The 72,089-nt window shown below is 40.6% G+C and overlaps 1 protein-coding gene and 1 non-coding gene across 2 annotated transcripts; one reads left to right on the top strand and one right to left on the bottom strand.

The window, feature by feature from the left end:
- The first annotated feature begins 6,328 nt into the window (after positions 1 to 6,328).
- TRNAQ-UUG (transfer RNA glutamine (anticodon UUG)) lies at positions 6,329 to 6,413 on the top strand. The gene has a single exon. It is a non-coding gene; the product is annotated as a tRNA-Gln (tRNA).
- Positions 6,414 to 30,452: 24,039 nt separating this feature from the next.
- On the bottom strand, positions 30,453 to 56,783 carry RSPH3 (radial spoke head 3). The gene is made up of 8 exons (XM_047103259.1): positions 56,317 to 56,783; positions 50,507 to 50,594; positions 38,411 to 38,552; positions 36,509 to 36,654; positions 35,283 to 35,486; positions 33,652 to 33,814; positions 31,497 to 31,583; positions 30,453 to 30,956 (listed from the first exon to the last, which is right to left on the bottom strand). The coding sequence occupies exons 1-8, from the start codon at positions 56,781 to 56,783 to the stop codon at positions 30,622 to 30,624; spliced, it is 1,632 nt and encodes a 543-aa protein (XP_046959215.1). The 3' UTR covers positions 30,453 to 30,621.
- Between the last annotated feature and the right edge of the window lie 15,306 nt (positions 56,784 to 72,089).

Here is a 72,089-nt window from a genome sequence, read left to right as displayed (position 1 = left end):
TATCAGTTCTCGATGTCTGCCGGGTTTGGGCTAAACCCCCATTGCTGTTTATGGCGTTTGTGCACACCCTGGATTGTTCTGCAGGAAAACAAACCGAAGTTTGAGGTGCAACTTTCAATTGCGGTAGTCTGAACTCTGTGTAGGGGGGGACCCTGTCTGTCTCGTTCAGCCTTGGGTCTTGAAGTCCTAGGAGTGAGATAAATGTTTGCAGAAGGAATGAAGGAATGAACGCATGGAGAAAAGGAAATTATTAGTGGTCTCTGACAAATTCCAGATTATAGACGCGTATGTGGTTTTTATCAAGAACTATAAGCTCCCCTTTGTTCTCCCAGACAGCAATTCAAAATATTTAGTTTTGCTTAATTTGGAAGCTCTTGAAGGGTAGGGAGAGATTCTATCTTCAAAAGTGCTACATTCTGCGTTGGGTATGTCTTGATACTTATGAAATCGTTTTAAAATAACATGATATGAGGCTAAAATAATGTGATATGAGGTCAATAAGCTAAATGTCAGGATTGGTCAGACCATAGTATACACGCTGTGAGACTTTTCCACCCGGTCTGATTCATTATAACTTACGGTACATTGTCAACTTTCATGCTCATAAACTACCTCTTGTTAAAATTACATTTTCAACCAAAGCAAGTTATGGGACATAAAATTCTCATATTGTAAGAATTTTATTTTTTTTTTAAAGTTTATTTTTTTACTTTGAGAGAGAGAGAGAGAGAGAGAGAGAGAGAGAGAAAGGGAGGGGCAGAGAGAGGGAGAGCCAGAATCCCAAGCAGTTTCCACACTGACAGCGCAGAGCCCGACGTGGGGTTCGAACTCACGAACCATGAGATCGTGACCTGAGCTGAAATAGAGTTGGACAGATAACCAACTGAGCACCCAGGTGCCCCAGGTATTTTATATCTATATCTATATCTATATCTATATCTATATCTATATCTATATCTATACTTATATCTATATCTACATCTATATCTATCACACACTATATACAATTTTATATATATATATGTCACACTAAAAACTGATCAATTAAAAGATAACTCTTACTTAAACTTGAAGCTTTAATACTTCATGATTTTGACTATATACTACTATTTTACCATTGTAATATTGGCCAAAGCCAATATTAATAATAATAAAATCCATGACTGTGTTCTTAAAATCTAGATATCTCCTAAATTTCTGAATAAGAATGGATAGATTATAAAATTGTTCTTACCAATACCCAAGTAAATAAGATACAAATTGGTTATGGTCATTTTCATGAAAAGGCACAAGTTTGGCATTTCCCCCCGGTGGACACAAATTCTCATTCATGCTTTGAACTGCCCACTTCATGTAGCGGATGGCGGGAGAAGGCAGATGGGGTTAGCGGAACCATATTTCCCCCCTCACTGTGGATGTGGCTCCCACTCCCCACCAGCCGCTGTCCTGGGGGCACTGAGAGATTGGCAAGAATTGCTAGGGTCTGCCAGTGGCTCCTAATTTGCTGGGTCCGATTCCACCTTTTCTGTAACATTGGGAAGTATATTCTGGGTCAAAAAAGGATAAAGAAACCATCATTTATGAAGGAGCCCAGAGAAGAAACGACGCGAAGAGGTTTTCAGCTTTTTCAACTGTGTGCGTGTCTGCACGGTCCACTGCCTTGAGGAGCTTTTAAATAGATGATACCCAGGCCCCACCCGGGACCCGCTGAATCAACACACATTCCTTGAAAAGAGTGTTGTTTAAAAATGACTTTTAGGAGGATCTCATAATGATCGTTACTTGCTAATTGAAGGGGGGCTGGGTTTTATTTATTCATTTCCAGAAGATGCAAAAGTCAGGGCAGCAACTTTCTGTGTTTGTTTGCATCGTGTTCCTAGCCACAAAAGCAGAGCCTGATATATGTAGGTACTAAATAAATATTCATGGAGGAAATAAATGACAAAGTATAAAGACCAGATGATGTTTTCTCCCTCATGGCATAGATTCGCGCTCTGCCTTCTTCCTTCAAATGTACTGGTTTGATAGGCAAGATCTTGAGCCTTTCCTTGTTGAATGCTATCTTTTTATGTTACTTTTCTTTATTTCAGAAAGAATAGATAGTGGCTTATGTTTTTTCTGACTCACAAATGAAAACAACTGTGTTAAGAAAAAGGTTTCGTGAATAATCTATAGATTGAATAGAGAACCACAAAACAGAAGTCTTCACGTTTTTGACCCCTCTTCCCCATCCAAAAATAAATAGATGATTCAAAGTCTTGTGGTCAAAATCTTCTTGATGCAAAGGATTAAGAATGATCTTGGATAAAGTAGGTTCCCTGTGAGGATACAGATACAGATATAGATATAGATATAGATATAGATATAGATATAGATATAGATATAGATATAGATACACACACACACAATATGTAAAAAATCACATTAATATAAGGCAGTGATCTCATTGAAAAAATCTACTGACCAAACAGTATGATTTTCCACAGGACCCACTTTTCAGATACAGAAAGAATGGCTCGGCTGAGTCCAGTGGAAATATGTTAGCTGACAGGACTCTGATAAAAAGATTGTATGAAGATTATTAAAGTAATGACCAATATTTTACATGAGTGATGTTGATGCATTTATAACACTGTAGTCTTTAGATCTCCTAAAATTATGATAATTTATACTAGGTATGCCGTATAAACATATTTTACTTGTTTGTGATTTTGTTAGGAATAGTTTTAGCAGGTACTACACAAGTAGTGAAAGTATTAGAAATACCAAATTTGTGTATTTATGAGTCCTTTGTGTCGTTTGTGCTTAAGAAATTGCTATAGATAGGTTTTATTTGCCGTTACGTTTTTTTTTTTTTTTCTAAATAGAGGAAATGAGTTTTGTTTTGTTTTTGTTTTTGTTTTCAATGACCAGAAGTAGATGAGTCATTTCAGGGATATTTTGTTGTTTATACTAACTGAAAAATGGGAAACTGAATTTTAAGGAAATTTTAAGTGATGAATTTTCCTCGGAATCAGGGACATATTTGTCTACCTGTAGGGAAAATCCAAGCATTGCAACCTAATGGATACTGCCAAGAAAAAAAGAGAGAGAAAGAAAAGGAACGATAAATTACAAATGTATAAACTAAACTGTTCTCTTGACCTTCTGGGAAGAAGTGTCATTTAAACTGTTATTCTACTTTATTTATGTTGAACTAGCTCTATCCTTAATGAAATCCTGTGTGAAATATGTGAATATGGTCACTTTTTATTTTAAAGTGACACCAACTTTCTGAGGTTCTATATGGTCTAAACATGACCAGAAAAGCGGCACCAGCGTTAATCTTGAAAACCCAACTTTTTTCTTAATGTGGTGTCAGGGCTCTTGAAAATTAGCACGTAAACATAATTTCTGGAGTTAAGATTCCCGTTTCCTGATTCGCTTAGCTGACTCCTTGCCAGGCTCACGAGGAGGCAGTGTGGGGAGAGGGCCTCTGGAGCCAGCCTGCTGATTGTGGGTCCTGGCCCTGCTTTGGGATGGTTGTGTGACCTCGGGACACATTACTTAACCTCAGCGGTGTGAGTTCCCCATGCACCGAGGGGATAATGACACCTCACTAAATCTGGGGCGTCCGGGAGGCTGCATGCCAAGCGCAGGGAGCTTAGCGTGAGAGTCTCCCCCACTTAGCTATCACCCTCCACGCTTGACAAAGCCTCACATGCTCTGGGCGCTTGCACTGGTAAGTGTCTGCTGCAGGTGTCCATGCCTGCAGCAGCCAGGATCCTGTCACATTTGCTGGAGTCCACGTTGCACGTTCGTGGGCTGGAGTCCCCCGGCACTGCCTGTTCAAGCCCTGCAAGGAAGGTTCCTTGCAGGATGTTCAGGAGACATGAGACACGTCACATTTATATTGACTTCAAAAGCGGGCATTTGCGGGAGGGTCACAGATGAAAGTGGAGGAGGACTTTTGACACCATCTTTGACATCGGTCACTGAGGGTGAGGAGTAAGCCAGAGACAGCAGGATGCTGTCACCTGCGGTACTCAGACATCCGGCGGAGACGTCAAGCAGGTGCTCTTGCTGAGGCCCGCAGTGGGCAAAGGCAGGAAGGGGAATGAGCAAACTGATGGACCTTCCCCTGCTGTGGCTCCCCCACTGGGGGCTGTGCCTCACTCTGCTCATTTATTGAACAGACATTTATTGAGCGCTCGCTGTGTGCAAGGCTGTGCTGATGGCTTGGGTAGCGCAGGGAACAATCATTCACCTGGTGCCCGTAGCCAGTGTTTTCTGTTATCGTGGGTCAAGTTCTTACAGAATACTTAAACTTGGAAGAAGAAAAGGTATTGTATGAATCCGAACAAATATGGAAAATTAAACAAATCTCAACACCCAGGGGTTTCTGAGGCCACAAGTGCACAAAATTCTCCTGGAGTAGACCCGAGGGTGGCAATCGCTATGCCATCAACAGCAACATGACAGTGGGCATGTCGATTATTAATGTACTCCAGAGAATAGGTTTGCTTTTTGTGATTTGTTTTGGTTTCTGATAGTCTGTACAAGGAATCCCTGAAGTTTTAGGAATCTCGACAATTCACTCACCTGACTTTAAGGGTCTCTCTTCCTCTAAAAATGTTTATTAGGTGTGTCAGTTTCCTCTCACTGCTGTAACAAATGACCACACGCTCAGTGACTCTGGAGCAGTACGCGGTCATTATCTTAACCATTCTGGACGTCAGAAGCCAAAACTTCGTTTCCATTGGCTAAAATCAAGGTGTTAGTGGAGCCGGTTCCTTCGGGAGGCTCTGGAGGAGAATGTATTTCTTTGCTTTTTTCCAGCGTCTAGAGGCTGCTCACGTTTCTTGGCTTGTGGCCACAGATCACTACAACCTCCGCTTCCTTCATCACATCGCCACCTCTGACTCTGGCCCTCCTGTTTCCCTCTTACAAGGTGCCTTGTGATTGCATTGGGCCCGGCTGCATCATCCGGGATCCTCTCCCCATCTCAAGAGCCTTACTTCAATCACATCTTTTTTCTGCGGAAGCTGACATCTTTACAGGTGCTGGGGGCTGGGGGGGGGGGCGTCTTTGGGGAGCCACCATTCAGCCTTTCTTTTCTGTGGGGAAAGGTGTGGGAGTAAAATTCCACTGGATGACATTGCCCCGAACGAGGAAACGTAGCATGACGTTGTATCAACGTCAGAAAGAAACTGCTCACCACTTTCTTCAGAAACCAATTAGTCAGGTGTTGATATGCTCATTTTAGAGAATCTGATACTCTTTTAATAGTCCGTCATGACTGCTTTTAGTTTTGGGTCTGAAAATGTGAAAAGGTTGGGTATGGTTTCCTTAGATGCCGCTTATGTGTATGCGGAGTCTGTGTAAAGTTTGATTTTTGCCAGTTAATTTTAAAGTAAGATGAAAGGCTGCCTAAAGGAGCGTACGTGATGTCTTAACAAGCAAGTCCTAGCTTCCATTCTATCCTCTCATCTCTTCAGTTTTCCTCTCCTGTTTTCCCACCGTATCGTCTGGTCCCCTCACCGACTCCCTCCTCCTTGCCGAGCGGTACCTGCCCCTCTGCAGCTCTTGGCCGGCGGCCTCTCCGCTCTCCACCCCCAGGGCCTCTGAAGCTTCTGATCCAGCTCTGACCTTGATGATGGGGCCTCCAAACCCACGCTCTCCTCCGGTCCACGCTCTCCTCCCTCCGCCACATCTCCTCACACGCCTCCCCGACGGTGTCTCCCCACAGCCCACCCCGACTGGGCTCCACACCCGCAGCTGCCACGTGGCTCCCTGCAAATCGGCAGCCCCCCCTCCTGCCCCGAGCACCGCTCTGCTCGGCTCTCCCCCGTCAGAGGCAGGGTGGGCTCCCGACGGCTCCTCCTGCGTCTGTCGTGCAAGTGGGAGCTTAGCGAGGGCAAGGCTTTTTCGTGACAGCTGTTACCAGGTCTAGAAGAGTAGTGCCCGGCATGTAGCAAGTACACGGTGTACATTTGTTGCCCAAACGACCCTCAACTTCACCTGTCGGTGACCCTCTTGCATGGGTTTTTCTTAGGGCGGTTCTTTTTTTTTTTTTTAATTAAACATTTTCTTTCTTTTTTATAATTTTTTAAAATGTTTATTTTTGAGAGGGAGAGAGACAGTGAGAGAGAGAGAGGGAGAGAGGGAGGGAGGGGCAGAGAGATAGAGACAGAGGATCCGAAGCAGGCTTTGTGCTGACAGTAGAGAGCCTGATTTGGGGTTCGAACCACCGACTGTGATATCATAACCTGAGCCCAAGTCCCATGCTTAACTGAGGCACCCAGGCACCCCAGCACATGGAGTTTTAAAAAATCAATGACAGCGGGGTGCCTGGTTGGCTCAGTCGGTTGAGCATCTGACTTTGGCTCAGGTTGTGATCTCATACTCCATGGGTTCGAGCCCCACATCAGGCTCTGTGCTGACAGCTCGGAGCCTGGAGCCTGCTTCGGATTCTGTGTCTCCCTGTCTCTCTTCCCCTCCCTGACTCACGATCTGTCTCTCTCTCTCTCAAAAATAAATTCACATTAACAAAACAAAACAATTACAGCAAAAACTAACAACCAATACTTGTGGATTGCTTCTGAAACCCAGTGAGACCTATTTTATTTCTTACAAGAACCTTGTGATGAGGCCAGGGGAACATATTGTCCCATCCCCATTTTAGAATTGTGAAAACTGAGACTCAAAGAGCAATTAATTAGTCCAATTTCTTCACCTAAATTTGATTTCATCTTCTCTCAATTTGTTAATTTACACACTTCACTTCATCTGTAATCTCTCAGCTTTGTCTCTCATGACTGGCTCTTACTTTCAACCCTCACCCTCTCTTGCCTTACGATCTCTTGTCTAGACAACTGGAAGTGTACCTTCCTGTTTTCAGTCTTATTGCAAATCTATTTTGAAGCTCTGCTAGAATTATCTTCAAAAAATACAAATCGGGGGGCGCCTGGGCGGCTCAGTCAGTTAAGCGTCTGATCTTATTTTTGGCTTAGATGATGATCTCAAGGTTGGTGAGTTCGAGCCCCACATCAAGGGGTGAGGGGACACGGGTAGCACAGAGCCTGCTTGGGATTCTCTCTCTCCCTCCCTCCCTCTCTCTCTCTACCCCTTCCCCAGTCTTTCTCTGTCAAAATAAATAGAAACAAAAACAAAACCGCCAAAATACAAATCTGATGTCATTCCTTTCTGAAAAACGATTTCTCTCTCTTCCTTCCCAGATTTCATCCTTGCCCAGACATTAATACAGAAGCTGGAACGAAACAATTTCTACAGTCCAGACGCAAGAGCAAAGAAAAAAGAATTTGGTATACACGATTTCCTATGTGGAACACATAGTATGTTTTCAACATCTTTTGGAAGTACTATGTTATTTCTCTGCATAGTTATTTAAGAGAGGCAAACTGCAAATGGCATTCCTTGTATGTGTATACAACAGCGAATACATCTATCCATAAGATACAGTGAACTCACTTCTGTGTGTCTGGTCAAAGGCAATAGTTCTCATTCAGTATTGTTCTCATGTTAAAAATTCACATTCATCAGACACACATTATGTGCTGGGATGGTCTTGGGTGACCCATCAGGCTGAGCTAATCTACTGAATAATATTGCCTAATTTGTAGACCTTGGGGAAATAAACCCCTGATTTTTATTGCTTCAGTGTCTGATGTTAAACAAGTTCTAGAACAGCAGGCTAACCACAGGCTGGAGCCATAACATTGCTTGATGAGCTGTCAGCACACTGATGCTGAGTTCTCGAGGTGCCACCGCCACAGCCCGCATGTCGGGGGCCCGCCCTGAATCTCCTCCAAACGCAAGAATGCCTGTAATGTGTTTCTTTTAGGTTCAGCTGTCAAGGAGCTTTTTCAGTCTACTAGTTGATGTTTAAAAACTCGGTTCTCATTTTCTGATAGATTTTTAAAAACAAGATAACTAGATATAGCTCTTTGAAGATAAATATTGAGAACTCTGTCGACTAAATTGATTCAGTTCAGCATTGTGCAAAATGGTATGGATTCCTGTCATTTGGGGAAGCTTTTAAATTTCTAAGGACTTTTCCTAAAAGGAATCAGAATAAAAGACGTGAAGTAGATACCTTATATTTTCTATCGATTATAGTAGTTTTTCACTCACAGTTCAGGGACCCTGCTGGTGGTCGAAGCATTAAAATTTACCACGGCAAGATGGCAGCCTGGTGCTATGTCTGTTTAGAAACTCAGTGTTCTCTAAACACATATGTTTGCATTTCCTTTGTGTTATGTGCAGAAAAAGATAAACAGTTGTGAAATGAAATGCAACACACTAGACACAGTGGCAATGTCTGAGAAGTGCACCTTCATAGCATTTAATGAACGCATTTCACCCCTCGGCCGTGTACCCAGATTATGGAACAAGCTGGACTGGAGAGGGGGCGGGCAGAACACAACTGTATGCTTCCCCCCTTGGCTTGTTAAGCCCACTCTGTGGACCTGTTTCTCCTTGCTTCCTGAATGAAACGGACAGATTCTTGGCTTTTCTGATCAGTCTTTATTTACTTATTTTTGTTTCATTTTATTTTTGAGAGAGAGAGAGACAGAGTACAAGCTGGGGAGGGGCAGAGAGAGAGGGAAACTCAGAATCCAAAGGAGGCTCCAGGCTCTGAGTTGTCAGCACAGAACCTGACGTGGGGTTCAAACTCGTGAACCATGAGATCATGACCTGAGCCGAAGTCAGACGCTTAACTGACTGAGCCACCCATGAGTCCCTCTGATCACTCTTAAGATACTTAAACCTCCTGTTTTAATATTAAATGAATCTAATGCAGTGCAATAGTCAGAACTTGACTCTCATCCAGCTGGAAGCTTCTTCCGTCCTGTGACTCAGCCAGCTTTGGGTTTGGTGGTCTACGGTGGGGTGGCTGAGGGCTGGGGGTGGTGTGACTGGCTCTTCCTCTTTTCTCCCAGTCTCCCCAACTTGCTGTGAATCCTGTTTCTTACTCCTGGGGGGCTAGGTGGGGAGAGGGAAAGCCTTCAGAGGCATGGGGCTGTGGTCTGCCGTCAGTCCCTCTGGATGGTGGATGTGTGTCTCAGCTTTTCCTCTCTAGGAGAATTTTTTTTTTAATGTTTATTTTTGAGAGAGAGACAGTGCAAACCAGGGAGGGGTAGACAGAGTGACAGAGGGAGACACAGAATCTGAAGCAGGCTCCAGGCTCTGAGCTGTCAGCACAGACCTGACGCGGGTCTCGATCTCATGAACCGCGAGATCTTGACTGGAGCTGAAGTCGGACCGACTGAGCCACCCAGGCGCCCCTCAAAGAGAACTTTTGGGAGTTCCTCAAAGATCCCATGAGGTAGCTAGCTGGCTGTGGTTGCTTTGAAGCCAAGCTGATGAAAACAAACGTGCTCTGAGTGGCTCTCAGGGCTGAGGGAGACGTGCAGTCGATCCCTGAACGTGTGTTTGAACCACGCAGGTTCACTCACACACAAATCTTTTTCAACACAGTACAGTAATGTAAATTGTATTTTCCTTATCATTTTAACAATATTTTCTTTTCTCTAGCTTACTTTATTACCAGAATACGATATTTAATACATAAAATATTAAAAAATATGTGTAAATTGACTGTTTTTGTTACCGGTAAGGCTTCCAGTCAATGGCAGGCTATTGGTAGTTAAGTTTTTAGGGAGTTAAAGTAATACATGGATTTAAAAAAAAATGTTTATTTATAAACAGTGTGAGTGGGGGAGGGGCAGGCAGAGAGAGGAAGAGAGAGAGACAGGCAGGGAGGGAGAGAGAATCCCAAGCAAGTTCAGTGCTGTCAGCACAGAGCCCAACACGGGGCTTGATCCTCTGAATCATGAGATCATGACCTGAGCTGAAATTAAGAGTCAGACCCAGTCCCGCGTAATACATGGATTTTTGACTGTGGGGGGTTGGCGCCTCTGATCCCCACGTTGTCCAAAGGTCAACTGTACTGGGTGCTGTGCCACTACAGGCTGCCTGTTGTAGCGACCGGCTGAGCCATGGCTGGGAATTTCACCTGCGAGGTGCCCCAAGCCACCAGGCTGTTGGTCAGAGGGGCTGGTGGGAACGCGGGAAATGGTAGGTCCTGTCTGAGAATGTCCCACGGGGTCGGAATGCTCTTGTTACTGGGGCTTGTCGCTCATGACATGGTGTGTCAATCCATTCTTTACTGTTTGGTGATACTTCTTTCAAGTTTGCAATAAACCCTTCAATAGCATTAACTCCAACTCCGAGGAACACAGGCCAAACTCCTGAGTGGTAGGCTGGCAGCCTCTTTCCCGCCTAGACCCTGCACAGAACACCAGTGACCCCCAAACAAGCCCCGACCAGAAGACCCGACTCCCCAGAGCCTCAGAGGGCGAAGAGAGCAGCCTCTCCCGGGCCTGCACGTGGGCACCTTTCCACCGGGACAGCAGCTCCCACCTGCCGCATTCTTCTTGGCCTTTGAGTCTGGGCCTAAACTCTGAAAACAGAGTCCTGTCTGCCCTCCCGTGCATGACTGTATTAGCGCAAAGAAGCTAAACCAAGTGGCATTTTATAAGTTTGCCTATGAAGCTTTGAATAACTTAGTTTTATCCAACAAGGTAATCTGCGAAAAACAAAGCACTGCTTAGCTGAATTGGTAAACTCACTTTTGAAAGGAATTTCTTTTAGGTGATGTGAGTAGCAGCATCTGAAATAATATATCTTATTGGTTCATCTTATAAACACACGTGACTGAATGTTAGAAACTCAGGAAAAGCCAAAGCCATGGGCAAGGTGTGAAAAATAGGTTGACACAAAAATATTCTTAGCTGTGTGAAAAAAGTGACCGAGGTGTTGGTCATTCGGGCAACAATTGTTCATTCAAAATGTGACAGATGAGCTGAGGTGAATTATAAGCACACGTGCCTGCAAATTAAGGGGTTAATGGAAAACAGCAAAGTGAAGTGAGCTTGACGTCCTAGCTCGGTTCATGTTTAAGCCTATGCCGGCATCATCTGGCTAATCCGGCCTCTGTTTATTCATGCAGTGGACATTGGTTGGTGCTTGCTCTGTGGACACTGGGAATTCAAATGCAAAGTGGATCTTGGTCCTCATGGGCCAAGACTAGTGGTAGAAACAGGCTAATTAACAGTGCAAACCCCATGTGACAGTTGCTAAAACTGAGGTAAGACCAACTGCCAGCGATGGACTTTTGGCCCCGGAGCCAAGCAGGCCACACTCATCTGCCAGGATGACAAGAAATGCTGTTGGAGGGAGGATGCTTGCGAGCTGCAGACCGTGGTGAGCCATGGTTGGCCTGTTCTCATGCCATCGCTGTGCCCATGGCTGGGGAGAATGGCCACTGACTGATCCTTGTGATTATATACGATGCTGTCCAGACAGCCATCCTCTGACCCCAGTGTGAGTGAACAGCCTTCCTGCAGTGGTAGAATATTCTGATGGAATATAGGAGGCACCACAGTTTCTCCAGTCTCTTGGGTACGGGCGTGGGTAGGGGAGCTGACAGCAATCCCAATCTGTTAGCTGTGCTTGGTAAACATGTGGCAAGACTTCCCACACCATAGAGACCCAGCAGACTGGCCTGCCTCCTTGGCCAGGGCAGTTTTAGATAACAGGATCGCTCCAGACTTTCTGTTGGCCAGCTGAGGGTTTGTCTGCCTGCTGGCCGACACATCATGTTGAATATGGATCAATACCAATGGTCAGGTAGAAAGATCAGTCTCCTACACACAAAGCGAGAAGGATGGTTGTTTATGATGTCCCAGTGAACACAGTGACAGGCCTGGCTATATTAGTTTGCAGGCCTAGTACGAAACTTACTAAAAATGTCAAGACCGTAATAGCGGAGCATTACATCAAGTTTGGAGACCTATAAGCAATGGGCTCTGCGCCCCCAGTTAGTGGACTCTGACCCTGTGACCTCTTTTCTTGGCTGGATCTGGATTGATGGCCTCCGGTCTGTCCTGTGATGTCTCTTTCGAGTGATGTCAAGGCTGGACTCTTAGTCCTTGTGGTTGAAATGGTGTGAAATACTGATGGGACGAGGAGTCCTTTGAATTTAGGGAGGTGAACTGAGAGGTAAGGACTCATCCTTGAAGAGTGGCCTTCCAGAGATGGAGTTGGCCCCGTGTGGGACAGGACCACCGGAACTAGACTAGGCTTCACACACACTGGCCTCAGCTGAATGTCTAAGGCAGTACAGTCGGTCCTGAGTGCCGAGGGGCAGATCAAGGCTGGAAGCCAGGGATCCACCTGTTACACTGTTGCAGCTACAGGGCATGGGCCCCAGACTGCAGTCATGCCGGGGGAGGACCTGGTACTTACCCTACTATGCAGGTGCTCATGCGCATGAAATGAGGCAGGACTGAGCTTCCTCTTTCAGAGGCTGATGCCAGTTCTGGTTCATCCCTGTAAGCACTCCCAGATTGTGATGGTGAATGGGGAAGCTGCTCTACACTGTCTCTAAGTTTTCCTCCCCCGAGTGTTCTTCAGGTGCGGTCTCTGTGCTGTCAGAATGCTGGAGCCCAAGGAAGGGACACTCAAACTGAGAATTTAAGGATGAGAAGTTTGCTAAGTAGGCAAATGCACATACCTGTGTGCCATATATGTTGTGTGGGGTGGGTGGGTAGTGGAGGAGATGAATATGGGCAAGAGAAATAACAGGTGCAAAAGTACGGAAGTAAAGCAGAGCAATTAAAAATCAGGAGGCTGTTAGTAATTGGATTTGGTAAGAACAAAGGGTGCATGTGGGTTAGTCAAATGGGAAATGATGCTGGATAGATAGGAAGGTACCAGATCAAAGAGAGCCTTTATATTCTACTAAGGAGTTTGGACTTTCTACTTTGTACATAATGGTAAGACAATGGAGGATTTTCAAGGGGAAAGTGACACAATCAGATATGAGTTTTGATGGGTTGCTGTAGCAAAAGTGACAGGTTGTAAGACTGGAGGCAGGCAGTTGCAATGGTCTAGAGGAAGATGATAAGAGAGGTAAACCTGTTGGGTTGAATGACTCTGCTCATGGGATTATGCCAAAGGGGCTCTGAAGCCACAAGATGGTAGAGCCATAGACAGAAGGAGCCTGGATACTTCATTTATTTTTTGGAAGAGAGCTGCTCAAGAGAATCACTTTCCCAGGAACATCTGAACTGGGTTTTGCATAAGAGTAATGTAAAGTTTTATTGGTTTTAGGCCATTGAGATTTTTGGATTTTATAAGTATTTTTTTGGCTTTTAGCCTATACTGATGTAGAGAGGTAAGGAAATCAATGGTACTACCATTAATCCAATATAGTGAAGACAGAAAGGCACCGATTCAGAAGATGAGGATGAGCTTGGTTTAACTATGTACTGAGTTTAAGAGACCGTGGGATAGCAAAATGAAACTCGTTGAGAAACCATTCTCCACGAGTCTCTTGAGTTTCTGCACATCTTGAGAGCAAGGCACTGACTGCTCCTTGTTTCAGACTATCTTTTTAGGGATGTTTGTGTAGCAAACAATCTAAAGAAACTTGAGCAGGTTTTGAAGAAAAAGAGTGTCTCCCTCTGGAACAAAAGAAGAGCATGCTTGCTGCCCACGGGAAAGATCTGCATCCTCCAAGCTCAGGGCTCCTCTCCTATGAGGTGGTCCATTGCATGTGCGAGTCTCACTTGGCCTTCTTTATTTGCCGAATGGGAACTGGGGCTCTGGGAACCAGCGCAAAAAGGTTGATGTTCTGGGTACTGCATCTGCTGCGAGTAATGCACTGCCTTTCATCTCTGTGTCTTTTAGCAGCACCCACGAAACTCTGGCGGGAAGGAGATAAATCTCAGGTTCTTCACAGTTCTGGACAGAACCAGCCAGAGATGGTTAGAAATCCAGATTGGGAGTTCAGAACTGGGGTCTCATTGGAGTATAGGTGGGTTGAAGTCCCGGGTGCTGACTGGGGAGGTTGGGTGGGGGTGGGGGGAGCAGGAATGCTACTTGAAACACGAGAAAGACGAGAACGTGCAAGAACAGCAACTATTAAGAGAGAAAGGAAGAAGAGATTGTGAAGCTGACCCACACAGAGAATCTGACAAACAGGAACTTCTGCTTCCAACACGAGTGGTTAGGAACGTTAATTACTGTAAGATAAACACTCTGGATTTGAAACTTGAGAGATCACTGGAGACTTTAGTAATGACCAATTTCAGGGAGTGATGAAGACAACATCCAGATTTCCATGGACTGACAAGCCAGCAAGAGGTGGGGGTGGGAGGGCAAGCCCAGCCCGTGTAACCAGAAGAGGATGTGAAGGAAAGGACAGAGGGTTATAACACATGAGGTGTCTGGGGTTTGGGAAAGGGCTTCTAATATGAGATACACAAGCACGCACTTGTGCGCTCACACACAAACACATACGCACGTGCACATGTGTGTGGCTGTAACTTACCTGGTAGCCGAGGTTTTCTAGTCTGGCTCCAATTTACTTCTCTAAACCAATCTCACACCCGTTTCCAGCACGAAATACTTGGGTAAGTCTAATAGGGTTACTCCCTCACCAAAATGTTTTGCCTGTTTCTACTTTAGTGCCAGTACAAACCTGAACCATTGTTCAAGGCGTATTAAAATCTCCCTCTCTTCACTGGGGGTTTCCCTGCTTCTCTGCAGTCTCTCCTCCCACAACACCACAGGCTCTTCTCCTCTTTATCTCTTTCATGGCTCGTAGACCCAAATCTTATAGACCAGATAGATTGGTTCTTCCAGAGGCAGGATATCGTAAGGAGTTGAGGCCCGGCTTGAGGATTAGACAGAACAGGTACCAGCTGTGCTATGCATGAGCAGGGCAGCCATTGGCAAGTCACTCATGTTTTCACATTCAGTTTCCTCTGGTGTAAAAAGGGGGTTTACCCCCTTCTCTAGGACTACTATGGTAAATGAGACGGATACGGAAAAGGCTTGATGTGGTGCCTGGCTTACAGTAAGTTGTATATACCTTTGTCCACATAGGCGCTCATCAACATATACTGAGTAAATAAACATTTGACTTGTGATTACCAAGAACAAAATTATTTTTATAATTTTTGCTTTAAACAACTCTATGACTTTAAAAAATTTAAAAGGGGAAAAAGTGGAGAGAAGAAAACCATCATTTGTGTGTCTCCAGATGTTTATCTTTTGTTAGCATCTGTTTTTTTTTTTTTTTTTTTTGAGGATCCAGCTTTCCATCTGGTATTGTTTCCTTTCAGCCTCAACAACTTCCTTTAGAATTTCTGGTCATGTAGGTTTCATGACCTACGTGGTGGGTGATGGTGATGGATTCTGTCTTCTTTCATCTGAAACTGTCTGTATTTTATCTTCATTCTTCATGGATATAGAATTCCAGGTTGGGGCACCTGGGTGGCTCAGTTGATTAAATATGTGTGAGTTTGATTCACACATACGTGGCCCAGGGGTCACTCAGAAATATGGGTAGGCACTTTGGTGAAACCCTCTTTTGCGTTTTTCCTTCCAAGAATCCTCCATTCTCTTCAGTGGCATGATACCATAGTTTCAGGCTTTTCTGGTCAAAGAGACAGCTGTCTTCAGTTAGTGCCCCCTCCAAGACCGTGTACTCTGCATGGACTACATTTAGCCCCGGAAGGGAAGCCATGAACACAGGGAACTTACTTGTTTGCTCCCTTCCTCTCCTCCTCTGAGCTTGTCTTCTCCATCAGATTCGGTCTGGTCCACTCAGTCTCCAATTCATTGGGGTATTTGCTTTTTGTATTATGTCTGGGGCTTATACTTGTTTTCTGTGGGAAGTCCTCCAGTTAGGTCTTATTCTGTCATTGCTGGGCATGAAAATTCCTATTTGTTGTTTAGCATAAAAGATGATTTATCACATGAAGGCAAAAATATAACTTATCCATATTGCACTGGTCTTAACGGGAGGGTAGAAAGCTAGTCCAATCTTCTGGGAAAGCAGTTAACATCATATGTATTTAGAGCCTAAAATTCTTTAATGACTAATAGGAGGATAATGTTAAGCTAATTGCTACACTTTAGGTACTATTTATAAACAATACAAAGTAAGATGGGAAAATGCAAAACAAATTAAACCTACCAGTTTATTTATCTATTCACCTACTAAAGGACATCTTGTTTGCTTACAGTTTGGCAATCATGAATAAAACTTATACATCTCCATGTTCAGGTTTTTGTGTGGACCTAAGTTTTAAACTCCTTTGGGTAAATATCAAGGAGTGCAATTGCCGGATCTTATGGTAAGAGTATGTTTAGTTTTATGAGAAAGTACGAACTGTTTTCCCAAGTGGCTGCGCCGTTTTGTACACTGGCAGTGAGTGAGAGTTCCTGCTGCTCCACATCCTTGTCAGCATTTGGTGTTTCAGTGTTCTGGATTTTGGCCATCCCAAATAGGTGTGCAGGGGTTATCTCACTGGCATTTTCATTTGCATTTTCCTGATGACATATGATGTGGAACATCTTTCCACATGCTTATTTTCCATCTGTTTCTATTCTTTAGTGAGGTATCTGTTCAGGTCTTTGGCCCACTTCTAAAATCAGGTTGTTTGTTTTCTTATTGTTGGGTTTTAAGAGTTCTTTGTATATTTTGGACAACAGTCTTTTATCAGACATGTCTTTTGCAAATATTTTCTCCAAGCCTGTGGCTTGTTTTTTCATCCTCTTCACAGTGCCTTTTACAGAGCAGAAATATTTAATTTTAATGAAGTCCAGCTTATCAATTCTTTCATGGATTATGCCTTTGCTGTTATATTAAAAAATTATTGCCAAACACAAGGTCAACTAGATTTCCTTGTGTAACAAGAAAGTTTTATAGTTTTGCACTTCACATTTAGGTCTTGATCCATTTTGAGTTAAAGAGTATAAGGTCTGTGTCTAGATTCATTTTTTGAATATGGGTGTCCAGTTGTTCCAGAACCATTTGCTAAAAAGGCTATCTTTTCTCCATTGTATTCCCTTTGCTCTTTGTCAGGATCAGTTGACTATACTTCTTATCAATTTGGATGCCTTTCATTCCTTTTTATTGTCTGATTGCTGTGACTAGGACTTCCAGTACTATGTTAAATAAAAATGGTGAGAGTGGACATCCTTGTCTTATTCCTGATCTTAAGAGGAAAGCTTTTTACCACCGAGTATGATGTTAGCTGTGGGTTTTTCATATATGGCCTTTATTATACTGAGGTATGTTCCCTCTAAACCTATTTTGTTTTTATCATGAGTGGATGTTGTACTTTGTCAAATGCTTTTTCTGCATCTATTGAAATGATCATATATATTTTTTTATTCTTTCTCTTATTGATATAATGGATCACATTTGATTGATTTGTGAATATTGAACCATCCTTGCATCCTGGGAATAATCCCATTCGATTGTGGTGAAGGATTTTTTTTTTTTAATGTATTGTTGGATTCAGTTTGCTAATGTTTTGTTGAGGATTTTTGCATGTATGTTCATCAAAGATACTGGCCTGTACTCTTTTTTTGTAGTGTCTTTGTATGGTTTTGGTATCAGGGTAATGCAGGCCTCATAGAATGAATTTGGAAGTTTTCCTTCATCTTCTATTTTTTGGAATAGTTTGAGAATAGGTATTAACTCTTCTTTAAATGTTTGGTAGAATTTATTTTTGGGGGCGCCTGGGTGGCTCAGTTGGTTGAGTGTCCGACTTCGGCTCAGGTCATGATCTCACGGCTCTTGAGTTCGAGCCCCATGTCAGGCTCTGTGCTGATAGCTTGGAGCCTGGAGCCTGCTTCATGTTCTGTGTCTCCCTCTCTCTGCCCCTCCCCTGCTCACTCTGTCTCTCAAAAATAAATAAACATTTTAAAAAATTAAAAAAAAAAGAATTTACTTTTGAAGCCATCTGGTCCTGGACTTTTGTTTGTTGGGAGTTTTTTTTGATTACTGGTTCGATTTCGTTGCTGGTAATCAGTCCATTCAAATTTTCTATTTCTTCCTGATTCAGTTTTGGGAGGTTACATATTTCTAGAAATTTATCCATATCTTCTAGGTTGTCCAATTTGTTGTCATGTAATTTTTCATAATATTCCCTTATAATCCTTTGCATTTCTGTGGTGTTGTTTGCTGTTTCTCCTATTTCTGATTTTGTTTGAGTTATGTCTTTCTTCCTTTTGATAAGTTTGGCTAAAGCTTTATCAATTTTGTTGATCTTTTCAAAGAACCAGCTTCTGGTTTCATTGATCTCTTCTATTGTTTTTTGTTTGTTTGCTTTTTTTTTTTTTAGTTTCTATTTTGTTTATTTCTGCTCTCATCTTTATTATTTCCTTCCTTCTGTTAGTTTTTTGGTTGTGTTTATTCTTCTTTTTCTAGCTCCTTTAGATGTAAAGTTAGGTTGTTTGAGATTTTTCTTGAATTTTGAGGTAGACCTGTATTGCTATAAACTCTCCTCTTAGAACAGCTTTTGCTACATCCCTATTGTGTTTTCATTTTCATTTGTCTCCATATAGTTTTTGATTTCTTCTTTGAGTTCTTAGTTGACCCATTCATTGCTTAGTAGCATGTTATTTAACCTCCATTTATTTGTGTTCTTTCCAGATTTTTCCTGTGGTTGATTTCTAATTTCATAGCATTGTGGTCAGAAAAGATGCATGAAATGACTTCAATCTTTGTGAATTTGTTGAGACTTGTTTTGTGGCCTAATATGCGATCTATTTTGGAGAATGTTCCATGTGCACTTGAAAATATGTGTATTCTGCTGTTTTTAGGATGAAATGTTCTGAATATATCTGTTAAATCCATCTGGTTCAATGTGTCATTTAAAGCCACTGTTTCCTTTTGGTTTTCTGTTTGAATGACCTGCCCATTGATATAAGTGGGGAGTTAAAATTACTATCAATTCCTTCATGTTTGTTATCACCTGCTTTATATATTTGGGTGCTTCTATGTTGGATACACAAATATTTACAATTGTTATATCTTCTTGTTGGATTGTCCCCTTGATTACATAGTGTCTTTTTTGTGTGTCTTGTTCAGTCTTTGTTTTAAAGTCTATTTTGTCCAATAAAAGTATTGCTACCCTGGCTTTCCTTTCATATCCATTTGCATGACAAATGGTTCTCTGTCCCTTCACTTTCAATCTGCATGTGTTTTTTGGTCTGAAATGGGTCTCTCATAGGCAGCATATAGATGGGGCTTATTTTTTGTTTGTTTGTTTGTTTTGTTTTGTTTTGTTTTTATCCATCCATCACCCTATGTCTTTTGATTTAGTCCATTTAGTCCATTTATATTCAAAGTAATTATTGGTAGGTGTATATTTATTGCCATTTTATTCCTTGTTTCATGGTTGTTTTTGTAGTTTATTTCTATTCCTTTCTTCTATTGCTCTTTTCTCTCATGATGTATATCATGCATATACATGTATACCATAATGCATATACATGTATATCATGTATAAATGGTATACATTTATAGTATACCATTCAGATATACCATTCAGTCTATCACATCTTCTGTGTATAGCAGTTTATATTAAGTTGGTAGCCACTTAAGTTTGAACCCATTCTTTACTCCTCTCCTCCCCAAGTTTTAGGTATGTGGTGTTATTGTTTACATCCTTTTATTTTTGTAAGTTCTTTGACTGGTTTTTACAGATATACTTAGTATTACTGCTTTTGTGCTTCCTACTTGCCTTCCTCTTGCCCTTTAACATTTCTTATAGGGCTGGTTTAATCATGAATTCCTTTAGCTGTTTGGGAAATTTTCTCTTCTTCGATTCTAAATGATAGTCTTGCTGGATAGGGTATTCTATCTAGAGTATTACCTGCAGATTTTTTTCCTTTCAGCACTTTGAATATATAATACCACTCTCTTCTGGCCTACAAAGTTTCTGTGGAAAAATCAGCTGATAGCCTTATAGGGTTTCCCTTGTATGTATCTGCTTTCTTTCTTCTTGCTTCTTCTAAAATTCTTTATCACTACTTTTTGCCATTTCACTTGCTGTGTGTCTTGGAGTGGACCTCTTTGGGTTGATTTTGTTGGGGGATCTCTGTGCCTCCTGCATCTAGATTTGTTTCTTTCCACAGATTTGGGAAGTTGTGAGCTATTATTTTTTCAAATAAGTTTTCTGTCCTCTTTTCTTTCTCTTCTCCTTCTGGGATCCCTGTAAGGATATTATATGGGATGTTATTACACTTGATGGTGTCTCTAAGTTCCCTAAGTCTTTTCTCATTTTGCATATATATTTTTTTTATCTCATCTGCTCAGCTTGATTTTCCATTACTCTATCCTCCAGGCCACTGATTCAATCTTCTGCTTTGTTAACTCTATTTATTCCATCTAGTGTATTTTTAATTCCAGATATTGTATTCTTCATCTCTGATTGGTTCTTTTTTATCTTATTGTTTTTTTTTTTTTTTTAAATTTTTTTTTTTTTTTCAACGTTTATTTATTTTTGGGACAGAGAGAGACAGAGCATGAACGGGGGAGGGGCAGAGAGAGAGGGAGACACAGAATCGGAAACAGGCTCCAGGCTCTGAGCCGTCAGCCCAGAGCCCGATGCGGGGCTCGAACTCACGGACCGCGAGATCGTGACCTGGCTGAAGTCGGACGCTTAACCGACTGCGCCACCCAGGCGCCCCTTTTTTATCTTATTGTTAAGGGTCTCCACTCCATTTTCAAGTGCAGTATCTTTATGATCATTACTTTAAATTCTTGAACAGGCATATTGCTTATCTCTGTTTTGCTTAGGTCTCATCCCATGATTTTGATCTCTTCTTTTTTTGGGACATATTCCTCTGTCTTTTCATTTTGTCTAACTCTCTGTGTCTGTCTCTCTGTGTTAGGAAAGACAGTTATGTTTCCTGCATTTGAAAATAATGGCCTTATGAAGAAGAGATCCTGTAGTGTCCTGCCACGCATTGTTTTGTCTTTACCAGAACCTGGTGCTTCAGGAGTATTGCCTACGTGTGATGTGTACACCCTTCTGTTCTGGCTGAGCTGCTTTTTCCTTTAGTCCAGAAGTCTGCAATGGCTCTCTTTGCCTGTTGTGGGCAGTGTTCAGTCCCTGTGGTGTTAACTGGCCAGTGTGGGTCTGCCTTGGGCTTGAGGGGAGTCAGACTGGGCATTTGCCAGAGATGCAGTAGCACCACACTGCAGGGCGCTTTCTCTGAGAAGCTTTCATTGGTGGGTAAGGTCTGTAGTCACAGCAGCTGTCTGCCTCCAGCCCACTGCCGGGGGCTCTTTCTGACTGGTAGGTGTGATTATCTTTCCTTCACCCCAGGGCAGGAATCACTCTGCAGTGGTGCTGGCTGCTGCAGGGGCTGCTTGTGCACTGCCAGTCTGGTAGCACCACCCTGTGTGGGCTCTGGCTAAGAGCACATTGAAGAGGGTGGATCTGAGGAAGCACCACTGGGGGATACGGTGGGGTGGTGGTGCTTGCAGACTGCTTGCTGCCATTCCTCCGAGAGCAGGGCAGTGCAGGGACTAAGGCAGGCTGTCTGGAGGGGTGGGTTGGTGGAAGCACTGCGCAAGAAGGATGGGCAATTTCCGCAATTCCCGCAGGTGGCTGTGTGTTTACACTGGGGTGCAGGGGAGGGAAATGTGCCTGCCGGTTCCTTTGTTCCTGGAGGAGTTCCCCAGAGATTTCTGTCCCTCTGGAACATGCTCTGAGATTAGTAAATAACTCTCCCTCCTGTGTGCCCCAGAGACTTTTCAAACCGCTACTTCTATGTTCTATCTCTGTGGGCTGTTATTAGTGCTATTTAAAGGCAGAGACTCAGCTTCCTCTGCTCACTGACTCTTCCAGAGCTGAGCCCACTGATTTTTTTTTTTTAATTCCAGGTTTTAAGTCCACAAAACTTAGCCCTTCTGGTTTTCAAAGCCAAATGTTATGGAGACTTGTCTTCCTCATGTGGGCTTCCTAGTGGGGGGGGGGTATTTTTTTTTTTTTTTTGAGAGACAGAGAGAGTTGGGGAGGGGCAGAGAGAGAGAGAGAGAGAGGGAGACACAGAATCCAAAGCAGGCTCCAGGCTCCTAGCTGTCAGCATAGACCCTGATGTGGGGCTTGAACTCATGAATTGTGAGATCATGACCTGAGCGGATATCAGATGCTTAACTGACTGAGCCACCCGGTCGCCCTGTGTGGGGGTCTGTTTATCTCCCTTTTCCATGCCTATGGCATCCCTCCCTCCTGTGGACAGTTCTGTGGGTCCATTTAATTCCTGACTGCTTCTGTGCTTTTCCAACTGTCTTCGATGTGTCTTCTTCCTTACATTTTATTGTGGAGCTTATTCTGCCAGTCTTCAGGTCATTTTTATTTATACTTAAAGTGAGTGTTATCTAGTTGTATCCATGGGATGACGTGAGCCTAGGGTCCTCCTATTGTGCCATCTTCCCCAAGTCCAGGACTCATTTTCTACATAGACAATCAGGTCACCTGTGAATAAAGACAGTTTTCTTTCTTCCTCCCCAATCTGTATACCTTTCATTTCCTTTTCTGCATCAGTTAGGACTCCCAATATGATGTTGAAAAGGAATAATGAGAGGGGACATCATTGCTTTGTGCCTGATCTTAGTGGGAAAGAGTTTAGTTTCTCATTTTGATGTTAGCTTGTGGCTTTTTACTCCTCAAGTTGAGGTATTCTCCTTTATTGCTAGTTTACTGAAATCTTTGTGCGTGTGTGTGTGTGTGTGTGTGTGTTCTAAATCATTAATGGGTGTTGAATTTTGTCAAAATCTTCTGCATCTATTGATACAATCATGCAAATTTTTTTAAAGTCTGTTGATGTGATGGATCATATTAGTTGATGTTCAAATGTTAAACCAGCTCTGCATACCTGAGTTAAATCTAAGTCATAGTATATAATTCTTTTTATGCATTGTTGGGACTTAGTTTGCTAATATTTTGTTGTGGATTTTTGCAACTAGGTTAATAAGAGATATTAGTCTGTAGTTTTCATGTAATGTCTGGGTGGTTTTGGTATTAGAGTAATGTTGGCTTCATACGTTAAGAAGTATTCCTCTTCCTTCTGTCATCTGAAGAAATGGTAGAGAACTTTTATAATTTCTTAGTTACATGTTTGATAGAATTCACCAGTGAACCCATGTGGGCCCAGTGCTCTCTGTTCTGGAAAGTTAGTCATTATTGATTCAATTTCTTTAATAGATATTGGCCTATTCAGATCATCTATTTCTTCTTTCAGTTTTAAGAACAGTTATGTTGGAATTCTTGAATGGCAGTCTTTTTCTTTTAGTACTTTGAATAGGCCACCCCATTGCCTTCTGCCCTCCATGATGTCTGATGAGAACTGAGCTGTTAACCTTATTGAGGAGTATTTGTACATAGTTATTTTTGTCTTATTGTTCTCAAGTTTCTCTTTGCTTCTGTCTCCTGACAATTTGACTATGATGTGTGTAATTGTGGATCTCTTGAGTTTGTACTATGGAATTCATTGAGTTTCTTGGATGTAAATATTAACATTTTTCATCAAATTGAGGATGTTCTCAGACATGGTTTCTATGAATGTTCTTTCTGCACTTTTCTTTTTCCTCTCCTTCTGGGACTCCCATTATGTGTCTGTTAGTATACTTATGGTGCCCCACGTCTCTGAAACTTGTTCTTTCTCCCTATTCATTTTTCTTTTTGTTCTTTTGAGTGGATTCTTTCAATTGACTTAACTTCAACTTCCTTGATTCTTTCTTCTACCAGCTCAAATCTGTTATTTACCCTGTAGTGAATTTTTTCATTTCAGTTGAGTTTTTCAACACCAGAATTTCTATTTGGCTCTTTTTTTTTTTTTTTTTTTAATGACTTCTAACCTCTTGATAGTCACTATCCGGCAGCTGCCATGTTAAACAATTGCTGATTTTTATGGTGAGGTATCATTCTCATATTTTAATTCTTTAGACATGGTTTCCTTTAGTTCTTTGAACATATTTATACTAGCTGGTTAATGTCTTTGTCCAGTAAGTTCAAGATTTAGACTTTCTCAAGAACAATTTCTATTGAGTGCTTTTTTTTTCTTTTGCATGGACCATACTTTTCTATTTTTTGTATGTCTTGTATTTTTTTAATTGAAATTTGGATATTTTAAATAATGAAAATATGGTAATTCTGGATCTCAAATTCTTGCCCCACCCCTCCAACCTGGATTTTGTTGCTGTTGTTTGTTGTTGCTGTTTGTTTAATGACCTTCCTGAATAAATTCTGTAAGACCTGGATTCTTTGCTGTGTGCTACCTCTGAAGGCTCTGCTCAGTTAACTTCCTGGTCAGCTAATGATTAGACAGCAATTTCCTTAAATGCCCTGAATTGGTAAATCTTCCACCCTTTGCTAAGGGACTTCTATGTATGTTGAGACATGCCTTCAGTATTTTTGCAGTTTACAACCCTGACTTAGCTTTAATTCCTGCTTGTGAAGATCCTCAAGGTCAGCCAGAGATGAGAAATTAGGGTGTTCTCAGGTCTTTCTTGGGCACACAGCCCTACAAAGCACCCTACATATATATATATTCTCAGTAATATCTTGAAGCTTTTCGCATTTCCCTAAGGTCATCTCATTTCCCAGGTTTCCCTTTCAAGTTTGCTGTTGCTCCAATGGGTATTTCTGCCTCAGGCAGCTGCCATGTTAAACAATTGCTGGTTTTTACTTATTTATTTTTTTTAAGAAAATGCCCTGGTGTTAGGACTTTCCTCACAGAGCAAGCTCTGAGTCAGGTCAAATAAAGATAAGCCCTGTTAATGGAATTTTCGAGGGAGCTGCCAGACCAGTCAAACATTGACAGTTTTCTGGGGATGTGGCTTTTGGGGAGTTCCAAGCTGGTTTTGCTTCTTTTCAATGCCTGATGGGCTGCTGGTTTTCTCAGTTACTGTGGTTCTGGGTCTGTTGGTTTTCATGGCTATGGTGGAGCAGGGAAGAATGAGATGGGAATAGAGCAAGGTAAAATACCACAAGCTTTACTGTTCATAATGAGATTCAGCCATTTTTCTTGAATAAATGTTATTCATTGTTGCAAGTTTTTGGTTAATTTCCAGAGTTCTGAAAATTTTGATTTTTGACAATTTTGCCTGTGTTCTCATTGCTTTTATAGAGGAGATTTTCAGAGGTCCTTACTCCACCATTCTAGAAGTGTTTCCTCCATAAACATTAATCTCTGTACTGAGCTGTAATATAATGATGTATTCAGGGCATGTTGAGGAATATTCAGTTTTGGCCCCATACCACTGTGCTTTTTATCTTTTTTTCCTGCCTTTTTTTAAAAAAAACATTTATTTATTTTTGGGAGAGCGTAAGTAGGGGAGGGATAGAGAGAAGGGACAGAGGATCCAAAGTGGGCTCTGCACTGACAGGCTGACGGCAGCGGGTCCAATGTGGGGCTCGAACTCATGAACCGTGAGATCATGAACTGAACCAAAGTCAGATGCTCAACCGACTGAGCCACCCAGGTGCCCCTCCTGCCTTTTTCTTATAAATGTTAGCCTATGAGTCTTCCCACAGCAGTCCCTTTTTCCTTGTTAATATATTATTTCCAATATGTTGTGGAGTTAATCAAATAGCCAAATTGGTTAGCAATACGTTAAAAAGCTTTGGATGGCCCACTGCAAAGTGTGTGGACTTTTGTGACATTGTGACTGCCTAGAAATCATTTTGACTTTTTCTCTATGTTTTAAGAATGAGGTTTCTAGATAACTGAATTTACAAGTGAGTTGGTGATGTCCAAATCATGGGAGATCCTAATGCCACAGTACTCCTTGCTGAGTTAGATTACATCTGTAGTGGTATATCTAATTCTGGGAAACATGTTTAAGATGATGTTGAACAAATAGGAGTTTCAAGATAACAGTAACCAGGATGGAGAATGAGTAAGTTCTGAAACTATGCCATATGAGGAATAATTGGGAAGAGTGGTGATATTTCATTCAGAGAAAGAAAAGCTTGGAAGAAAGGAAAAAGTTACTGGAGTATAGGACAGGGCTAATATGGTAATAAAATTGTTCTGTTTCCCTGAACCATACTCATGCCAAATGGTAGGATTATGACCAAAAAGCATAGGTTACAATGGAACAGATTCTGACTCAGTATAAGAGAAACTTCTGATAATGAGAACTACCCAATAATGTAATTGACTAAGCATTTATTTACCATAGCCTGGGCCTGGGGAGACCAAACTAAACATGATAACTGGGCACTGTTAAACATACTGTATTGGATAGAAGACTAGAGTATCTGACAGCTAAGGTCCTCTCTACAACAACCATTTTAAGGGTTCAGATATGGGGCGCCTGGGTGGCGCAGTCGGTTAAGCGTCCGACTTCAGCCAGGTCACGATCTCGCGGTCCGTGAGTTCGAGCCCCGCGTCGGGCTCTGGGCTGATGGCTCAGAGCCTGGAGCCTGTTTCCGATGCTTTGTCTCCCTCTCTCTCTGCCCCTCCCCCGTTCATGCTCTGTCTCTCTCTGTCCCAAAAATAAATAAACGTTGAAAAAAAAAATTAAAAAAAAAAGGGTTCAGATACAGGTTGGAGTCCACTGGCACCTCTACAGAGCTGGCAGTGGCAGCTGCCATTTAGGGCAAGATAAAAAATTCACTGTGAGTCTAGTGTCTCCAAGGAATACAATGTATTTTTGAACTCTGTCTACCAAGGTCTCGTTCTCATCATGTATGAAGTTGGAGGCAAGTTCACTTTACCTTAGAGTTTTACTGACACCTAGTGGTAAATATGGATATCAGTATACTCTAAAATGTTAGAAGACCATATATACAGTAGTGCAAATAAAAATGTTCTAATACTGGGGTGCCTGGGTGGCTCAGTTGGTGAAGTGTCTGCCTCTTGGTTTCGGCTCAGGTCATGATCTCATGGTCTGTGGATTCGAGCCCCGTGCTGGGCTTTGTGGCTGACAGTGTAGAGTCTGCTTGGGATTTTCTCCCTCCCTCTCTTTCTCTGCCCCTTCTCTGCACACCCTCTCTCTCTCAAAATAAATAATAATAAAAATGAAACTTAAAAAAAGAGCTAATAAACTATTTAAAAATGCTTTGATATTTACAAAAATTATTGATGCATATAGTGATAAAAATTTATTCATGCTTTGAACTCTTCTTAAAAGATTTAAAATTGCTCGGGACACCTGGTTGGCTCGGTTAAGCGTCCGATTTCAGCTTAGGTCATGGTCTCACAGTTAGTGAGTTTGAGCCCTGCATCGGGCTCTGTGCTGACAGCTCAGAGCCTGGAGCCTGCTTCGGATCTGTGTTTCCCTCTCTCTCTGCCCCTCTCCTGCTCATGCTCTGTCTCTGTCTCTCTCTCTCAAAAATAAATAAACGTTAAAAAAAAGATTTAAAATTGTTTAAATGTTATCTTCAAGATACTTTTATCCTGAAATTATCTTCAATATTTCATAGATTTTATTTATAAGCAAAATTATAGTGTCATCACTGTATCTTCTCACATATTTCAGTTATACTATTCTCATGGTTTATGAAAAACAAAAACATCATCTAAGCTATCAATTCATTAAATTTTAATCTGTAAGTTGATATCACTAACACCCAAAGGTAAATATCCTTCAATTCAAAGGGAGAGTTACAGACACCAATCCAATATCACTAACAGTATTTTTTATCATAGTGATAAAAACCTGATTTGCAACATTCTTGTTTGTGCTTCTGATGGACAAGTCAGGAGAAGGCTGGTTCTGGTTAGACCTGGGAACTATGGCTAAGAAACAATAGGTGCTAATTGGTCTGTGGGGAAATTAAATCCCTGTTTTGGACCTCTCCAGAATGCCTTTAGGCTAAATAAATTAAGATAAATGGCTACAGCTATTAAGCTATAGAATGTATATAAATACTTTCTGTAATTCACTTATAAACAAAATAGAAAAGCAGAATGTGCCAAATTTTTCATAGTAAGTGAAGCACATGAAAATAAGATTATAGATTTAAAAAATGTAGCTGTTGTGGTTGATATGTTTTAACACCATGATAAGAAAATGAAAGCCTTCTAGGAGAGAAGAAATGGGGATCATTAACATTTTGATGGTTATGGTACCATAACATTTTGATATGACATGAAAATGCCACTTGTCCCATCCCCGTTATGACTTTCAAAGGAATTATAGTCTCCAAATAGTTTTTCCTTCTGCAGGTTTCCCACCCTGCCATATTTCAGAAATAGGACATGACTGATAAGTCGGTTCTTTTTCCTAATAACAAAGGCAAACCACCTAATGTGTGGTGAAGACTGTATTCTTGCAGGACAGAAAGCAAGCCCAGGCGGTCTGGCTCCGGTATCCAGGCTTCCAGTCACTGCCCTGAGCTGCCCTGAGTGACTTCCCAGGCCGTGCCAACACCCCTTAGCTCAACAGAAGTCAGAATGACTTGAACACCATGACGCCTACACTGGAGAAAACTACTTTGAACTCTCTGCCCTATTTCAGTGATGTGGGAATTTATCACTGTCAGGGATGACAGTCTCTATAAATTTATTACATAACGTGCATTTTATTACTATTTAGCATCTGTTCGCTTAGTGTTAGTAGAAATGATGGAAAGGAAAAGAACTCATAAGAAGAGTATTAGCACATGTAGGCAAAGCCAATTTAAAGTTTCCATTCAATAATTTTTCTCCAGATAATATATAACCTGTTTCTCTAAGTTTTCTCACAGGGACAGTCACCTAACCTCTTAATCATTTTTGTTTCTCTGTAGCATCTAACAGGATGGCAGTTAAACTTAACCGATTTCAGTGTGGAGTCTGCAGATTTTCATATATTTAATAAACTGAATTCATGGAATTATAGAGCACAAGTCTGGATGTTTAATGGAACATCTGCAAAGTGTTTAATGGATTAGGTTACTGTAAAAGAGGATTAGAACTGTAGATGATAATCAACCTCCAATCCATTTTGAAAGCATTTTTAAAACTGTAGGTTTTTTAAAATCAATAATAATGATTCACAGTGATCCCAATAAAAAAAATGTCTTGCTGTTCTTTCCAAAATTAATATCTTGTATACTTTAGGATGCTCATAGAGACTTTAACAAGATGGAATAACCTAGCAATGGTAACAGGTGTGATTCCAATTTTTAAAAATGCTGCTGATGCAATAATTTATTTAAAGTTATTCTCTGTATCTCACAAGGGCTCAAGGTTGTTTACAAGAAAGTACAGTAGATTAGAAGGAAGATTTATGTTCTAGCTTCCATCCCATTACTTACGAGGCTTGTGACTCATGGCAAATCACCTAAAATCCCTGAGCTGTGGTTTCCTTATTTATACCCCTACTTTATTTAGCCCACTGCTAGGCTGTTACTGGCAGTCTCCTACACAGGGCCCAATAGACAGCAGGCATGCAGTTAATGTTTGCTGGCTGACCTAACTAATAAGACTGTTAAAAATGAAAATAAAAATATTGCCACACATACCTCAGAAGGGTTGCTACGAGGTTAAAATGATAAAGTGGTATAATACATGGGAAAATGGTTTGAAAAGCATATAATGCTATGTAGACATATGGTGCATTTTTTACAAATGGAGGAAAATGTTCTTTCTCCATTTTTAAAATGTGGATACATTTTTGGTATCTATCTTCAAAAGAAACTAAGGTAAACGTGTTAATAACTGCAAGTTATTTCAACTCACTACAGCTCACTACAAATATTCTGAGGAAAACAGGCTGTATCTACCTAAAGCTTCAGAGGGCTTCAATGACTGCTTAAGGTTAATCTGACTTGAGAGAGAAAATATCTGTGATTTTCAATAGTCCAGATAAACTCTTCAGACAAGTTTAGATTAAAAAGTCAAATGTGAATTCCCTACAATATAGTCATAACATATAATATCTTACCATATTTAAAAAAGAGATTTATATGTACTAACCTTTAAGGTCTATGATATATTGTTAGGTGAAAAATGCAAACTATACATTTACATTTATATAAAGAAAAGTCAACCCCTATATTTTTAGGTTTTAAATGTATATGTATATCTTGAAAAAGGCCTAGAAGGTACTCACCTAATTATAACAATGATAACAATGATTACACTGAGGAGGGGAGTGGAACTGCATAAGGGCAAGTAGAGACTTTAGCTTCATTGGTATTGTTTGAATTTTTTTAATAGAAATGTGAAAAAAATGGACAAGCGCATATTACCAATTTGTAGACTCTTGGGCTTTACCTGAATATTGCAGATGGAAGGGGTAACCAACCATCTATTTAGTTTGACACAAATAAGGGTATATTTCTTGTCCTTGCCAGGAGGGGGCACTACAGCTTTCAGTGACACAACAGTTAGGTATTCTTGCATGGAGGAGGTTAAATGGTTTTCCCATAAAGAAGAAAAAGGCTTACTGGCTGACAGCACTGATATCTAACATGAAATATGATACTAAAAAAAAAAAAAAAAAACTAACCCACAAAATTAGGAAAATTAAGGGAAAATATATTTGTTAGTTATATTAGCAGTAAAGTTTGTAATAGACATGATTCTCATTAGAGTTACAGTATAGCTTCTAGATAGTCTACCAGTAAATAAATGAATTAAGTTTCATTTTAATTAGTTTTATTATTTCAACATATTTGATTTGTCCAATCCAGTAGACAAAAAGACATGTTGAGTAAATGCAGCATAATTTCCATAACCTGAGGGGGCCTGCGCACCATTACCTGATTGCTTGCAATGCTGACTGGCCGTTGATTGGTTTCATGGCTGGAAGTCTCCCCTTGGTTGTAGCACTTCTGTCCCCGAGGTTTTCCTTATTTTTGTTTGCTCATACTCTGCTTCTTCCATAAGCTTCGTTTCTTGGGCTAACACACTCTCCATATACCTTCCATCATCTGGTGTTCTTTGCAGGGAGTCTCTTCCCGGAAGTGGCCTCTGTGGCTGTGCTGTGCTTTGCTCCTGGAGTTCATAACCCACTGGTGGTTCTGTCGTCCTCCCGGACTCCCCGAGCTCGTCCTTAGGCTTCCCGGCCGGGGGCTGGTCGTCCCTCTGCTCATACGCAGCCAGTCTCTTCTCAACCACCTCACGAATCAACACTGAAAAATTTTATGTGGAAAAATCACTGACTGTTCGGATTTGGGTAGTTATAACGCTGACTTACAGAGGACTATAAAGCACTCACCAGGCCTCATCCCTTCCCTGTATCGTAACCTTTTATACGATATCGGCACATTTAACTTCTGTGCCACTTAACGCACTGAATATGAATTATATTCAATGCGTGTTTTACCAGAATATCATTTATAAAGTAATGACAGAAGATATTGATTCTGACCAAATAATACAACAACCAAAAGTATTATTGAGGGTAAAAATGTGTGCCTTTGTTAATACAATTGATATAATGAAACTTTAAAAACTAAAACTATAAAATTTAACATCTTTCTTCTATTCATTCTTTCTACTGGAACATTTCAGAAATGACTTTTCTTTAAAAAAAAAATTTTTTTTTAAGTAATCTCTACACCCAACACAGGGCTTGAGCTTACAACCCCGAGATCAAGAGTTGCATGCTCTACTGACTGAGCCAGCCAGGAGCCTCAGAAATGACTTTTACATAAAATAAAACAACTTACTGTCAAGCACTGTTCTTCCCACCATACTGTATTCCATGGTTTTGTCAACTTCATTCATTAGCCATGGAAGGAATCCTATTTCAATATCTGTAATTAAAAAAAGTTAATTTCGTTAAAATGAAATTCATTATAATTTCATTATAATGATTTTTATGAATCATTATAGATAGGAAGAATCTGTGCTTTCCCCCTAATGTTGAAGGCTCATTAACACAGTTCTATTTACTTATTTATCTTAAGGTTATTTATTTTGAGAGAGAGAGAGAGAGAGAGAGAGAAGACGTGAGAACAGGGGAGGAGCAGAGAGAGAGAATCCCAAGCAGGCTCCGCACTGTCAGTGTGCAGCCTGACATGGGCTCGATCTCACAAACTTCAAGATCATAACCTGAGCCAAAATCAACAGCTGGAGGCTTAACTCACTGAGCCACCCAGCACAACCCCCCCCCCCACTGTTTTCTTAATACTTAAAATATCAAATAGACTTATACAACATTAATTTTACCACATTCTCTCTGTATGTTTTGGTCCATTTCCTTTCTATTGCAGTAAAAACAGTATTTTCAAAACTATGAAGCCTTCCTTGGAGTCCAAGCCTTTGGAGCTGACTGCACAGGTACAATCTGAGGTAGACAAGTGGGTGGGTTCAGGAGTGGGGAGGAAGATGTGGGTCTGGGAGCAGAACTCCAATCCAAATGCAATACAAATGTGGGACTGAACCAAGATGATAAAAAGAATGCTCCCATCTGAAGCCCGGAGCCCATGAGGAGCTGACCAAGGGTCAGAGAGTATCTGAGAACAAGGCCATCTAGAAATGGGTCAGAAACTAGGTGCTTCCATTAGTGATAAATTTGTTCAAACTGAAATGGAAATCTACTGTGTAAGCCTTTTAAAAAATATGATCCATTACAATATACATTTTAATGTTTCAAAATAGCTTTTTTGGGGAGGGGGTAGCATCTGTTACTTTTCAATGGGGTGACAATAGAGAGTATAATAGATTATATTCACTACTATAAATAATTTTTTAATCTGAGGCATGAATCTCATTTGCAAGCTTCTCAATGATCTGTGACTTTTTTTTTTCTTTTTTTTTTTTAGCAATTCATGAGGGGAAAAAAGGTTACCAGACTCTGTGTGGCTAACAGCAGTCTAGCTAGACCCCAAGGAGGCGGCAACGAAGCACAGGAAGAGCACTGGACCTGGGGTCAGAGTCCCAGGCCTAATGGCTTCCCTGCCTGTCTGGGAGAAGGTATTTAACTTCTCTGGGCTTCAGTTTCTACTTCTGAAAAATGGGAATTGACCTGCTCTATCTACCCCCCAGGGTTACTGGTATCAATGCTATCATGTATAAAAAATACTACAGAAATGGTAAAGTACAATATAAACTAATAATATTTGTCTGTAATCTGACCCCTTATGCATGTGTACTGAATTGAATCTGTAACCAGTGAAAATTAATATTACTGAACTCTGCCCCCAAATACTATTAGCCATTTGAAATAGGACCTGTACACATTTTGTGAATTTAAATGCTTCTGAACGTGAGGAAGGAGGGCAGCTCTGAGAAACTGTTCATTTGGCCTGACTAGCTGAGGGGTGGGGCTCAGAGGGTGGACAGAGAGCTGACAGGTGCGATTCTCTAAGCTCAGAGACAGGTCTCCTTGTTTTTATCTCCCACACCTAATACAGGCCCTGGGATGGTGCCCACACCTAAGCGAATGAAGACTTTAAGGGTTTTTGAGCAGAACAGGGAGTCAGCTGAGAAAAAGTTACAAGTACATACACACATATTTTATACACATTGTGTTCCACACATGTTTTGACATTTAGCTCCTAAATAATCCTCATTTCACCCATGAGGAAATTGAAGGTCATACAGCTGACCCAGGATGCAACTGGGGCCCGCACTCAAGTTTTTGACATCAGGTCCTAGTTCTTCCTACTGCCCAGTGCTGCTTCTCAGCAAAAGACAAGTCCAGGTCTTTCTAGCATACCTCTCATTAGTAATAGTACCAACTTAACACGACTCGAATTGACTTTCAGAGTTGGTTTCAAAGATAGATTCCAATTCCGAACGGAAACGGGCACGGGATTACTTGGAAGCATTCAGAGGAAGCGGACAGTAGCAGAGTGACCTGACAACACCCCCACAAACCTCTTTCAACGGGGTCGTAGAAGTAGCCGCCGTCCCGGAGGCTGTCGAACACCGAGGGGAGAAGGTCGGCCAGGTACCGCTGGGCGAACACGCGCGCCGCCACTTTCTGCGCCGTCTCGCTGTGTTTGTACACCACCTCCCACTGCTGTCGCTTCCGGCGCTCCTGCACGCACAAGACACGCCCGCACACGGTTACTCAGCCGCGCCGTCCTCCCCCAGCGCCGCGTGTGCTGAGGGCAAGAATCTGGACGCGGATTTGGATCAAAACGTGGACAGCGAGGAATCCGTTTAATGGTGCATGAAGGTTTTAGAGAATTTCAAACAAGAAGTCAAACAAGGGATGGAGCTTCAGGTGAAATTCATCTGCTGATCCATTTAAGCAAAAGAATTTCAACACGTGCACGGTTGACCGTATGGGTGTTAGCAAAGAATAATATATAACTATTATTAGCAACTAGTATTATAGTAAACTACCAATATGAAAATTATAGTTGCTCAGATATCTTCATTTAAAGTACCTGAGCCAACGAGTTGTGTCATTTGTAATGATTCTTTGAATTCATAAAATTCTGAAAATTATAAACCTTTTTTTGTTGTTGCTTTTTGTAGACCATAGGATATCTATAGAGCTAATGAACCATCTTCTCTGCTCCCATGTGGAAGTGGGAAAATTAACGTAGTTTCTTATTAAGTCTATTTTCAGAATTTAAGTAAATATAAATTTAGACGATTTGTATTCTTCATTGTTTTCACAGTGTATTTCCTAATAGTAAAGAAACAAGAAGTTTCCTTTGATGAGCATTTCACTGATTATTTCAATAAAGCTAATACTGCCACTGATCTTTTTACATTTGTAAACAAATGGTCTTCATTTGCATAATCTCTACCATAAGCCCTATGCCCTTTACGCAATTAATTATTCATTTTGGAGAAAAACTAAAAGTCAATTTAATTAGGTATTGAGCAGAATATCCCAACAACTAAGCTATTCTGTGCTGTGAGTGAGACTCTTTGGGAAATTGTTTGAACTCTTTTAGGTATTCAGTCACTCCTACATAATTTATACATTCGGTGTCCAACAGAGGGCGACAATTATTACCAGACCCAGAAAAAAGTCTTAAAAGATGACTGAGCCTATCATTTCCTAATTGAAGGTTATTGGCATATTTTAAAAACTAGATCCTAGAACTTTTCTTATTAAAAGTTCTAAAAACTTGTAATGTGAAGCAATATTATGCAAAGAAGTTCTGGAGAATCCCTAGGGTATAGAGAAGGGTCTGGCCACTGAGAAAAAAGACCCAGAATTCTGTCTGGATCCTCTGCTTCTCCACCACACCCATCCCCAATCTAGTCCACTTTTCCCTTCTACTTTTCTGCCACTGATTATGGAAAAACCAATACATTTCCTTTGCTAGGAATCTTGATATGTAAGACTGCCTTTCAGTCGGGACATATGTGATTACAAATGAAATTAAATGTAATTACAAATGTAATTAAAATTACATTTAGAAACTTTTGGGAACTCTAGGTTCCCAAAAGATCTCTAGCTCTATGACATACTACGTGTGATTCAGAACATGATCTGTTAAACATCCAAAGACTGTCTAAGAAAGAAAACTAGAGTTCTATACTTTTTCCTCTCTGTGTCGTTTCTCTTGCTCTGCAAGTCGCTGGACTTCAGCAAGTTCCACGTTGCGTAACTCTTCATACGCATACTGACTGGCCCGCAGGTTAGCCAACTCTTCTTCTTCCATTACTTCCAAAAGAGACTGCTCAATGGTCTTTCCCACCAGAACTTCTAACATTGGTTTAACTTCAAGATCAAAGTCAAAGAGCTTAAACACACAAAACAAAGCAAATTTAAAATCTGAGTCATGAACCAAATGCTGAAAGAAACAACATCCAGAAAAGTAGTCATGACAGGATACTGTTTATTGAGGATCTTGTGTGTGCTATAGATGCTGTGATGGTGCTTTACTTAATGGTTTCCAACACTCAACACAGCCCCACAGGGCACACACAATAAGCATTTCATTTACAGGCAAAAATCATTTTGAGTCCAAATTATATAAAGACCTACAGAGCCATCAAAATGAACCCTGATACTCAATAATTTTAAGAGCAGACTCTGAAACCTGAAAGAAATATCCTTGTATTTCTCAGTTTTTGCCCTTTCGACTCAATTTTTACTAGTTTGTTTTCACTAACACTTTGAAGAACTAAGGAACAAGAATAAAGGGCATTTTGGTGGTTCTTCTCCAGGGTTTAGAGGCAGCTATACCCTTGGATGTAGTTTGTGAAGACTTATTTTATTTCTCAATTTCAATGGAAGTTCTTTCAAGTTCCTTCAAGTCTTAAATCTCACCCAAGTCATTATGCACATAAGCATGGCTTCTCTTCTTCCATTTCATAAACTGGCTTATTTATGTATTCTACATTGATATGAAGATGAAATTATTTTAGTTTTTTTCTAACATAGGGAGATTATCTTAATGAAAATTATATAATTTATAAGCAGCTAACAGTGGACCTCTTATACCAGTATCTTATACCAGAGAGGCTATTTTTCTTTATTTGGTACACATTTACCTTGTATTCAGACATTAATCAAGTATGCGAACACACAAAAATCAAAGTGCAGACATTCTAAAAATATTTCTAATGATTTTTATTTCTGATCTGCAAAGAGGAGAAATCAGAATATGCTATTTCAGGATAAAACTATTTTAAGTACAGTTGGAAAGAAATCCAATAAGTAGAATCTTTTTGATTATGAAGTGGTTTGTAAGCTTTTAACTAAACCTAACTTAACCTGTTTATAAAGAAGATAGAGGGAAGTCCAGATAAAGTACTGTACCTCTCCTTCTAGTATTTGGGTGGCCACATCCTTGCCAGTTTTGGCAGGAATAAAGAGTGGTGTTGGTGGTCTGTCCAAAAATGCATCTGTTTGGCATTCCACATCAACTTCTATTATGCGGTCAGCAATTTCTTCAAGGTACATTTCTAAGAGAATACCATATGCATTGAGTTTGAAATTCTGGTCTCTTTTAGGCATATATGTGTATTGAAACTTTAGCTCCTTCAAAACAGAATTAAATGGATCAGAAAAGAAGTGCTCAAATGTGGGACTAAATTCACATATTGTACTAAGCATTTTTATGTATTTGGAAGACCAAGGGCTAGTCAGGCTAGGACATTTATTGAATGTTGAGAAAGCACTGAGCTTTGTACTTGAAAACAGAACTAAAGGAGAACATGAGGCCTAGATGTTTGTAAGATGCAAAGTATAATTGGGGATGAAAAGTTAATAATCCACCTATATAACTGAGTTCTAAGATAGTAAATGTGTAAAGATTTGAAAATTCCTGGATATTTAAAAAATTATGCACCATGTCACTATGTTACTTGATGTTCCCTCTAGGCTATAGATTATAAGCAGGCTTATGAAAACAGATTTCACCTTAGGAATAATTTATGTGAGGCAAGGTCAGCGTGGTTCTCATGCAAAGAACATGAGAACTGGAGTCAGATGTTGAACATAGGACCTAGTCAAGTTACATCTTCTTAGAGCCTTAGTTTCTTTATCTGTAAAAGGGATCATAATTACCATCACAAGGAGTCCTTCTAATAATAAAGAAAGGAGATACACATAGAGGACTGGAATAGTTTCCGAGATGTAGGAAAACTCAACACAAAGTGGTTGCTCCTGTATCATTTAATATTCTGCTGGTATAAAGAAACACTAAAATTTAGCTCTTACAGATTTACAACTATTTTGCCTAATTACAGACATATCCTCATTCTAGACTTGGCCCCAGGGTAGGGGGAAAAGGCATGAAGTAGTTCTCTTCCATTTGCCCTAACTACCCAGAAATAACTGATGAAGCCACTCATCATTGACAAGGTGCAAGGTGAATCCTTTTTTTTTTTTTTTTAATGTTTTTACTTATTTTTGAGACAGAGAGACAGAGCATGAGCAGGCAAGGGGCAGACAGAGAAGGAGACACAGAATCCGAAGCAGGCTCCAGGCTCTGAGCTGTCGTGGGGCTCGAACTCAGACCACGAGATCATGACCTGAGCCAAAGTCGGACACTCAACCAACTGAGCCACCCAGGCGCCCCAAGGTGAATCCTTAATAGTTACATCAGTCCAAGGAAAACACCAAGTATTGACTGATTACCAAGATTCTGACAACAACACAGCTGGGACCTCTAGGTCCAGGTAAGCCTCCCTAGCTCAGAACCGGCAGACAAGCAAGAAAGCCTGGCACTGGCCCAGCAGAGCTTGTGTGGCCCGGGGGAACATGCGCAGTGAGAGGAGATTAAAAGCAGAGAACAGAAAAGGCAGGGGTGAGAGAGTTGGAGGACTCAGATCGGGATGAGTTCATTCCTTTTAAAAGACAGACAAAGTGCCAAGATGGAACTACCCTGCTCTTTCCTCCTGTAGGTCCCAGCTGTGATTCATGTCGGGCTATAAAAAGAAAAAGGGAGAAATAATCACAGTTTGGGAAACGAGTATGTGAAAAGGGCTAAGACAGAATTAATTTGGTCATCAAATTCTTTTCTAACCCCATCTCATACCTGATGTAATAACATAGTCTATGAATTTGTTTAATGAATGGACTCCTACTACCATGTGATCGGAGCAGTACTGCATAGCATAACAGGTATGTAAATAATGGAAAAGCCAAATAAAAATGAACGGACTTAGAAAACTGGGCAAACCAAGGAGGCATGATGCCAATGGCGTGGTCACATACCTGTCTGCACATCCACGTGCTTTCTGCCTTCCACGGGCTCGGGTGTTCGTGGTCTGAACTGTTCTTGAGCTCGTTTTTTGGCAAGAGCCCTCCTCTTAGCCTGTTGCTGTCTCTGAATCTCTATAGCATCAGGCTGCCCAGGCTGAGTGACAGAAAAGGCTTCTAAAAGTTAGAAAATCTTTCTCAAAGCACACAGAACTGCCATTGCAGAAGTGATTCCTGGATAGCATGAAAGTATCTGTCATATAATGCTTTCTGATTTAATGATTACAATCCTATTTGAACTTTGTCAGGTAATTATAGTTATCTGATGAAGCACGTAAGTAAGCATACTTCAAAGTATGACTGTTAACTGGAATAAACAGTGACAGAATCCTATCTAATAAGTTGTTTTTCCCCATTCAAGCTTTTTTTACCACGAATTTCTTCGGTGCTTAGGAACCTAGTATACTATATAACTACTCAGTAATTAAGGAACTGAAAAGCACCAGGATTTTTTAAAAAATCTGAATTTCATTTAGACAAAATTTCCTTAAAAAATATATTAGCTCACAAAGAAAACATCTTAACCCAAACAAAGCCTGTCCAAGGGCACAAAACAACAGGTGACTAAGGCATTAAAAATATAATTATTCACAGTATTCTGCAGTATTTAGAGGTCCTTGATTTCATATCTATATCTCATTTTGTGGTCATTAATTTTTTTTTAATGTTTATATATTTTTAAGAGAGAAACAGAGAGACAGAAAGCATGAGTGGGGTAGGGACAGAGAGAGAGGGAGACACAGAATCCAAAACAGGCTCTGGGCTCTGAGCTGTCAGCACAGAGCCCGACGTGGGGCTCGAATTCATGAATTGAGAGATCATGACCTGAACCGAAATCGGACACTTAACTGACTGAGCCACCCAGGTGCCCCTGTGGTCATTTCTTATAGCTAACCTGTCTTATTTCAAGGTAAATATATAGAGAGGGGAAATATGAAAGTACTTTGCATGAAAAAAAATTAATATTTAAAATTAGAATTGCAAAACATTTTAATTGAAATACCAATGTAATAACATTAAAATTTTTAAAAGGAAAATATCCCATAATCCCATTTCCCTAATACCCTGGCTATTGTCATTTAAATGCACACAGTTTTTTTGCAGTTGTGATAATCATACATTTTATATGGTTTTTTCTAACTTAACACTATCACGAACTCTCTCCATATGAGCGTTAAATAGTAGAAAGAAGAGCACTGGGCTCTGAAGCTCAGATGCCAAGTCTTGAGTTCATTAATTACTAGGATTAGTAAAGCTCAGACTAACAACCTAAGTTTTCAGATATCCTGTTTTCTCTGTACAACAGCAATACCAATAACATATATCTAAAGTTTTTGTTTGCAAGGAACAAATCAGATAATGTAACAAGCCTAACATAATGCCTGACATAGGAAAGCTCCTCTATGTAGTTACCATTTCCTTTTATTATAAAATAATTTACCCATATTTCTTTAAAAAAGGAAGAAAAAAGAATCACTTATACTTCCATTTTTCTAATATAATTACTAATATCATAGTATTATTATTGGGATCATCTAGTGAAAGCTTTTTTCCTGTGTTCATTCTACATTATTCCAAATATCATGCTTGACTTATTTCCATTTTCTTACTGGAACAGAACTATTAATGTCAGCTCTGGAAAGATTTGGGATAACATAAATGCAAGTAAGTTCATTGTAGAAATACATTAATACATTGCCCTACTTAACTGTTTCATAATCTAGTCAAAATATTTTTTTTTTTTAATTTTTTTTTTTTCAACGTTTATTTATTTTTGGGACAGAGAGAGACAGAGCATGAACGGGGGAGGGGCAGAGAGAGAGGGAGACACAGAATCGGAAACAGGCTCCAGGCTCTGAGCCATCAGCCCAGAGCCCGACGCGGGGCTCGAACTCACGGAGCGCGAGATCGTGACCTGGCTGAAGTCGGACGCTTAACCGACTGCGCCACCCAGGCGCCCCTAGTCAAAATATTTTTTAAAAAAGAACTTTTTAAAAAGTTTTCTTTTGAAATCATTGATCAAAGATTGCAAAAATAGTAGAGTCCTTTGTCCCCTTCACTCAGCTTCCTGCAATATATAATTTATATTACTTCAGCACAATATCAAAATCAGAAAATTGACCCTGGTAAAATATAAACAGATCTTATTCAGTTTTCACAAATTTCACAAGCATTGACTTGTGTTTATGTCTGTGTGTATAGTTCTATGTGGTTTTATCCCAAATACAGATTTATGTTAGCTTTCACCCAATCAACAGAGGGATCTGTTTTATCACCACAAAGGAGCTCTCTTGGGTATTCCCTTATAGTTCTTAAGTCCTATACTCATTCCTATCCCCTGGCAACCACTAATCTGTTCTCCATCTTCATAGTTTTGTCTTTTCGAGAATGTTACATGTAAGGAATCATATAGTATGTAACCTTATGAGATTGGCTTTTTTCACTAGGCCAAATGTCCTTGAGATCCATTCAGGTTGTTACATATATCAATAGTTCCTTTCTTTTTTGTTACCGAGTAGTACTTACTTGCACGGAAGTGCCAGGTTTCTTTAGCCATTTACCTATTGAAAGACACTCAGGATGTGTTTTTGGTTTTTGGCTATCATGTATAAAGCTGCTATGAATGTTTGTTAATGTACAGGTTAAAAAAAGTTTATTTATTTATTTTGAGTGAGAGACAGAGAGAGAGAGAGAACCAGCAGGGAAGGGGCAGAGAGAGGGGGGGACAGAGGATCTAAAGCAGGCTCTGTGCTAACAATGGAGAGCCTGATGTGGGGCTCAACCCCATGAACCGTGAGATCATGACCTGGGCTGAAGTCAGATGCTTAACCGACTGAGCCACCCAGGTGCCCCCTACAGGTTTATATGTAAATATAAGTTCCTATTTCTCTGGGATAATGTCTAAGAGAAATTGTGGATTCAAACAGTTAAGTAAGACTTGTTAGTTCTTATAAGTAGCTACTAAACAATTATCTAGAGGGAACGTACCATTTGACATTCCAATCGCTTCACATCCTCACTCTTGTTACTATCACTATTTAAAAGTTTCAGCTTTTCAACAGTTTTTTTCCCCACATTTATTTTTGAGAGAGAGACAGAGAAAGACAGAGAGGGACAGAACCCAAGTGGGGGAGAGGCAGAGGGAGAGGGAGACACAGAATCCCAAGCAGGCTCCAGGCTCTGAGCTTTCAGCACAGAGCCCGACGTGGGGCTCGAACTCACAAACCGTGAGATCATGACCTGAGCCAAAGCTGGATGCTCAACCAACTGAGCCACTCGGGCACCCCTGGATGATTTTTTTTTTAAATCTGAGTTTTGAGAATTCTTTAATATTCCAAATTTAAGATCTTTGCTGGATATGTGGTTTGCAAATATTTTCTTCCAGTTTGTAGCTTGTGTTTTTATCCTCTTATAAGGGTTTTCCATATCACAAAAGTTTTTAATTTTTTAAAAAGTTTATGTATTTATTTTTGAGAGAGAGAGAGGGAGAGCACAAGCTGGGGAGGGGCAGAGAGAAAGAGGGAGACACAGAACCTAAATGTGAAGCAGGATCCAGGCTCTGAGATGTCAGCACAGAGCCCGATGCAGGGTTGGAACTCACAAACTGTGAGATCATGACCTGAGCCGAAGTCGGATGCTTAACTGACTGCACCACCAGGATGCCCCACAAATTTTTTATTTCAATTAAGTCCAATTTACCATGCTTTCTTCTCTGGATTGTATTTTGGGTATTATATCTAAGAACTCTCTGCTTAGCCCGAGATTCTGAAGTGCTTCTCCTAAAAGTTTATAGTTTTACATTTTACATTTAAATTCATGATCCATCTGAATTAATTTTTTTGTATGGTGTATTCTTTAGGTTGTGGTTCATGTAATTTTTTTGTCTACAGATGTCCAATCGCTCCCACACTATTTGTTAAAAAGGCTATTTTTCCACTATTGAACTTCTTTATCCCTTTGTCAAAAATTATTCAAGTGTATTTGTGCTGGTACATTTGAGTTTTCTATTCTGTTTCATTGTTCCATATAGCTATTCCTCCACTGCCCTGTGTTAATACAATTACTAATGTCATACATGATAAGCCTTAATGTTGGGTAGAGTGAATCCTAGCACTTTATACTTCTTTTTCAAATTTTAAAATAAGCTTGTCTAGCCCTACATATATCTTGCTGAGATTGATAGAAATTGTGATATAGATCAATTTGAGGAGAATTAACATCTTTGCTGTGGTGAATCTTCCAGTCCAGGCATATCTCTCCATTTCTTTAGATGGTCTTGATTTCTTTCATCCGCACTTTGTAACTCTTATCTTATAGATCCTGTACATGTTGTGTTAGATTTATACCTAGGTATTCCAAGTGTTTTGAAGTGATTGTAAATGGTATTGTGTTTACAATTTTATTTTCCGTGTGTTCCTAAATTTATTATATTTCTGTATACAAAAATATGACTGATTTTTGTATGTTGACCTTGTACCTGTGATGTTACTCAGCCCACTTATTAGTTCTAGGGCTTTTTTTATAGATTCATTGAGATTTTCTATGTATGTAATAATGTCATCTGCAATTAGGGACCGTTTTACTTCTTTCTTTCTGATCTGGGCCTAGTACTGGATAGAACTTCCAGTACTATGCTGAATAAGAGTAGTGAGGGTGGACATCGTTGCCTTTTTTCCCAGTCTAAAGGGGGAAAGCATTCATTCTTTCATCATTAGGTATGATAGGTAAGCTGTAGATATTTTGTGGATGCTCTTCATAAAGTTGAAAAAATTTCCCTCAATTCTTAATTTGCTGTGTTTATCATCAGTGAACATTGAATTCTGTTAAATGCTTGTTCTGCATCGATAAATATGATCATGGGATTTTTTTCTTCTTTAACCTATATGATATGGTGGATTACATTGATGTACAAATGTTGGAATACCCTTGCATTTCTGGAATAAATCCTGCTTAGTCATGGCATATGATCTTTTTATATATTGCTGGATTATATTTGCTAATATTTTATTGAGAATTCTTGCATCTACATTCATGATAGGTATTGGTTTATAGTTTTGTTTTTAGTGTCTTTGTCTGCTTTGGGTATCAGAGTAATGCTGATTACCTGAAGTGTTCCTTCTTCTTTTATTTTCTGGAAGAGACTGTGTAAAATTGTGTAAATTATGTAAAATCAATGAGGATTTTTTTGGTAGAATGAGGAATGTTTGGTAGAATTTTCCAGTGAAACCATATGGGCCTGATATTTCTTTTTTGAAAGCCTTTAAATTAGAAATGTAATGTCTTTTATAGTTATAAGGCAACTCAGAATATCTATTCCATTTTAGGTGAATTCTGATAGTTTATAGTTTGGAGAATTTGTCCATTTCATTTATTTTGCTGAATTTATATGTACGGATTTGTTTGTAGTATTCCAATTTTATCCTTTTGCTCTTTTAAGAGATGCAGTGTGTGTGTGTGTGTGTGTGTGTGTGTGTGTGTGTGTGTGTGTGGTCTATTTTCTATCTGTTGTTCCAACTGGGTAATTTCCATCAATTTGACTTTGAACTCACTGATTTTTCCCTATGTCAGCTCTGATGAGTCTGTCCTATGAGTTTTTTTTTTATGTTAAGAATTACTTTATTAAGTACATAAAATGAAACAATTTTAAGTCTACAATTAAAATAACTATGTATACATCAGTAAAACTACTACTCAGATACTGATCATTTTACATATGAATGCCATGTTATTTACCACACAAAGCTTAAATATTACATACTACAGTTTTATACTTTATTATAACTTAAATTCTGATAAAAACGTTGCTCCTACTTCAATTTTTATGACTTATGGTTTTCATTATCTTTAAATTCCTTTATCCTTTGTTTTGTACAAATGTGAACATTCAGGTTCAGAGACTGATTTTTGACCCAATTTGAATCTTTTTAACAGAGGTATTTAGCCTGATTATGAGTGTGATAATTCACCTCTGTCAATCTATTTTATGTTAATTTTAATGTTTCCTTGCTGTTTTTCGCACTTCCTCTCCAATCTGTAAAACTGGCATACTATAATTTACCTGTAACCTTATCTCAGTGTCAAATTTACTTATAATGAAGTACTATATGAAGCAGGAACTACTGATTTTCCCTGGACAAGATGTACATAAAACAAGGTTTTCATCTACCACCTCCCCAACCAGGGATTTAGAAATTTTCTTTTTACACAGTATTCACATTATAAACTTGTTACTTTTTTCCCCCTCTATAATAAAAATAGAGGACATAAAACTGTACTGATTTCCCATTTTGTCAGATTAACACTTGGAATGCCTTTACTCTATGTGTCCTGTCCACACTGACAAAGCCCTTTTATTTTACTTATGTTTAGCTGAAGAGCATGCATATCTTTATCTACATTACATACTAAAAATAACAGCACTTACTTGCTTTCTAAATTAAACATTTACCACACTTTTTCAGTTTACAACGAGAGAAACTGAAATTTTAGATTGAACTTACAAATCTATTTTTGCACTTAGTCTTATAACCCTACAGCTAATAATTTAATCTTAATGATGTTTAACTAACTTTAATGCTTACCCACTTTTTTTTTTACCCTATTTTTTTTTTCATACAATTGTCTCACTACAATTGAATTGTTTTAACTTATGGTGTTTATGGGTTGCAGCAACATCATTTAACACATTTTTCAAGGACAGCATTTAGGTGATATACTTTAACTCCTGAATATCTGTGAATGTCTTCCAGTTGCCCTCGTATAGAAATGATAACTTAGCAGGATACAGAATTCTTGGCCCAAAATTATTTTTCCCTTAAATCTCTGTAGACATTGCTTCATTGTCTTTTTGGCATTTAGAGCTGCAAAAGAAATACCAGGTCAGTCTGACTTTTACCCCTTTATAAGTAACCTGCTTTCTCTGAATACTTGTAGAATTTTTTCTTTATTTTCCAGTTTAACGTCACTAGGGTATGTCCAAAGTGTTGCTTTCTTTTCGTTAAGTTCTACTGGTAGCCTATGAGCTTTTCTACTTACCGATCTAGTTAGTCCCTCAAATCTGGAAAATTTTCTTCTATTGGTTCCTGAATTATTGTTTCTGCTTCATTTGCTTTGCCATCTATTTCACATATTCTTATTATGCGTGGATTGCAACTCTTGGAGAGATTCTCTAGATGTCTCTTCTATCTTTTCCCTTTTTTTCCGCATGCTGAGTTTCTCTTGTTTTTCATTTATTTCTGTAATTCGTTTTTGTGACTGACCGGGTTTGCACGTTTCCGTTCTTTTTCAATTCTCTTATACTTTTCCAAGTGCTCTGACAGTAGCCTCTTTATCTTCGAGCATAGGTCTGTAAGCTCCTGTACCATATGATGGTCCACCTTTAAAACCTCTTCAGTTTCCACTTCTGTATCCGTTTCAAGAGGCGGCATTTTCTCAATTGTAAGCCGTTTCTGCTGAACTCAGGTATTACGACGTTTTGAACAGCGCTTCTTAGTAATTCACCAAAAGTGACGATTAGAGAATGCCGTCTGTTTGAAAACCAAACGAAAGATAACTGCCCTATGAGTTTTTAACTTTGGTTATTGCATAATTCAGTTCTATATTTTCCATTTGGTTCATTTGTAGATCTTCTATTTCTTTGCTAATATTTTCTGTTTTTCATTTGTTTTAAGAATGGTCATAATTATTCACTTTTGACTGAGGCACTTTTTATGATCATTGCTTTATTTATTTTTAAAATTTTACTTTTTATTTTTTAAAATTTACATCTAAATTAGTTGGCATATAGTGCAACAATGACTTCAGGAGATTCCTTAATGCCCCTTACCCATTTAGCCCATCCCCCCTCCCACAACCCCTCCAGTAACCCTCAGTTTGTTCTCCATATTTATGAGTCTCTTCTGTTTTGTCCCCCTCCCTGTTTTTATGTTACTTTTGCTTCCCTTCCCTTATGTTCATCTGTTTTGTCTCTTAAAGTCCTCATATGAGTGAAGTCATATGATTTTTGTCTTTCTCTGACTAATTTCACTTAGCATAATACCCTCCAGTTCCATCCACATAGTTGCAAATGGCAAGACTTCATTCTTTTTGATTGCTGAGTAATACTCCATTGGATATATATCTATACCACATCTTCTTTATCCATTCACCCATCAATGGACATTTGGGCTCTTTCCATACTTTGGTTATTGTTGATAGTGCTGCTATAAGCATGGGGGTGCATGTGACCCTTCAAAACAGCACACCTGTATCCCTTGGATAAATGCCTCATAGGGCAATTGCTGGGTTGTAGGGTAGTTCTATTTTTAGTTTTTTGAGGAACCTCCATACTGTTTCCCAGAGTGGCTGCACCAGCTTGCATTCTCACCAATAATGCAAAAGAGACCCTCTTTCTCCACATCCTCACCAACCTCTGTTGTCACCTGAGTTGTTAATGTTAGCCATTCTGACAGGTGTGAGGTGGTATCTCATTGTGGTTTTGATTTGTATTTCCCTGATGATAAGTGATGCTGAGCATTTTTTCATGTGTCAGTTGGCCATCTGGATGTCTTCTTTGGAGAAGTGTCTATTCATGTCTCTTGCCCATTTCTTCACTGGATTATTTGTTTTTTGGGTGGTGAGTTTGACAAGTTCTCTATAGATTTTGGATCCTAACCCTTTATCTGATATGCCATTTGCAAATATCTTCTCCCATTCTGTCGGTTGCCTTTTAGTTTTGCTGATTGTTTCCTTCTCTGTGCAGAAGGTTTTTATTTTGATGAGGTCCCAGTAGTTCATTTTTGCTTTTGTTTCCCTTGCCTCCGGAGACGTGTTGAGTAAGAAGTTGCTGCGGCCAAGATCAAAGAGGTTTTTGACTGCTTTCTCCTCAAGGATTTTGATGGCTTCCTGTCTTACATTGAGGTCTTTCATTCATTTGAGTTTATTTTTGTGTATGGTGTAAGAAAGTGGTCCAGGTTCATTCTTCTGCATGTCGCTGTCCAGTTTTCCCAGCACCACTTGCTGAAGAGACTGTCTGTATCCCATTGGATATTCTTTTCCTGCTTTGTCAAAGATTAGTTGGCCAAACATTGGTGAGTCCATTTCTGGGTTCTCTATTCTGTTCCATTGATCTGAGTGTCTGTTTGTGCCAGTACCATACTGTTTTGATGGTTACAGCTTTATAGTATAGCTTGAAGTCTGGGATTGTGATGCCTCCTGCTTTGGTTTTCTTTTTCAAGATTGCTTTGGCTATTCGGGGTCTTTTCTGGTTCCATACAAATTTTAGGATTATTTATTTTAGCTCTGTGAAGAATGCTGGTGTCATTTTGATAGGGATTGCATTGAATATGTAGATTGCTTTGGGTAGTATCGACATTTAACAATATTCTTCCTATCCAGGAGCATGGGCTCTTTTTCCATTTTTTGTGTCTTCTTCAACTTCTTTCATAAGCTTTCTATAGTTTTCAGCATATAGATTTTTCACCTCTTTGGTTAGACTTATTCCTAGGTATTTTATGGTTTTTTTGCGCAACTGTAAATGGGATCGATTCCTTGATTTCTCTTTCTGTTGCTTCATTGTTGGTGTATAGGAATGCAACCGATTTCTGTGCGTTGATTTTATATCCTGCAACTTTGCTGAATTCATTTATGATCATTGCTTTAAAATGTTCATCAGGTAATTTCTACATCTGAGTCATCTTGGTGTTGTCATTTCTTGATTGATTTTTCTCCTTCAAGTTGTGACTTCCCTGGTTCTTGGTAGGATGGGCGATTTTTTAATTGTATCCTGGAAATTTTGGGTATTATGATATGACACTCTGGATCTTATTTAATCTGTGTAGCAGCAAGTCATGCTTTTTTGTTTTAGCAGCAGGCATGGGTGGAGATGGAAGTTCAGCATCCTGCTAGGCCCCATGTGAAAGCAGAGGGTCAACTAGGTGCCTGGTAGGGGTGGTATTTCAGCTTCTTGCTGTTATCAACTGACACCAGTGCTGGGGTGCAGAGGAGTGGAGCTCTGACCAGCCCTGCCTCATCCCACCTGTTTCGCTTTGTTGCTGACAGGCAGGGTTGAAAATTCAGCTCCCTCGTGGCTCTGCTGCTGTCACCCCAGCAAATGTAGGGCACCAACTTGTACCATTTCTTACCATCTCCCTGCCCCTGGGTAGGAGTGGAAGTTCAGCTTCCTGCTCCACCCATGTTGACACCACCTCAGTGAGGGAATCAGAGCACCGAGGAGTGTGGTGGTGTTGTTGCCATGCGGGGCTGGAAGATCAGTTGCCTGGCTCAGTCTCGCTGACTCCACTGGGAGGGCCAGGACAGTTTTTCTGTTGGGGTTTGGCTGGAGGAGGGGTAGTAAAAAGGTTTCTGCTCTGCTCGGTTACCCTTCCCCTAGTCTTCTGGATAGATAGAAGGAGCAGGCCTGTGCCTGTTGGTGGTTCCAGGTTGCAGGCTTTTCCAGCGCTCTGAATGGGATATGCAGGCAGCACAAAGAAGACTTAGGGAACTCACCACTATCTCGCTCAAATCCTGAGGACCCCAGCCAGTTCCCTTGCTTCTTTCCACTTCCAGAGTCTTCCTATGTTTGCTTGTTGGGCTATGTCTGAGGCTTTTTCACTTGAAAGAGGGAGGAATGGGAAGGGATTGGTGAATCCCTGCTTGTCTGGAACTGGAAGTCTCAGTATAGACTTTTTATTTTTATTTTTTATTTTTTATGTTTATTTATTTCTGAGACAGAGACAGAGCATGAACAGGGGAGGGGCAGAGAGAGAGGGAGACACAGAATCTGAAACAGGCTCCAGGCTCCGAGCTGTCAGCACAGAGCCCGACGCGGGGCTCGAACTCACGGACCGCGAGATCATGACCTGAGCTGAAGTTGGTCACTCAACCGACTGAGCCACCCAGGCACCCCTCAGTATAGACTTTTTAGTTAAATTGTTGAATAACTGACTAGAGAACTAAAAAAAAAAAAAAGTATATCAAATCATCAAAATATTAATTAAAAAAAACCTAAAAAAATGGTGATTCTCTTTTTTCCTTTACTTCTAGATGTGCCAGGGTTCATTCCTACTGGCACAAGATGCCGAAACACATATCCATATTGCATATTTGAGCTGTTGTTTTCCAGTGTTGGTCCCTGAATTGGCTGTACCAGGACTGCCTAGGGAAGTTACTAATAATGCACATTCCTGTGTCCAACCCTTGAAGATTTTAATGTAGTAGATCTCGGGTATAGTGAGTTTTCTAGGTGGTTTTGATGTATATTTCATGCTTCAAAATGTCTAATATTCCACATGTCACCATGTGGTGTTAGGCACATATATATCATACAGTGTTTACATATTAACTTAACTATATTTCATTTCTGTACCAAGAAATCATCACTCTTAATATCATGCCACATCCTAATCATCTCTGTATCCTAGGTACTCAGCACAGGAGTGCTAAAACTTTATAAATATTTACTGAGTGAATTAAAGAAAATAATTTTTGACTAAATAATGAAAATAGTATTACAGTATGAAATAATTTAAACAAACCTAAATATGTTACACTGATGCCTATGAACTGTTTGGTCTGCAAAAATTTAATTACAGAAATTGAGAGTAGAAGTTTACAGACTTTTAGAGCAGTGTTACAAAGTTCTGTTAACCTAATAAAATCTTGGGCTTTGTATTGTTTAATTATTATTTTTAATTGCAGTGAAGTACACATAGAATTTACCATCTTAGCCATGTTTAGGTGTAGAATTCAGTGGCATTAAGTACATTCATATTGTTGTACAACCATTATCACCATCCATCTCCAGAACTCTTTTCATATTGCAAAACTGAACTTCTGCACCCGGTAAACACTAATTCCCTATTCCCCCACTCTCCCAGCCCCTGGCAATCACCAGCAGCCTTGTATTTTGCATGTCTTTTTTTATTTTTAGATTTCATTTTTCCAGTAGTCTGTCAATATTCTATTTTACAAAAGTTTTAGTTTGCAACAAATTAGAAATCAAAACAATCAAACTGGTCCGTTAGCACAGTTAGTTTGAAAAGCTCTGTGTTAGAATATTCACATTATACTTACCAGCGGTCCTGTGTGTAGAGCATAAGTATTGCCTCGGACCACCCTTCTGTCATACATTATGTTTCCATGATGCACAGGCTCTTCAGCACTGTAAAACAGCAAATACTAAATAACTACGGTAATAGAGTGTTGGTCTATGCAAGTCAACTCATTTTTAATTGGATTTAGACTAAGATAAAAATGTTAAGAATACAGATTTTTGTTCTGACACACTCAATGACAAATGACTACCACTTATTGAATGCTTATTAGATGCCAGCCACTCCACATATTTTAATTATTGCTCACAATAAGCTTCCAGATGGGAACTATGATTCTCATTTGACAGAAGAGGAAGGAGATTGAGAAAGGAATGTGCCCGAGGTTACCTAGCTAGCAAGTGGTAGAGCTGGATTTAGGCTGTAAATCTGTTGGGCTAACTGACAAATGTGAAAATGGCCAGTGGGAAAGGGGTCTGCCTTCAAGTACTGACAATAATTTGATTGAAGGGTTGAAAGGATTCACAGAATCAGGTTTAAAAAGTAAGTCAAATTTCTCATTGTTCTTTAACCTCAAAGATATATTTTCACGGGACTTCAAGCTTAATACAAAGATGTAACCATCAAGACAGTATGGTACTGGCACAAACAGACACTCAGATCAATGGAACAGAACAGAGAACCCAGAAATGGACTCACCAATGTTTGGCCAACTAATCTTTGACAAAGCAGGAAAAGAATATCCAATGGGATACAGACAGTCTCTTCAGCAAGTGGTGCTGGGAAAACTGGACAGCGACATGCAGAAGAATGAACCTGGACCACTTTCTTACACCATACACAAAAATAAACTCAAATGGATGAAAGACCTCAATGTAAGACAGGAAGCCATCAAAATCCTTGAGGAGAAAGCAGTCAAAAACCTCTTTGATCTTGGCCGCAGCAACTTCTTACTCAACACATCTCCGGAGGCAAGGGAAACAAAAGCAAAAATCAACTACTGGGACCTCATCAAGATAAAAAGCTTCTGCACAGCGAAGGAAACAATCAGCAAAACTAAAAGGCAACCGACAGAATGGGAGAAGATATTTGCAAATGGCATATCAGATAAAGGGTTAGGATCCAAAATCTATAGAGAACTTGTCAAACTCACCACCCAAAAAACAAATAATCCAGTGAAGAAATGGGCAAGAGACATGAATAGACACTTCTCCAAAGAAGACATCCAGATGGCCAACTGACACATGAAAAAATGCTCAGCATCACTTATCATCAGGGAAATACAAATCAAAACCACAATGAGATACCACCTCACACCTGTCAGAATGGCTAACATTAACAACTCAGGTGACAACAGAGGTTGGTGAGGATGTGGAGAAAGAGGGTCTCTTTTGCATTATTGGTGAGAATGCAAGCTGGTGCAGCCACTCTGGGAAACAGTATGGAGGTTCCTCAAAAAACTGAAAATAGAACTACCCTACAACCCAGCAATTGCCCTACGAGGCATTTATCCAAGGGATATAGGTGTGCTGTTTCGAAGGGGCACATGCACCCCCATGTTTATAACAGCACTATCAACAATAACCAAAGTATGGAAAGAGCCCAAATGTCCATTGATGGGTGAATGGATAAAGAAGATGTGGTGTGTATATATATATATATATATATCTCCAATGGAGTATTACTCAGCAATCAAAAAGAATGAAGTCTTGCCATTTGCAACTACGTGGATGGAACTGGAGGGTATTATGCTAAGTGAAATTAGTCAGAGAAAGACAAAAATCATATGACTTCACTCATATGAGGACTTTAAGAGACAAAACAGATGAACATAAGGGAAGGGAAGCAAAAATAATATAAAACAGGGAGGGGGACAAAACAGAAGAGACTCATAAATATGGAGAAGAAACTGAGGGTTACTGGAGGAGTTGTGGGGGGGGAATGGGCTAAATGGGTAATGGGCATTAAGGAATCTACTCCTGAAATCATTATTGCACCATATGCTAACTTGGATGTAAATTAAAAAATAAATTATTAATTAAAAAAATAAAACCTTTTATCTCACATAGGCAAAAAAAGAGATGTATTTTCAAATGATATATATTTTTTATTTAACGTTTATTCATTTTTGAGAGACACAGACAGAGTGCGAGTAGGGTAGGGGCAGAGAGTAGGGTGGGGGCGAGTAGGGTAGAAGCAGGCTCCAGGCTCTGAGCTGTCAGCATAAAGCCTGATGCGGGGCTCGAACTCATGAACCGTGAGATCATGACCTGAGCTGAAGTCAGACACTTAACTGACTGCTTAACTGACTGAGCCACCCAGGTGTCCCACAAATGATATTGTTTTAAATGTTAATAAAATTTTAATCTGGGGGATCAGAGTATCAATAGTGAATAGTGAAAAACATAGAATTGATGTTTTAATTCAAAGTTCTTTTAAAAAGTTTTTTTCAGTGTTTATTTATTTTTGAGAGAGAGGGACAGAGCGTGAGTGGGGGAGGGGCAGGGAGCAAGGGAGACACAGAATCTGAAGCAGGCTCCAGGCTCTGAGCTGTCAGCTCAGAGCCCAACGCGGGGCTCGAACCCACGAACTGTGAGATCATGACCTGAGCCGAAGTTGGACTCTTAACCAACTGAGCCACCGAGGTGTCCCTGATTTAAAGTTCTTTAAAATGATATCCTATGTATGGCTATGAAACAAAATATTGACCTACACAATAATAGTACTCCATCAGAAATGATTTTGAGAAGGGTAGTAAGTTGCTTTTTTATCATATATTGAAACCACTGTTGGATAACCTGACTTCATGTTACTTACAACCCAGACGTGTTACACTGTGCATTTTACTTGATCCCTGGGAAGTGTTCAGCTCAGTTGGCCACTCCTTCACTGAAGCACTCTCTTTTCTAGCCTCTGTGGCACTACCATAGTCTTCTGATTGTTTTTTCTAGGACTTCTTTAACTGTTCTTTCTCACCCTGCGTTGGCTAGCTCCTCCTATACTGAAGGATTTCCTCAGGGCTCAGCCTTCTCTTGCCTTAGTCGACCATATCCATTCTCAAAAGACTTCACTCATAATCCTTATACCTAAAAGTCCCTATTTTATTTCACCTTTAGCTCAGAACTCTCCTCTGAGCTCTAGGAACGTATATCCAATTGATAATGTTCAATGACATCTCACTGAGATATCTCAAAAGCAACCTCAAAATTGAACCAATTATCACTCTCCCACTCCAAACTGTTACTTCTTTAGTGTTCTCTGTTTAATTATATGGTACTGCTAACCACCCAATTGGCTTAATCTAGAAGCCTGGGAGTCATCCGTGGTTCTTCTTTCTTCCTCACTCCCTGCATCCTAGCAGTCCTATTGATTCTCCTCCCCAAATCTTTTTCACATCTATCCATTGCTCATTGCCACCACTGTCTTTTACGTGGACTACTGCAAAACTCTTTCAGTCTCTTAACTGTTAACATTTCTCCCTCAGTTTGTTCTATACGTTGTATCCAGTGGTCTTTTAAAATAGAACACTCTAAACATGACGCTCACTTGATTAAAACCTCCTAGTGCTAATTAATATAATAATGAGAAAACATCTTAGTTTTGTTTTTACACTATCAAAAGCCAAGAAGAAAGAAAAATCCCTACCACCTATTGCTAGTGAGGATGTATGGAAAAAGATATGTTTAAACATTCCTAAAGGAAAGGCATATCATTCCATCTGTTCGTGTTAAAAATATTCGTGACCTAACAATCCCATCCTGGGAATCTGCTTCATAGAAATCAAAAGGCCAGCATATGAAGTTGTTTATTGAAATCTTCCTCTTTGTGTTAAAAACTTGAAGCAAACTGAGTATCTATCAATATCAATAGTGGAAAATATGTGAATATCTGAATATCTACCAATATCTATCAATAGTGGAAAATTTTAGTAACACGTTGTACATCCGTATAGGACACATCATGCTATTGAAAATAATTGGGAAGATTTCTAGAAAGAATTAACTGAGAAAAGGAAGATGTTGAGAATTGTGTATGTTATCATTGCTAACAAGTAGACAAAACTCCTGTGTGTACTTGTATGTATATAATTATATATTTGTACACAAACGCAAATATGGAGAAAAGTCCAGAAACATTCATGTAAGGTCATTAACATGGTTTACCCTCTGGGCAGGAAGGGAAGAGCAGGTTTACAAGGGAAGAGGGTGGTGCACTAAGAATGTACCCAAGCATAAATGATAGCATTCTATTTATATAAAATTAAGTATGTGTATGTATACATAAAGAAATTAGGAAAAAAAAAGAATTAGAGGTTGTAAAAAGCAGGGAGGAAGCTAATTACAGATTAATATGTGTAGTATGATTCTATTTTGGAAATAAACCTCCTATATAAGGTACATATCCTCAAGTACAGAGGTGTAGAAGAATAATATAAGATTGTTAAGGGAAGTGGGAATAGAGGTGGGTGGGAATTCATTTGCCTTTTTCATTCTTATTTTGTATTTTTCATTTGCTTCAACAAGCATTCATTAATTTTATAAACTGAAAATCACCACTGATAATTTTAAACTGAAAAATCAAACACATGCACATACACACTCCTTCCAATGGTTGTAATCAATGGATTGCTTCAATATAAACAAGGTCCTACAAGTTGCTTATCAACTAGCTATGAAAAAAAACCATTCCTAATGAAACACCATTTATTCTTATTTCATTGTTGGTGTAATTTACTAGTAATGATTTGTAAGCAACACTTAAAGACACCAGAAAGTGTTTTTGAAAGTGTTTTTAAGTTGAAACCTTTTACAGTATAAATAATCCATCTATAAATTTAAATTTTCCATCCTGGTTTCCTTAAAGTGACAGGAATTTTTTCTTTCTTTCTTTTTTAAAAAAAAAATTATTTTATTTTTTTAAAGTAACCTCTACACCCAACATGGGGGTCGAACCCACAATCCCGAGATCAAGAGTTGCGTGCTCCATTGACTGAGCCAGCCAGGCGCCCCATGACAAGCATTTCTTATAAACAAGGTTTTTATTTGTCATAAGACAATTACGAATTTAGACTAAATGTTTGAAATAAGCAACAAGAGTTACTTAGCTGATATGTTCAGTCATTAATTCAACAATTTGTTTTGAGTGCTCCCTGTATGTCAGGCACAGTCCTAGGTGGACAAAAGACAACAAAGGTTTCAGCTTCCAGGGAGTCTGCATTCTTGGGCAGTTCTGCTGGTTCCAAAATTTGAGGCTTATAGCAGGAACTATAAGCTTTAGAAAGGGCCGTAAACGTTATTATGGATAATAATACATATGGATATTTGAATATTTGCAAATAAACGCATTAATGTAAAAATACAATTTGGGGTCCAGCATGGAAGGATGACCTGATGATTCCTGGCCAAAGACTGGCGTGCAAAGAGCTTTATTTGGCTTTCAGTCTGTTTCTTCATGTGCATAATGGGAGTTACAAAACCAACTTCACAGTACTGTGGACTAAGGAAGAAAACGTACATGAATGCCCTTAGTGAGGTGCGGATAGTTGGCCAACAATAGTGACTCAAACGTTGTGAAACAAGGGGGTTTCATGTACATGTTATTGATCATACCAGCAACTCATTATCACTAAAAGTTAACTAAGGGAGGCCACCCGTGCCCCTTGCTTCATTCCTCCACGCCACGGGGGAGTTCTTTAGGGAAGAGATTTTATTTCGGAGGATGTGGAGTGGGGAGAGCAGCGTGGGCAGAGTCGCCAGGGCGAAGGGGCCAGAATCCCGAGGTCCCGGGATGGGGGCAGGTGGAGACCACTCAGGGGGCCGGTTGCTCACTCACAGCTGCATCAGGTGGTCCCGGTAACGGCGGCGCTGGCAGGGCAGGGCCCGAGGCCGGCTGGTGTAGGTGTAGGTGTAGGTGCCCATGGCCGAGCAGGTGCGGTCGGTCAGCGTGGAGGCCACGCCCGGGGCCAGGTCGCTCCGCTTCGGGTGAGTACCGGCTTTCAAGCAGGTGGGCGCTAAGCGGTCTTGGGAGCCGGAGAGGTGTACGTATTGCCAAGGGCAGGGATTCCCCGACGCAAGGAGAGGCGGCAAGAAGGAAGGCTGCCGGGAAAGGAAGTTGCCAGGACAGGAGGTGGGAGCTACACTCGGATTGCCCCACGGAACACTGAGCCAGCCTGCGTCTCCCACCGCGGTTGCCCGGCAACCCGGAGTTCCGCCCGGAGGCGGGACCTCCTGGCAGTTCCGGCCGGCGGTTTTCGCGGGAAGGCCCGTTCTCAGGGGAACTTCCGGCTCTTGCCTCCGCATGCGCGCGCGCGCGCACGCTTCCCCGGAAGGTGTGTGTGCGGCTTAGGAGCTCTCTCCCGGGCGAGTCGGGCAGGGCGGTGTTGAGGATCTTGGCAGGCACCGCGGCCGTCCTCGTCCCCAGTTTGGAGTCTGGCTTTTCGGCGCCATTCTCCCAGGCCCACGTGCTCCCGTTCCTTAAGGGGCGCCCTCGGCCGTTTTCTGCTCCCGTCGCGCCGCTACCTGGCGCTGCTCACCTGTGATCGCACACACGTGGCACCCGGGCTCCCGGCTCTGTTACGTGCCAGGGCCGGGGGAGGGCTTCTTGGCGTCTCCCAGCACCGCCACCCCTGCGCCTCCGGGGCGGGCTGCCGCCGCGCTCCGCAGCCCTGTCTGCATTTCCCGCCTTCCTTCGCCTACCGCTCTGTTGCTAGCACCTCAGAGGACCCACGGATGCGCGGAGCTGCAGGGGCCGCCCCTCAGACCCCTAATTTTGGCAGAGGGGTGGGTGCTATGTTGAGTCTTTTTTTTAGGCCTCCTATATCATAATCTGTCAGGCGCCAGACTCTGGAGAACGAAGCATCATGGGGTGGGGTCTGCGCTTCGAAATGCAGGTGCTTTAGTTTTAGTATGAACAACGTTAAAAATGTTAGAGTTCCTGTATCTGAAGTGTGTGTATCCCCGACCGATCAGTTGTTTGCACGTGCATGTACTCCCTCAGTTCAGCCAAGTGCTGTGCGGATTTGAACTCACGTTCTGCCGTGTGCGAGGCCCACGACCTCTGGCAAGTTTTTTGCGCTTCATTCTCCTGATCTGTAAAATGAGGGTAAGAGAATTTATAAGGGTTTGTCATGAGGATTCAAAGTGTTAATAAGTATAAAATACTTAGAACTGTGCTGGGGAATGATAAGCGGTTATATTGAGATCTAAATTCCTCCTGTACTTTGAAGATTAAGACCGAAAGCTAGTGAGGTATTGTATAAACAATCCTAACATAGAGATGTGTAGGCAGTGCTAGAGGTAAAAACACTGCGTGAAGATTTGAGGTCTGATCACTGAATTTCGTGGTAACTTAGGATAACGATTACAAGAGAAAGTGACATTTTTAGTTGTGTCTGACGGGTGACAGTGTTTTTACTGGTGAAGGTCTTGGGGGGAAGTGCATTCAGAATGGCTTGATCAAAGGCTCAAAAGCCCAAGGGATCTTTGGAGAACTCTAAGTGAGTAAATACATATGTTTGATAATTCTAAGAGCTAAGGAGAAACCACAGGCCAGGAGGTGGAGGGGTGAGATGTGGTCAGAGAGATCCTGAATCTATTTTGAAAGTAGAAACAGATGGAGTAGAAATGGGGCACTAGACCAAAGAGGAACCAGTTAGTGATGCTGAAGAGGCAGGAAATGGGAGCCTCCCCAAGAAAAAGAGGAAATTCTCTTCCAAGGAGGAGCCACTCAGCGGTGGGCTGGAAGGGGCTGCTTTCAGCAAGAGCAGGAGCTCCAAGAACAAGAAAAAGCTCCAGAAGTTATCCCAGGAAGATTAGATTGGACATTTACCTGGTGGAGCATAACCCACAAGACCGTTCCTAATCCATCCCTTATATCCCAATAAAAAGTCACAAGAAAAAAAAAATTGGGCAGTAGAGAAAGAAAGGAGTTGAAGATCATGCTAAAATTTATGACTAAATGTTGAAGATTGTGTAGAAAAAAATTGCAGAGGTGCTCCGGCAGGTGTACTCTTTTTCTAGAGGATGTAATTTTATTCCAGCTCCCAATTAGAGTAGGAGCAGATGACTTTTAATCAAGCATTCAGGCTTTAGGAGGGCTGATTACTTTCTGGTTTGCCCTTATCCCAGAGCACAGGCCTTTAGGAATCTCAACAGAAAGCCCGGGGTGTTCAACAGGTCCCCATCTTTGGGGGCCCTTGAACTCTCATTTTTGTGTTCCCAACTCTGTGAAGTTATTGAAAAGTCTGCTTACCATTTTAGCCACTGCAGCGCCTTTGTTTCTTGATTTCTAGTGTCCTTGCAGCTTAGAATTTAGCAAATGCCGATAAAAACCAAACAAATTGTCAGGCTTACTTCTCTGTGATCCACCTTCGTCGGGGATCTTGTCCCTTCAAGTTCTGTCTGCATTTCTCAGCTCTAATTTCTATGTCCCTACATCTGACATCGCTAGACCATTGCTTTCGGCTTGCCTGTAAATGCCCTTCTCTGGAACTCTGTAAATGCCCTGGAAGAAAAGCAATGGAGAAGTTCCGTGTCCCTGTGTATTTTCTTTCTCCCTGGGATCCCAATCCCTCATGTCCACTGGTTTGGTTATTCTCTAGGGCCTTCACACTACCTGTGTGGTTTTTGTTTTTGTTTTTGTTTTCAGCTTTAACAGTTATTCCTGTAGGAGAGTTGTCTCATTCAAGTTACTACTCAGTCCTAGGCAGAAGCTATGCCAAGAATGGAGTTTCTGTTTACTAATACAGGGAACACTGGGAAAGAGCAGGTTTTGGAGGGAACATTAGAAGTCCAGTTTTAGGCACATTAATCTTGAAAAGCATGTTAGTCATCCAAGTGGAGATATTGAGTAGACAGTTTGACATGGGAGTCGGGCTTCAGGGGGATTGGTCAAGAGTAGAGAGGGATTTTTGGGTTGATGGCATAAAGATGATATTTAAAGCCATGTGACTTGATGAGATTGCTGAGTGTAGAGAGAAGACAGATGAGCCCTTGAATGTAGTTAGAGGCTGGAAATGTGAAAAATAACTAACAAAGGATACTGGAAAAAGATGGTCAGAGAGATGGAAGAAATTGCAGAAAGTCTGGTCACCAGGAATCAAGTGAAGAAAGTGTTTCTTTTTTTTTTTTTAAAGTTTATTTATTTTGAGAGAGAGAGAGAGTGCGTGGGAGAGGGAGAGAGAAAATCTGAAGCAGGCTCCATGCTCTCAGTGCAGAGCCTGATGTGGGGCTCCATCCCATGACCCGTGAGATCATGACCTGAGCTGAAACCATGAGTTGGACGCTTAACCCACTGAGCCACCCAGGTGCCCCAAAAAAGTGTTTCAAGGAGAAGTAAGTATGGCTAATGCAATTTGTGGATCAAGCAAGCTGTGAACATTGGATCTGGCAACATAGAGATCATTGGTGATTAAGCAAAGGGTGCTTGTGATGGAGTTAGGGAGGAGAAAGTTGAGTTCCGTATTTTGAAGAGAGTGGGAAGAGAGAGAGTGACTCAGGGAGATTTGCTGCAAAGGAAAAGAAAGAACCAGGGTGGTAGCCAGAGAGAAATCGGGCCAAGAGAAAGTTTTATATTTTTTAATGGGAGAGTTGACAGTGTATATGGGTGCTCATAGGAGTGACTAGAGAGGGCAGAATGGACTATGGAGAGCCGAGAGCCAAGAATTGACGGGCTGATGTCGGCCAGAAAAAATGGGTTCTTGTGCACAGTTAGAAGGGTTGGCCTTGCCTAGAATCATGCACGTTTCATCCATTATAATAGGAGAAAAGGTAGACATGACCACAGATGTACCCTGGATGCAGGTAGGTACATAATAATTTTCAAATCCCTTAATAATTAATAGGTGTTTCTGATAAAGCAGTCACTGCACTAAGCACTTTACATATATGATTTCACTTAGTTCTTACAATGACCCTGTGAGGTAGGTTCTCATATTATTTTTACTTATAAGGGGACCAAAGCTTGAAGGGGTTAAAGTAACTTACAGAGTCATACAGCAAGTAAGTGACAATACAGATTTAAACCCTTATCTGCCAGATTCTAGAACCTATACACTGAAGTATCAACATATGATGTTCATTATCTTCCTACACTTAGTCATCTCTTGCTATGTTTCTTTCCCCCACTGTGTCTCATTCTCCGTATCCCCAATAATCACCAAGCCCCGCCCATTTTACCTCCTAAATTGTCTTGATTCTGAGACCTCTTCTTTGCATCCCCACTGTTTATACTAGCCTTGACCTGATCCAGACAGCCTGAGCTGGCTCTTCTGTGCAACCACAAAATGTAACTGAAATGCATCTCTGATCCTGCTAGTTCCCTCCTCAAACATTTCTGTAACCACTTTGCCCTGTGAGTTCAAGCTCTGTAAGCGTGCTGTAGGCTCTTCTCTACCTCGTTACTGCCTCTTTTTCCTAGCTCAGATCTCGCTGGTTTCTCCTTGTGCTTTTCCGCCCAGAGTAGCTGAACCTTTGCAGTCCTGCTGTGCTGACTTTGTGTGTTCTGCCTCTATGATTTATACTTTCCCTTTATCCCTTCTGTTCGATTTTCTGCTCATCCTTTAAGCCACAGCTCCAGTCTTTTTCTCCACAAACACATTTCTGATGCCTCTAACTGGGGCTTACGTAGTCCTTGATCCTATTTCCATCTTTTATTTGCCACATGGCTTTTATAACAACTTGTCACCATGTTTGCCTCCACAACTAGACCACAAGTTTCTTGAGCATAGGAATTGGGTCCTATTCATGTCTTTGGCCCTACCACATGGCTTAATGTTTGCCTCTAATAGTTTATTGAGTGAACAAATGAATGAGTGAATAGCACACGTGCAGGGTTTATCCAAGGAAGAGAAGAGGGAGCCTCTCTGTTTAGAGTGTGAAAATGAGTTGAATGGCCATAGTTTTTGAACTATTTCTAAGCATAGTAAGAGAGTGTGAGAGAGAACCTACGACAGCTCTTATTTAACAAATATCAAGCACCTTCCATGTTCTAGGCACTTCAGTAAAATCTAGGGACAGATGGGGCTTACATTCTAGTGAAGGGAAACATAGTAGGCAAATGAATTGAAAAAGAGAAAAAAGTTTCATAGAACGATAAAAGCTGCGATGAAAACATGACAGGATGTTAGGTAGGATAGGGGGTACCTAAGCAGCCCCTTTACCCCAACTGCAGAGAAAGGCTGCAAAGGCAGTGTTTAACCTGAGATCTGTATGCCCTAGGAAGGAGCCAACCACATCAAGTTGGGGAGACCAATGCAGGCAGAAGGGAATGGGTAGTGTGTTGTCCTGAAGGCGGGAGCACAGCTGTCATGTTTATGTAACAGAAGGCCAGTGTAGCCAGGACTTGGAGAGCAAAGGGGAGAGTGATTGGAAATGAGTTTTTAGAGGTAGCTAGGAATCCAATCAGGTAAGGCCTTACAGAATGGGGTGGATTGGGTTATGGGGAGCCATTCAAGGGTTTTTAAGGTGGGAAGATGATACATTCTGAGTTCTCTTACAAAGATCACTGATTGCTATGTGAAGAATGGATTGTAAGAGGTGAAGACTAAAACTAGTCAGGAAGGTGGTGCAGCTGAGTTAGGGTGATCGTAGGGAAAATGGAGAGAAGGGGTGCATTTGGGGACATTTTGGAGAATGGATCTAGATAACTTACTGGTTGATTAGATAGGGGGGAGGAATAAAGGAATAATAGATGACCACTAAGTTTTGGACTTGAGCAGAATAACGTGATAATCATGTCATTTATGGAAATGTAGTCGATGGGGTGGAAGAAGTAAGAAATCAAGAATCCCATTTGGGGTATGTTAATTATGAGATGCTATTGGACATCAAATGGATGCGTCAAATTGGTAGGTTGGAGATGTGAGTCTGGAGTTCAGTAGAAAGGTTGGGCCAGGGATATACGTACATTTGGTATGTGAGCACTGGGAGGGCTTGAAAGGCTTTAGAGGTAAGAAGACAGTGTAGTGTTGCTCAAGACCAACGTTTCAGGAGCAGTGGGCTCAACCTGGTCAAATAGTGTGAGGGCTTAAGTAAGATGAAAAGTGAGAAGTAACCGTTGGGTCCACGGAAGGCGTCTGTGAACTTGACAATAACAGCAGTTTTTGTGGAGTGGGGACTAAAGCCCAAGTAGTGTAATTTGAAGAGAGATCTAGTTATGAGGAGAATCTATAACCTTAGATTATTCTTTCCAGAACTTTTGCTGTTGTCTTAACTACTTAATAAGGCCTTTGGACAAGCCTGTCAAGTGAAAATGGGTGGTTGTAGCACACGAATTAATATGTTTTTGCCACAAGGTGTCGCTAATTGTTTATTAGTTTTTAGTAAGTAAATAGCTGTACAAGTTATACCTTGCATTAAGGAGATGCTATTTTACAAAATCGCATTTACAAAATAGACCAGTTAGAAAGTAGTTGTGGAAAGATTTCCTTTAAAGAGCCAGTCTCTGTAGCATATTCGACATGTGTGCCTGAGTGTGGAGTAGTGCACTGAGCAGCAGGCTAGGAATCTGCAGACCGGGGTGTGGGTTTAGAGCCCTGGATGTAGAGTCAGAAGACTTGAGCCCAGCTCCAGTTTCGCACCTGCTAGCTGTGTGACCTCAGGCAGAATTTGAATGTTCTTTGTCTTACTGGTAAAGACAACATTTTTTGTTGTTGTTGTTATTTTAAACTAACAGAGATAGTAGATTCTGCTTTACCCCTCTCACCCAATTATTTTTACATATCAGAAGACAGTGTGAATGGCAGTGTTTCAACAATTGTGAGGTGCTATGTGAATATAAGATTAAAAATTATAAAAATTGTTTATGCCCAACTTTATAACAAGATAGGTATTACATAACGCAGTTGTATTAGTGAAGACTCGTTTGCAGATGGGAGAAACCCAGTTGGGATTTGATTGCCAAGAAGGGAATGTTTTGAAGTTTATAAGGACAGCTCATGTGACTTCAGGAATGGTGGTGCTGTGGGGTGGGTGACGGGGGGGGGGGCTTTGAATGTCTGCACCTCTACTCTTTTCTTTGCTTCTGCCTGATGTCTTTCTTTTCTTTGGCTTCAACTTGCTTCCTCTACTTAATAAGGAACATTTTGATATTACGAAGGTTGTAAGAGGTGCATGTGACAACATCCTATAGGTTGAGAAGGTTAGAAGGCAGAGCTGGAGAAGTAGATGCTATAGAATTACCTTGATTTTGGTGAAGAGCGTGGATTTCAAATTTATGAAAGCCAATGTCAGTTAATACTAGCCTTCACATTAAAAAAAAATGATAAAACCCAAATGTCCTGAAACAGTCTAATATCCTAGGGTCTTTAATTTTTAAAAGTAGACACTTTACATTATTATCTTTTTCTTCAATAAATTCACACTATAAAGTGTTAAGAGAAAGGGATAGGCACACCTAATTTAAAGAAATGAAAGATTAAAAAAAATTCACCCAAAATAAAAAGATAGTTATAATTTTTCAAAAGAAATCTTCATTTACAAAATTTCACAATGTAATTCTTCAAAAAGGAATTGTGCTCTGAAATATGTGTTAATTTAAAAACCTATTTTTATATGACTTCAGGAACATATGTACCAATATTATGAAGTGTCCTTGCTAGATGTATATATTTAGCTTCTTTTCAATCCAAACAAATATGCTAATTGCTTTTAACAAAAAAAGTCTTAACTAGAACCATTACTGAATGTTTTTTCTACATATGTATTAGTTAATCACAAGTCACTTTAGTTATCTGTAAAATTTTACCCGGAAATAAATTCTTGCAACCTCAATTCCCTTAGCAGGAAGCAGAAGCAAGTTTTCAGACATGTTCATATGTTGAATGAATGGAATCTCTCAGCCCTGAGATGATGTTGAAATGCAAGAGATGGAGACACTGGTAGGTAAGTCCCCTGCCTACCAAAAGGGAAACATCTTGAAACATCTTGAAAGTAGAGACCATTCTCTTTCCTGGGAGGCTGGTGTTTCCCCCTTCTCCATACAGTTTACCAGATATCTGAAAATATTAATAACATTGGTGGAATTGTGCTTTATTGTATATATGCCTTAGCTGTTTGTGCATATTCTTATGTATTTAGGTCTCTTCGATAAGAATCTCTAATAGAATATATGGACATAACTAAGGCTTCTAAAGTGCGTTCAAGGGTACTTCTTGAAATTATCTGATAATGTCCCTGTCCCTGTGATTTGTTTAAAAGACAGTGTCAGGGACTCCTGGTTTAAAATGGTATTGACTCAGGGGAAAGTCTTCCAGCCTTGAACGAAATACCCACGGCAGCAAAGACATAGTGTGTCCCATTTCTGTCTGGAAGGACGTAGTGGGTGTAGACAAGGGGAGAGGGGACAGGAGTTGTGCATAGCAGGCTGGTTGCAGCTTGATAAGGAGATTTCAAATGCACCCAGGTATAGGTAGAGTGAGTCCAGAGGCAATGATGATGCTGTGTCTGCTGGAAAATCCAGGTGTGGATTTATTTCCCTTCTTGGAAGATGAGGGAGAGGAGGAAGAGGAGAGACATGAAATTCACCAGGTGCAGTGAGGGGGGAAGAGAATACCACATGTGAAGCCTTTGAGATGAGAGGATGCCTAGAATTTTGAGGAGTTGAGAGCTCATCATGTCTGAACCAGAGCTCAAGGCAGAGTGTCAAGAAATACGGATTAAAGGGAAAGTAAAGACACAGTAACAGAATTCAGATCTACATACTGGAGGATGTTGTCAAATGTCAAATCAGCGATTTAAAGAACTACCCTGAGGAAGGTTCCCAGAATCTAGAGGAAAAGATAAAAAATACTGACCCAGCATGGGAAGTGATAACAATTCAACCTCTGATTCCTATCCCTGTAGGAAGATCGAAGCAACAACCAAAGACTTAATTTAACAAGTGTTTCCTAAACACACAGATCAAGAGGGTTCACTGCATTCTAAGAAACACTAATAGCAACAATTTTTATATAAGCATATAGGAAACATATCTTATGAGCATTTAGGCAAAAAGAAGCAAGTTACCTTTGCAAGAATAAAAATTCCTCTGGCCTTAGGCTTTATCTGCAACACTCAACATCAGAAGGCAATTAAACAGCATATAATAGTTTTCGGGGGAAAATGCTGGAGCACCTTGTACCCAGCTAAGTCCATTGTCTTTCAAGGTAATTACTTATGCTTTCAGATTTGTAAGGCACTATGGACCATTCTGTCCCTTCGTTAAAAAATGCTTTAAGACTTCTGCTGCCCCAAAGAGCAGTCAAACTCAGTAACGAAAAACTCAGTAATGAGGAAATTATGACACAGGATTTGTAAGACTGACCTTACTCACTTTGGACCAAACGCAGATATTCGATTGGCCCACATGTGGTCTGGTCAGTTCTGCGTCTGGGGGTTGCGGGGGTGGGTGGTGGTGAAGCATGGTCTGTAGAGCCTCCCTGAGCTGTTCCCCCCGAGGCTGCTCTCATTTCCCAGAAAATGTCTGTCTTGCGCCACATGCTATACCCCATGTATCAGAAGGAACGTTTGATGACCGCTTAAACTGACTCGGTTCTAGTATGTGTTAATATTGGCTTAATTATTTACCTGGTTGAGATACTAAGTGCTCCCCCTTTCCCAAAACGAGTGATGGATAATGTGGCATAGTGATCATTTTCATTTCCAAGAGCCTCGCATATTCTCTGCATCTGTAAGACTCTGACTTGTGGCACTTGTAATTGGGTGAAATTAGTAAACCATATGTTAGCAGCCATTGAGTTTAAAATTAAGCTTCACTTGATCTCTTCCACCTGGGACTTGGGAATGCCCCCCTGTTACCTATGGTTGGAATCATTATTTTCATTACGGACCATGCTGATGTTTAGAAATGTAGCTTATCTGTTTTTCTATTTCTTAAAGAAAATCTCAGAATCAGATAAATGATTTATCATTTCCTTTTGATCTACGAAGTCAGTGACTCACTTTAGTGAGATGTATTTTTAAAGGCACATTAAAGAAAAACTAAGAACTATAACATTTCTAGGTACTAGTTCCTCCAGAAATGAGTGGCTTAAACAATAGCCATTTTCCTGTGCTCCCAGGTTCTATGGGTCAGGAATTGGGACAGGATGGGGTGAGGAGGGTTTGTCTTTCCTTGGTGAGGTCTGGAACCTCAGGTGGCAAGGCTCAAACTGGGGATGACTTCACAGTTGGGGCTGGAAGCACCTGGAAGCTCTTTCACTCCCCTGTCTAGTGCCTGGGCTCTGATGACTTAATATCAGCCCTACAGAGCAGCACTATGTTACCGCCTGGCCCAGACTCAAGGAAAGGGGATGTGGATCCCACTTCTAGCATCAATATTTTGTGGCCATACTTTTAAGAAACTGCCTAATAATAAATGGCCAACACTGGTTTTCTTTCACTCATAGCTTTGGGGATGGTGTAATGGGCTGAATTGTCTCCCCTTCAAATTCACACGTGGATGTCCTAACCCTCAGCAGATGTGACCTTATATGGAAATAAGATCTTTGCAGATGTAATTAGTTAAATTAGGATGAGAACATACCGAAGTGGGGTGGGACAGATGTCCTTTTTTTTTTTTTTAATTTTATTTATTAATTTTGAGAGAGAGAGAGAAGAGAGCGTAAGTGTGCACACAAGTGGGAGAAGGGAAGAGAGAAGGAGAGATCCAAGCAGGCTATGCGCCATCAGCACAGAGCCTGATGCGGGGCTCGAACTCATGAACTGTAAGATCATCACCTGAGCCAAGATCAAGAATTGGACGCTTAACTGACTGTGTCACCCAGGCGCTCTTGAAATATGACTGATGTCCTTTTAAGAAAGGGAAGTTTGGATGCAGATCTGCACACAAGAAGAACACCATGTGGACATAACGGGTATCTGCGTGTGATGCTTCCAAAGCCAAGGGATGCCGCAGACTGCCCGGGAACCAGCAGAAGCTGGGAGGGAGGCGTGGGATTGATTCTCCCTCACAGCCCTCAGAGGGGACCAGCCTTACCAACAGCTGGATTCTGGATTTCTGGCCTTTAAAACTGTGAGACCATACATTTCTGTGGTGTAAGCCACCCCTTGTGTTGGATTTTGTGATAGGAGCCCTAGGAAACTAATACAGATGGTTTTAATGTCTTTTCAATATTTTTCATATTTTTGACAAGGAACATATGCTTCTTTAAAAGTGAGGAAAAATAGGTTTATTTAATATAATAATTTCAATTTCTGTGTTCCATAAAACATGGAAATAGACCAAAATCTAACTAAGGTTGTGTGTAGGTAATGTGACTATAGGTAACTTTTTTTTTTCATTCCTTCTTCATCTCTATATTTAAAATGTTTTCTACACCGTCTATGCATGACTTTTATCATGGTGGGAATCGAGACTGTAGGAAGCAGCCATTGAATGTAGCAAGAGGAGGGGCCTCAGGGAGTTTGCCCTGGGTCCTGCTCTGCTACTTAGTGACTCGGAGCCTGTTTCCCAGTCTGGACGTGGGGCACGTGGTGCCCCTCAGTGTTGCTGTGAGAAGTAAATGAACGAATATATGCGAACCCCCCCAACCTGGTGTCTGATGTCTGTGGCGACTAGGTAGCATTCTGTGTCCACTCTCTGAGACGTGTTTGACAGCCTCCAGGACTGTGACTGTGGAGGGCTGGTGGGAGACTGAAGTTCTTAAAGAGCTCACACATGTCTTTTCACTGATTATTGGTGGCAGACTGAGGGCTTATAAAGCTAGGGAGCCCAGAGGCGGCTTTACTGTGAAGTAAGGGCAGCTGGATCTAAGGGCCTGTCACTTACCCAGGTCCCTCCTAAGGCTTTGGAAAGGATTAAGGTCAAAAATGGATTCACGTGGTGGTGCGGTTTATAAAATTTGCAAAAATATACATTAACTATAATCAGTTAAGACTCCTGTCTCTCTCTACTCTGATCTCTTGTGTTCCCCTCACCTACCACCGTTGGAGTGGCCATGGGGATTTGGGGATTGGGCTAAAGGAAAGTTGACTTATGGATATTTTTTCCTTGGGTTCTGTGAGATTTACTTACGTGGTTTGCAGTCACTTCCCTGAATAGGTAAGCTATTAATAGCTGTCCTGGAGTAGGAAGAGCCTCCAGAGATATTCCCACTGACTACTGTGCCTTTTTCACTCAGCTTTCAACACCCCCAAGAACACATTTAAGAATATTTTTCTACAGAGCCTACCACTGAAAGTATGTAGGTAGTGGAGGAGAAACGAGATTTGAGATATATGAAGCCAGAAGGTAGTATGTGGAAAAATTTCCCAAATTTTACAGCTCATGTATGAAACTTGATAGAGATTTCTCCAAATTTGATAGAGTCTTAAAAATTTATATTAACAATGAGTTGAGAAGTTGAAATTTATTCTAAGTTATTAATATTGAAGAACCCCAAATTTTAATTAAGCGAACCCCTCCCCCCCCAGAATTAACTTTTATTCTCACTACGGAAAATAATACAAAATATTTATAGGAAGAAGTGATTAAAATAGGTATGTAGCCAAAAATCGTAGGAAAAGGAGCATTGCTGAAATACATCAGGAGGTTGTTAATAAAAATACTACATAATTTTGGGGGGCAGATTTTACTAGTTTTTAGATACACCACAGCTTCATTCAATTTATAATTTAATGTCACTCCATTAGGCCTACAATTTGTGATTTTTGTTTCTCATTCTATGTAAATATTTGTGTTCATTCACTTTTTTTTTTTTAAGTTTTTATTTATTTTTGAGAGAGAGAAGGAGGGAGAGAGAGGGGCAGAGAGAGGGAGACAGAGGGTCCTAAGTGGGCTCTGTGCTGACAGTAGGAAGCCCAATGTGGGGCTTGAGCCCAAGAACCCAAGATCATGACCTGAGCTGGAGTCAGACACTCAACCGACTGAGCCAGCCAGGTGCCCCTGTGTTCAGTCTTAAATTTATATTTGGGAGTTTGCATTCTTTTTCTCACAGGGGGCTTCCAAAATTGTGTAAGTGGCAGGCCCCTCAAAACCTGGGCCTGACTTCAAAGAACCTGTTTCCAGATCAGTTCTTGTTCCTCTGCAACATTGTTATTTGAACCTGATGCTAATGTTTAAGACTCCCGCTTCTCTGTTTTTCCACTTCCTACAGAGGAACCCAGAATCAAAGTATTTACCCATCGTTTCCTTTTGATCTAAGAGGTTTCAGTGGCTCTGTCTAGTAAGAGTTTCAGGATGTATGCTGTTTACCTCGTCAGAGCAAAACCGTGACTCAGAGTGTGAGAAAATGGCTCTCCGCTTCCTAGGAAGTTTTCAATATAAAAACATGCTGTGCTTTTGAATGAAAAGTAAAATTAAAAGCCAATGGATGGAAATTTCTTGTAAGAAGATATAAAAAACCCCCAACCCTTCCTATTCTTAAAAATAAGAATTGTTTTTGTCAAAGGATCTGAGACCTGAATAACGTTTTTTGAAGTGAATTTGGCAGACTGTGTAAAAGCCCATGCACCTATGATCTTTCCTTGGGGAAGTCCCTCAGCTGTTCTCCTTCCATACCCACGGTGCTTGGGTATCTTACAGCTAAAGACAGAGGAATAATGGTCTTGAGTAACAAAATTACCTTTGCATACATGTGGTTTTAACTTAAAGCCAGAAGGTTCTTTCTTTTATCTCTTGTCAGAAGTTTTACCCATCTTGATGGGAACTACTCTGTGGTTTTAAAAATATTTCAATTCCATGAACTATAATGGGTGTATTATAGGAAGGACATAAAATCAGTATCCAGCCTAGAATATTTGTCCCTTATCCCCCATGCAAGAATGGGGAAAAGGGATGTGTCTTCAGAATATGGTGAATCTATGTTCAGATGCTACTTTTATCTCTCATTAACCATGTGACCTTTGGAAAGTTACTTCGTTTCCCCATTTGTACAAACATGGATATTAATATTCATCCCACAAAGTTGTTGTGAGGATTAACTGAGATGGCAGGAGATAAATCCCCCAGATCCCCATCTAGTTCTAGCACCTAGTACAAAGAAGGAGCTCAGTAAATGTTTGACGTAAAAGAAAGATAATGCCTTCATTATCCTCCCAAGGGGTTTGGGATCTAGAGTGTATTAGGAAAGGAGGATTAAAATGAAAGGGTTAAGTCATGGAACGTTTGAAGTTGATGGTATTGAAGGAAGTGGTGGAAAGATGAATGATTGTAGTTTGGAGAAATTCGACTTCAGAGAAAGTTTTGTGTGAAGCTGAGATGTAAGGAGGTAAATTGTGTGTGGGGAACCACTGTCCTATTTTCCTGGTTGAATTAAAGAGTGTGCATTCATGTGTTGCTTCTTTCATTAAAGCATGTGAGGATGATTTTTAGAACTGGGGAATGCAAAGAAGAAACGTGATCCATTTTTGCCCTCAAATAAGTTACAGTGTACTAGGCAGAGAGAAACATGAAAACATAAGGACATTAAGATTTGGGGTACAGAAGAGGAAGGGTCAGTTTTACACTGGAGTGGAGATGGGCTCTGTGAGGGCTTCATGGAAGAGAGAAGGTGTCCACACAGCAGTGGAGTTGGGAGAGTGTGGACTGTGTAGACGGTCCAGGTAGAGGAATTGGAATCAACAGAGCCACAGGTGTGGCTTTGCACGTGTGTGGGAGCTGGACGCCGGGCAAGAGCAGGTGGTACAGGATGCCCCTGCAGCAGTGGGCCGGGAAAATAGGCAGAGGCAGATGATGGAGGGTCTAGCCTGCCATGCTTCCAGGGCAGGGCTATGAGGGGTTCCATCCAGGAGTAATGGTGGCTATGGAAGGGATGCCATGATCAAATTGACATCCTCTGAGACCTGAATAACGTTTTATAAATTGCATGGGGAAGACAGTTGAGGCAAGGGTAAAAAAGAAAATTTTTTTTTTTTACTGCTTATTTATTTTTGAGAGACAGAGCATAAACAGAGGAGGGGCAGAGAGAGACGGAGACACAGAATCCGAAGCAGGCTCCAGGCTCTGAGCTGTCAACACAGAGCCCGAGGCGGGGCTTGAACTCAGGAACTGCAGTATCATGATCTGAGCCGAAGGTGGACACTTAACCCAACTGAGCCACCCAGGCTTCCCTGACATTTTTTAAGCTTGGGAATTTGATGTGAGTTGGGACCAGTAGATTGGGGTTTAAATTTTGCCTTTCTATTTTCTAACTCTTTAATCCCAGGAATGGCTGGAAATTTAGAAAAATTGCTGTCTCTGCTATGGGAATGGATAGTCTCACAAATCAGACTTGAAATCTGATTTAAACAACTTAAACTGACTTAAAAACTTATGTAGCAAGAGGAATCTTACACATGCAAATGAACACCTGTGAAAATTCTTGGGCAAGAAATGCTAGATTTAGCAACTCCAGTTTAGCAGTTTGAGAGGGGATCTCTTCTGGGACTAAATGGCCAATTTTAAAGATTGTTTTACTGCTTGGGTCTGCTTTAATGTTTGAATAGACAATTCCTATCTCTAAAGCAGTTCTTGAACTTTCTTTATAAATTAGAGATCCTGAAAGGAATGTAGTTAGATAGTGTGCATTTCAGTGTACTCTGAGCCCTGGGGATGTTTGCTGTCTTTCCAAGCTTCAGTTTAGACCTCTAAGCTTTGCCATATAAATTTTTCATAGGAACTAGGTGTAT

This window comes from Lynx rufus, unplaced genomic scaffold, assembly GCF_022079265.1.
Source record: "Lynx rufus isolate CCGP_SWC_20201006 ecotype Redwood Valley unplaced genomic scaffold, mLynRuf1.p SCAF_6, whole genome shotgun sequence".
In the NCBI taxonomy this organism is placed as follows: Eukaryota; Metazoa; Chordata; class Mammalia; order Carnivora; family Felidae; genus Lynx; species Lynx rufus.
This window is presented reverse-complemented; position numbering and strand designations above follow the sequence as displayed.

Excerpts from the sequence above, each read along its gene's own strand:
- RSPH3 (XM_047103259.1), bottom strand. The coding sequence starts at position 56,783 with ATGCGGAGGCAAGAGCCGGAAGTTCCCCTGAGAACGGGCCTTCCCGCG. Across the intron at positions 38,553-50,506 it reads CTCTACACACAGGACCGCTG|CCTGGGCAGCCTGATGCTAT; the intron begins GTAAGTATAATG and ends TCTGTCACTCAG. Across the intron at positions 35,487-36,508 it reads CCCAAATACTAGAAGGAGAG|CTCTTTGACTTTGATCTTGA; the intron begins GTACAGTACTTT and ends TGTGTGTTTAAG.